At 31.6% G+C, this 70358-nt stretch overlaps 9 protein-coding genes across 14 annotated transcripts in view; 6 read left to right on the top strand and 3 right to left on the bottom strand.

Moving 5' to 3' along the window:
• Positions 1-255: 255 nt before the first annotated feature.
• LOC113874757 lies at positions 256-3791 on the bottom strand. Its single transcript, XM_027512972.1, has 9 exons — positions 3727-3791; positions 3239-3377; positions 3048-3134; positions 2419-2546; positions 1336-1432; positions 1151-1228; positions 841-1066; positions 491-714; positions 256-372 (listed from the first exon to the last, which is right to left on the bottom strand). The coding sequence occupies exons 1-9, from the start codon at positions 3789-3791 to the stop codon at positions 349-351; spliced, it is 1068 nt and encodes a 355-aa protein (XP_027368773.1). The 3' UTR covers positions 256-348.
• A 1267-nt stretch (positions 3792-5058) lies between these two features.
• On the bottom strand, positions 5059-10055 carry LOC113847785. Of its 2 annotated transcripts, none has more exons than XM_027477063.1 (9): positions 10007-10055; positions 9459-9616; positions 9122-9208; positions 8548-8675; positions 7500-7596; positions 7313-7390; positions 6994-7219; positions 6595-6818; positions 5059-6434 (listed from the first exon to the last, which is right to left on the bottom strand). In XM_027477063.1, exons 2-9 carry the CDS (start codon positions 9558-9560, stop codon positions 6411-6413), a joined length of 966 nt encoding a protein of 321 aa, XP_027332864.1. In that variant the 5' UTR covers positions 9561-9616; positions 10007-10055; the 3' UTR covers positions 5059-6410. The 2 variants fall into 2 exon arrangements, with proteins under 2 accessions (XP_027332864.1, XP_027332866.1); XM_027477065.1 differs by lacking the exon at positions 10007-10055 and adding an exon at positions 9822-9980.
• Positions 10056-11419: 1364 nt separating this feature from the next.
• LOC113874939 (tRNA (adenine(37)-N6)-methyltransferase) lies at positions 11420-15227 on the top strand. 2 transcript variants are annotated; one of them, XM_027513250.1, is made up of 9 exons: positions 11420-11564; positions 11644-11765; positions 11835-11941; positions 12024-12219; positions 12332-12424; positions 12996-13055; positions 13193-13267; positions 13642-13722; positions 14856-15227. In XM_027513250.1, the coding sequence occupies exons 1-9, from the start codon at positions 11483-11485 to the stop codon at positions 15225-15227; spliced, it is 1188 nt and encodes a 395-aa protein (XP_027369051.1). In that variant the 5' UTR covers positions 11420-11482. The 2 variants fall into 2 exon arrangements, with proteins under 2 accessions (XP_027369051.1, XP_027369052.1); XM_027513251.1 differs by lacking the exon at positions 14856-15227 and having other exon boundaries at positions 13642-13734.
• Positions 15228-21807: 6580 nt separating this feature from the next.
• On the top strand, positions 21808-28672 carry LOC113874938 (diacylglycerol kinase 7). Of its 3 annotated transcripts, none has more exons than XR_003506117.1 (13): positions 21808-21944; positions 22038-22429; positions 22859-22981; positions 23410-23547; positions 23636-23721; positions 23975-24062; positions 24421-24496; positions 25056-25138; positions 25401-25471; positions 26788-26865; positions 27129-27216; positions 27386-27522; positions 28244-28672. XR_003506117.1 is itself a non-coding variant. In XM_027513248.1 (13 exons), exons 2-13 carry the CDS (start codon positions 22094-22096, stop codon positions 28400-28402), a joined length of 1443 nt encoding a protein of 480 aa, XP_027369049.1. In that variant the 5' UTR covers positions 21808-21944; positions 22038-22093; the 3' UTR covers positions 28403-28672. The 3 variants fall into 3 exon arrangements, 2 of the variants coding, with proteins under 2 accessions (XP_027369049.1, XP_027369050.1); XM_027513248.1 differs by having other exon boundaries at positions 27406-27522; XM_027513249.1 differs by having other exon boundaries at positions 21886-21944; positions 22043-22429; positions 27406-27522.
• Positions 28673-32160: 3488 nt separating this feature from the next.
• LOC113848490 (glutamate receptor 2.8-like) lies at positions 32161-34581 on the bottom strand. The gene is made up of 4 exons (XM_027478031.1): positions 34246-34581; positions 33787-34111; positions 33158-33567; positions 32161-32529 (listed from the first exon to the last, which is right to left on the bottom strand). The coding sequence occupies exons 1-4, from the start codon at positions 34579-34581 to the stop codon at positions 32161-32163; spliced, it is 1440 nt and encodes a 479-aa protein (XP_027333832.1).
• A 3730-nt stretch (positions 34582-38311) lies between these two features.
• On the top strand, positions 38312-40840 carry LOC113847391 (small nuclear ribonucleoprotein E-like). Of its 2 annotated transcripts, none has more exons than XM_027476476.1 (6): positions 38312-38497; positions 38577-38603; positions 38711-38773; positions 40242-40323; positions 40400-40445; positions 40581-40770. In XM_027476476.1, exons 1-6 carry the CDS (start codon positions 38456-38458, stop codon positions 40588-40590), a joined length of 270 nt encoding a protein of 89 aa, XP_027332277.1. In that variant the 5' UTR covers positions 38312-38455; the 3' UTR covers positions 40591-40770. The 2 variants fall into 2 exon arrangements, with proteins under 2 accessions (XP_027332277.1, XP_027332278.1); XM_027476477.1 differs by having other exon boundaries at positions 38318-38497; positions 40245-40323; positions 40581-40840.
• Positions 40841-55599: 14759 nt separating this feature from the next.
• On the top strand, positions 55600-56725 carry LOC113847412 (protein GLUTAMINE DUMPER 3). Its single transcript, XM_027476510.1, has one exon. The coding sequence runs from the start codon at positions 55671-55673 to the stop codon at positions 56172-56174; it is 504 nt and encodes a 167-aa protein (XP_027332311.1). The 5' UTR covers positions 55600-55670; the 3' UTR covers positions 56175-56725.
• A 5738-nt stretch (positions 56726-62463) lies between these two features.
• Positions 62464-64628, top strand: LOC113848326 (PTI1-like tyrosine-protein kinase At3g15890). Its single transcript, XM_027477788.1, has 4 exons — positions 62464-62510; positions 62807-62957; positions 63088-63350; positions 63995-64628. The coding sequence occupies exons 1-4, from the start codon at positions 62464-62466 to the stop codon at positions 64626-64628; spliced, it is 1095 nt and encodes a 364-aa protein (XP_027333589.1).
• Positions 64629-67520: 2892 nt separating this feature from the next.
• LOC113874756 (probable receptor-like serine/threonine-protein kinase At5g57670) overlaps positions 67521-70358 on the top strand; it is a 3437-nt gene continuing 599 nt past the window's right edge. Inside the window, exons 1-8 of the mRNA XM_027512971.1 lie at positions 67521-67653; positions 67827-67945; positions 68384-68502; positions 68603-68733; positions 68931-69239; positions 69356-69610; positions 69712-69869; positions 69981-70196. Of these exons, the coding sequence (XP_027368772.1) occupies positions 67521-67653; positions 67827-67945; positions 68384-68502; positions 68603-68733; positions 68931-69239; positions 69356-69610; positions 69712-69869; positions 69981-70196 (1440 nt within the window). The remainder of the gene's footprint in view (positions 67654-67826; positions 67946-68383; positions 68503-68602; positions 68734-68930; positions 69240-69355; positions 69611-69711; positions 69870-69980; positions 70197-70358) is intronic.

The raw sequence follows: 70358 nt of genomic DNA, 5'->3' as shown, positions 1-70358 counted from the left end.
CTAAACTATTGAAAAAAAATGGTACTGAGTTATCACTGTGGGAAAAAAAATCCATCAACTTTTTTTAACAGATTAATTAAAAACAACAAATCAATTTGTGCCATAGTCATTGCGTTATGTATCTGTCACTGCTGCTAGAAAATGTCATACGGAAAAGTGTTAGCAGCACACTTTTGAACATATTTTCAACACACTTCTTGGTTTTACTTTCTAAAACTATACCAACTACAGAGTATGTTAAAAAATATGTTCAAAAGAGTATGTTGCTAGGGTTTTCCATGTCATATATAATAAAGACATGAAGGACTTGTTTTAGCTGCTTGCCAATCTGAAACCAGTTGGTCTGCATCACCTTGGCCTAACAACAACGTGCTGTAAAGATAAAAATAAGGAAATTAAGGAGGTTAGTCATATGGAGAAACGCATGCCATGACAATAAATGTCATCCAAGGAAGAGGGTACAGCTGCCATGCAAATTTTAAGTTTGTACCTTAATTTGTGTCCTATTATATGTATAGGTGACATGTACTAGCCCATCACTAGCTTGTATAACAGCAGGATAAGAGAATTCCATTCCCATGGTATCCTCCAATGTAAGTGCTTCATGCCAGGAATCACCGTCATCCTCGGAGAGGGAAAGTTTAAGCACACCCCTTGAAATTGTATTATAAGCAAGCAATAAACGGCCATCTTTCAGCTTAACCCCATCAATGCCTAATACAACAAAACAGATTTGTCAAATAATCCACAATCAACTTTGTTCTTGCAAGTCCAATTAAATACAAGCATGATAACTGCAAGGAAATAATGTAAACAACATAAACAGTTTGGACAATTAACCTGAGTTTGGGTTGGGAAGTGGTGTTGGCTTTGCATATGCCCAAGTTTTGCCACCATCAAAGGATTCTGACATATAAACTCTACTGAGGCCAGTAAAGGATCGAAGCAAAAACCGTAGTGTCCCCTTTGCTGTTTGGTATGGTACTGGCTGAATCACACCAAGAGACTTATTCTCAACGTAAATTGGGCCATACTTTCTCCATGTCTTGCCAGAATCTGTTGTAACCTGTTATCATGCCACAAGCTACAGCAGTTATCCATCTGATCAAGTCAATTGTTTGACTAAGATAAGATTAGTTCTATTACAAACCTCTGCCCATGCTCCCCAAGAGTTCCAGCTTTCAACAGAAGATCCACAAAGCAAGTCACCATTATCCAGCAAGAGAGGCTGAAAAAACAGTAACTGAATTAGGTAATAAGAAGATAATTTTTTCTTTACTATGAATTCCAAACTTCAAGCTCAGACCAAATACAATTCACTGGTTTTTGTTTCACCTTATTCTTTATAGGTCCTAGTACACCAGGAAGAAGTTGTTCTCTTTCTGTCCAGGTAACTCCTTTATCATATGAGCGTTTCATGAATCCACTCCATCTGAAAGTAAATAAGCTAATTATTCACTTATTTTTCAAATTAAATAGTCTCATACATTTTAGTATGATGACTGCCATGACTGATTACGATTAAAATCTTAATTCAATATAAAGATATTTCTGGTTTCTCAAGTACAATCATTATAATTAAATAATTGAAAAATAAGCATTTTCAAAAGAAATTTGTGCTATATCTGTTACTGGAAAGATTAACCCCAATTGAAAGCTACCTAGATTTTACTAAATAATAATACTGAGTACCTAAACATGGATCTCAGTTAATGGATTCTCACAATTGGGACTGTCGATGTTCCATATAGTATGGTGCTATCTCTAGCTGAACCCAACTTCATGTTACTCCAGGGATTCCACTTTAGGTATTGCAATGCGAATTTCTATTCACTTTCATTGTTCGAATGGTATAACTTTGAGATTCATAACCATAAAATATACAAAAGAACTCATGCAAACTACAAAAAAAGTTGATGTGATTGGGAATCGCGGTCCTGTCAGTCCATGTGTTATCTCTAAGTATGAATCTAGAAGCACAATACTTCATGTAGGATGCTGCAGAATAATGAAATAGATGAAGAATGGTCTTATAATTGCAAACAATAATGGATCAACCCCTCTATGAAGGAAGAGTATTTTAAGGAAGTTGAGGATCACCAACCATCTCCCAATGTGCAGGTCATAGGTGCAATAGGAAGCAACAATATTTTGAGAAAAAAGAACAACATCATTTACGGTGTATAAAGCAATTATTCCCTCAGGCTATCTTTTTTTCCAAAGAAGGGGTGATGTAATGATAATTGTTTATTTCCTTCAAAATGTCATGCTACTCAGCAATACTAGGTTCAATTTGATTCCCAGCTGCTTCAATTAAAAGAATCTTACTACCATATGAAAGGGAATGGCAGAAACCACAGGTTGCACAGCATATACAAACTACACACAAAAGAAGATTGTAAGTTTTTGAAGCTTTACTTTTGAACATCTAGGCCTATTCTGTAGAACAGCAGTAACTCATTTGATGGAAGTTTGAACAGTGCAGGATTCCACATAGGAACATTTGGTTCTTCATCAGCTATTACAGGTGAGTGCCATCTGCCATTCTGCCAACCAAATTTGCATTCACAAAGTAAAAATAGCAGTCAAAACTTTAGAGCTAAGTGACATCCCCATTCCCCTCCTTCCAAAGATAGGAACAGGAAACAATTGTAACACAAGAAGGATTACAAATTTGAAATCAAATTATTCACAATTCACGTGTCAGCCACTTTGGAAATTTATGTACTTTCAATGCTACATTTCCTTATGTATTTTGTAAATCAAGAACCAAAAAAAAAATTATTCAGTTCTACGTGGAGACGCATTTCCATTGAAGACAAACAAGCACAACCTCCTACTCCTAGCTCTAGGCAGATGAAGAAAGAAAACTAAGCCAGAAAAGTTCTGACAGTAGAATTTTAAAAGGACGAGATTTAGGTATCAAATTAGACATCAAAACCTCTCTGACTACATAAGTATGCCCAATCTCCTATGAAGAGAAAGATAGAAAGCGCGCACACACAACATATGTATGTATGTAATTTAACTAAATGTATCTTATCTACCTTATACGTCTGCAACCATATTTTTACATCAGGTGCCCCCTCTGATGTGCCCCCATAATAAGCAACCAAAAAATGACCATTCCCAACCTGGTGAAATCAAAATAGATATAATCTGATGCAACATTTGAAGACAAAAACCCAATGTTTATTTAAAACAATGAACAAACCAAAAATACTTTGTAATTTACGACCTCAACAATTGTAGAAGCATGACAACTGTTGAAGGGAGCTGATTTTGCAGGAAAAGTGAATTCCTCCACAACAGGCCCTGTTATGCAGCCGCTGTTTTTATTACCTAAACTATCTGCATCTGAATTTGTAGAGTTTAGCCTGCAGAAGTTTACAACTTGATTTAGCTAATTACTAGAAGATTGAAGAACAGTGAGACTGGAAAGGAGTTTAATTGCTTCTCATTTTAGTGACAGAAACCTATAATGTGATGCACCAAGGTTTGTGAATATGACCAGAAAGCATCAACAGAAAAAAAAATCATATATAGAACTATAAAGACACTATATAAACCATTGGGTAAAGAATATAGGAAGTGTGTAACATAGATTTAACCCAAAGATTAGTCTCAGTAACGTTGAAGTAAACATGAATCAAGGTTAATGTTATTTTAACATAGATACAGACGCGCCCTAAATACATAAATCAAAGAGGTAAGGCGTGTACATACCCAGAAAACGAGTAAGTTCTAAGAATGATAGTTGAGACTAAGAACGCCAAATGGACTAAGGACATGGTTCCACACTTCCTCCCACTGACAGCTGCAACAATAACATGGGAGGGAAATAACTCATGTTTAATTCAGTCCAAGTTGACCCAATATCTGCCCTCAAAATTTTCAAACGTCATCATCTGCCGTTCATTTTAATTTGATGTGCTTCATGGACAGCCATATATATATATATATATATATGCGCACCCAAGAAGCATGGATTAAACAATGCTATATATTCTATAATAATTTTTTTGTTTTTGTCTGTAATTTTCTCAGCCTGCATCTATTTGTGACAACTAGGCTCTACCTTTACATTATCTATTCTTTTTACTTTGACCTGAATCTACACGTCCAAACTAATTAAGGAGGTACTCATTCTTTTCATGCATATTAAAGAGTAAAGAAACATACTATGTTTAATATTACCATCGATGCGAAACCGACAAGATTCCAATGCGTTTTTTCAAAATAGCTTTCTTTGAATAAATGTCTAGTGACATTAGAAAAAATCTAATACAAACAGACTTTAACTGATTATTATTATTATTTTCTTCATTTTTAGTGTATATTTGCATTTGTTTATCTCCAATTTCTTTGTAATTGTTTTCAAAAAATCAACATAAAATTTTCTAAAGATACACGTTGGAAGAGATTGTCGTATTGACTAATGAATAATTACCATATTTGGATGTGTTTTAATAATAGTTTTAGATTTGTAAATTAAAAATAGAACTAAATAGTCAGTAGTTATCGGAATATGTGAGAAGAACCGAAGTTCTAAATCACTATTTGTCTTTTGACATGTGAAAGAAATTGAGATATATATCACACAATCCGCAAATTAGAATTAAAATTAGAGTATCATACAAACTTACACCGGAGGAGGATTGGTGTTGGGGGCCTTAAAGTTCATATAAAAGTTCAAACAGATATCAGTACAAAACCCAAAAAAAAAAAAAGGTTCCGACGTAGATGAAAATATTTTAGGAGCTAAGAGGAAAATTTTTTGTTTGGTCTGAAACTATGGAGGTCTCAACCGTTGAACGGTATAGTCTCAAACCAGGCAAAAATTTGTTGTCAGGAGAAGATTCCGTCAAAACTTGTTTGATGGATCATGTTTTAGGGGCAGTATGGTTTAAAAATATCTATTATTAAGTTAGCCTTCTCGTTATTATTTTGATTCTAAACCTCTTACAAAGTTATAAACTACTTGCGAAATTTTCTCAGCATTTTTTTTCTTGCCTTTAATTGTTTTAGATTTTCTGTTTTTTCCTATATTTTCTTACTAGCAAGTATAAATGCATATTTGAATTAGTTAATTTTTTAAATCTGAGAACTCAATCAAACATGAATATAAACTATCAAGTATTGATTCAAGTAAAATAAGTTGAAAGTATTATTTTAGCAAATATAATTAAACATCACTTGTAAGAAGGGGTCAATCAAACATCTATGTTAACATGTAATTGGGCATGCTCTAATAAAAAAGGAAGAAGCTTGGACTGTTCAATAATAGAATTTTGAATTAAATAGAAATTCATGCATAAGAAAATATTTTTTCAGTGTGTAATCATATCCCAAAAGATTAACCTCTCATTTAATAGGAAAATGAATATTCTTAGAAACAAAGAGAGAAAAAAAATTGTACTTCAACTTCCGGGAAAAAAATTGAGAGGCAATATATTTAATTTTTCTCTCTACATATTTCTTATGTCTCAACAAGACGCATATGTTATTTTCTCTTCCATTTTATTGAGGTTCTCTTGTATTTGTTTTATTATTTAACTTCTCATTTTTATACTATGAATCTTTGAAACTGTTTTTTTTTTTTTTTAAGTTAACCGTAAGTCGTCAAAAAGGTGTTGTGTAGTTATATTTTCTTTTCACTCAAGCGTCCAAGGCCAGATCACCCATTTGTATAGTTTTGGATTCACATCAAATTCTCTCAAACAATTTATTTTAACGTTATAAATCATAACTTCCATATTAAAACATGATTTAATGTAATTCTTGTTACTCTTCCAACATGTACTTAGTTCAAGTAACACTGCTAAGTAAAACTAAATGTTAGGATTTGAGTTTTCAAAAAATGGACTTCAAGAAATGACTCAACTTATACTGTTCAAAAAATCCTAGTGTTCTTATTTAAATAAAGAACTGTAAAATGGTTGAGAATAAAACTTTACACTTGCAAATTGCAAATACCTCCACGTCTAAAGCTATCTCTTGAAACCTCTATTGTTCAGGTAAGGCATCTATTTTTCTTCCATTTGAAATATCATAAAAAAATATAAAATAAAAGCGGAAGGTGTGAAGCATATGCGTTTAGCAAATAGATGTAGAATCTGATTGTTTGCATACTATTTTAAGGGGGAAAAAACTTCTTTAATGAAAAAAAACCTGTCTCAGTTTTTAAAATAGAAAGTTTTTAAAATGAAAATCTAAAACAAATATGAAATATCTAACTGCAACCAAATATGCAAAATTGGAAATTACAAGTTTGTAATAAACAAAGAGTACCAATGCTTTTAGTCTTGCTCATGCGCTTACAACTATTGATAATTGAAAAGACCATATGATCAGAGCATTACAGGATCAGTTGTTTCTGCTTATTTGAAATTGAAACCAATTACTCCACATCACATTGGCCGAAGAACGACATGCTGCCAAAATAAATTAAAAAAAGAAAAGAAGGATAAGGGATTAATATTATCTAGAAATGCATGAAATGAATTGCAGATTAATTCATGAAAAGAAACTATCCTCAAATAACTGAAACCTACAATTTAAAGGCATCTACCATATAAAAATTTCAGCTTGTACCTTAATTTGTGTCCTATTATATGTATAGGTGATATGGATTCGCCCATCACTAGCTTGGATAACAGCGGGATATGAGAACTCCATTCCCAATGTATCCTCCAATGTAAGAGCCTCATGCCAGGAATCGCCATCATCCTTAGAGAGTGCCACTTTAAGCACACCCCTTGATAAAGTATTATAAGCAAGCAATAACCGCCCATCACTAAGCTTAACCCCATCAAGACCTAGTAAGCAAGAACAGACATGCAGATGCACCATTAATACACAAAATAGTTAAGTAGCAAGCATTGAAAAAGGGATGCTTAGGGTGTAGTTAAAACTTGGTGCCCAGTTCAGCTAAAAACACTTGTTATACTTGTGCAGTAAAAATTTGCAAGCAATATAGCTTGTTAAATTCACCTGAATTTGGGTTAGGGAGCTGAGTAGGTTTTGCATATCCCCAAGTCTTGCCCCCATCAGATGATTCTGACATACATACTCTACCAATGCCATCAAAGGATCGTAATAAAACACGTAGTTTTCCATCTGCAGTCTGATAAGGTACTGGTTGAATCACACTCAGAGGTTCATTTTCAATATAAATTGGGCCATATTTGCTCCACGACCTGCCAATATCTGCTGTTACCTATTGCACACAAGAAGTAATAAATGTTAGCCAGCTTACATTTCTAAGCATTAGTGAAACAAACCACTCAACTAGGATGAGCTCTGTTAAAACCTCAACCCAAGCTCCCCAGGAATTCCAGCTTTCAACAGATGATCCACAAAGTAAATTACCGTTCTCTAGCAGTATGGGCTGAGAAAAAGTAATCAAATTCAGAACTGGTGAAGAATAAATTTTATACAGCTATAAATTCCAAACCTCTTGCCATAGATAAAATGCAATGAAATAGATTCTGTTGTACCTTATTCTTTATAGGTCCTAATATACCAGGAGGAAGTTGTTCTCTTCCTGTCCAAGTAACACCTTTATCAAATGAGCGTTTCACGAATCCACTCCACCTGAAATATATAGACCCATTTTGCTCATATGAAAGGGAAACAAATAATTACCTAAAGTCCTATATGGTGAACCTGGGGAGGGAGTGATCACTTGCTGAGATAAACAACTTCATTCAAGACAAAGTCCTCATTCAAACTTTTCCAATGGGGAAGCACTACAACTCACTAAGAGGTTAGAAGAGTGTGTTTTGATATATAACTTATTTAAGCACTTATTTGAAATTTATTAGAATAAGCTGGAAACAACTTATTTTGCGAATGATATACCAATATTGAAGAAGCTGAAAATAACTTATGAGTGTGTATGCTTTTTCAAATAAGCTTTGAGTCAATACGTTTTTCCAATATATTATTTCTCATGAAAACAGTTCCATACGAATTAACAATTTTAATCTCTTTACCAATTGGGAATGATTTAGCTATAAATATTAACTTTCATGCCTTTCTGTTTCTAGTATTCAATGAATATATCATACTAACTGCCTAGTTACCTGGATTTTCCTAAGCAGAAGCAATATGGTTAAAGCATGAATTGGCATTGCCATATTAGCACATTAAAATATGTGTTAATACACAGCATAGTTTTATTTGGATCCAAAGCCAGTACCATCAATGAATTCCAGTTAGGGTGATAAAATGATTCATGAGGCTTACTAAACTGATTCATGATTCAGAAATGTGTTCATGACATATCCAATATCGATATAATATTCGGAAGGAAAGGTCCAAGGAAAAAATTACAATGGAAAATCCCAAATACACGTTTAGGTCTATAATGCAATGCAATGTAGTGAAATTGAAGCGGAAAAGTTTCATACTTGAGTGCCAATGTGAACTATGGACCGAGAAATCTAGCTGTTTCAACAACTACCATATATGAAAGCATTGCAACAATGAATGACTGCACAAGAGAAAAATAGATGTAAAACTACAAATAATTATAAACTTTACTTCTGAACATCTTGGCCTATCTTGTAGAACAGAAGTAGAACATCTGATGGAAGTTTGAACAGTACAGGGTTCCACATTGGAACATTTGGTTGTTCATCAGCAATTACAGGTGGCTGCCATATTCCATTCTGTCAACCAAAATTGTGTTTAGACAGTTAATGCAGCATTCAAACTTCCGGAGCTTGGTACTCTCCTCCTACAGATGTCTAATTTTAGAGCATAGATAGTGCAGAAATAAATATTTTATGACAAACAGATTCGAAATCAAAATTTCTCTCCACTTTTTTCAGCCACATTTGTAAAACTACTTAATAGCTAGCCTACATTACAACATGCACTTGTATGAATTGATTTTAGCTGCACTGTAGAGTAAAATTATTTCAATAGTTGACCAGCCAGATAAACCTAAACTCCCCAAGTCATGCTGCTAGCCACACAAAATGTATAAGATAGCAAGAATAGAATATTCTAAAGCTCAGTTTCCTAAGTCAGACACCAAAATTAGTATCATACTATAACTGTGAGAGAATGCCTAGTTTCTTATGAATTGAAAGAGGGATACAGATATATTTACTTTGTAAGTCTGCAACCATATTTTGACATCAGCTGCCCCCTCGAATGTGCCCCCAAAATAGGCAACCAAAAAATGATCATTATCAACCTGCAGAAATCAAACAGCATAGTATTGAGTTCATTTGACCAAAAAAAAAAATCTAAATCATCTTTCTTGATGGGCAAGGTTTTTGTTTTGAATTGGTTAACTTCTATTGAAAAAAAATGAGTATTTATTTCATTGTAAATACAACAGAGTAAATGGTATCTTTTGCAATAAAATTTATCCACTTTTAGATTCTTAAATTCAGCCTAAAGATGGAGGTTAATAAAATCATTTTATTTTTAATTTTCATGACCTCAACAATGGTAGAAGCATGACAACTCTTGAAGGGAGCTGATCTTGCATTAAAAGTGAACTCTTCCACCAGTGGACCCTCAATTGAACAATTGTTCGCCATGCCTAAACTTTGAACCTCCGAGGTTGCTGTGTTTCTACAGCGCTCGGAACAATCTCCTGCAAAATTTTGCTTCTAGTTTTAAGTCATGCCTGTTTTAGTAGCGGAAAATGGAAACGTGAAAAAATTACATAAGGAATGTGGGATAGAAATGTTTCGATTTGTAATTTGTAATCATTGTTGATTGATGGGAAGTCCAAAATCACCCTCAACTCACTTTCCTACAAATAAAAATTCTGGAGTGAAGTGTAAATGAGGTTTTACAGTGTCAGAATGCATCAACTTCAAAGGTTGTGCAGTTAATGGAAGCGGAGAAAATAAAGGAAAGAAAGAGAATGAAGTGGCGAAAAGAGAAACATGAGAGAGAGAGAGAGGGAAGGAGTGTAGTTGATTTGCAATGCGAATATAATGGAAACCAAAAAGAGTGTGAATGAATCTGATAGTGATACCTTCAGACAGATGCGATCATGGAGGTTGGATCTCCGGTTGAACTTGAAGACACACAATTCTCAAATACTGAAGTTGACCATCCAATGTCCAAAAGCATTAGTTTCCAGTGTTACACACCCAACGGTTGAGCTGGATTTTCAATTCTTTATTTTTCTCCTTATCAAATGTTAACCAATGAACAAATATAAAAATACTAGGCTGCTTCCCATGCGTTCCTCGGATTACATGATACATTAAGAGAACTTTCAAAATTTTAATTTTATAACATTATTTATTGTTATTTTTTTATTTTTTATTTAACTAAAAATTATGTTATTGATGTTTTTGGTGATGACATAAGAATTTAGAGTAGAATTTTAATTATATTAATTAAAAACTATATAAATAAATATATAAACAAAATAAAAATTTATTTATATTTATACACATGTGTAGATGGTATTAATGTTCTATATGTGTATACATATCATAATAGTTTTAAATGTGTTAAATATTGTATTTTTATACACAAAAATAATTTTTTAATATTTTAAATATTACTAAACATGTGGTAGATCTTTTCTTTTTTTTCGCTAATTAAACATGTAGTAGATTATCTAGTAAGAATTGTTTTAGTTTAATTTATATGGTGCATGAGTTCAAATGCTAACTTAATAAATTATATTAATAACTACACAAAGAAATATTTTATACAAAATATAATTTTTATCAAATTAAATTTTTAATTATAATTATATATTATATATTAAAAATTGTCAAAATTAAATTATTATAACAATATAATCATATTATTATCATTTATATTTATTTGATATATATATTATGTTAATTTTAACATACATAAAAAAATTATCAAATAATTTTATAAAATATACTTAATATAAGCTTTAACAAAGCAGGTAAATTTTAAATAAGATTTCTCAATAAATAAAGTTATATAATATAATCATTTATAAAACTTATGTTGATACATTTAATTTATTTTGAATAAAAATTATGGTTAAAAATCAATTATTTTTTAATTAAAAATGTTTCTTGAATCAGTAGAAAGAAAAAATTATTGTTTTTTCTTGGTGTAATTAAGATATATTTTTGATTATATTTATAAAAAAATATTTACAATATTACGTATGATATTAATTTTTAATGATTCAAATACATAATTAAAATAATTATAGACACAATATGGGTATAAAATTTAGATATTTTAGTATTATTTTTAACTTGAATTAAATTTTTATTTTGATTAAAAATGATTCTTAATTTAATCCCAAGTTAAAAAGGTAAAAGTTTATCTTGAACAAAAGAAGATATTTGAAAAAATAAACAGAAGTTTTGTCCAAAAATATTCGTTTTAAGGCCTTGTCCAACCCGCTCTGAGTAGTCCACAAATATAACGATGTAGGAGTGATTGAGAAGTGGGTCGTTGGAACTGAAGTGTAAGATTCAGCAGAAGCTGCTCGAGTGTTTGAGTGATGCGATTGCGCGGTAGCATTTCAGAAACAAAATGGTTGACACTGAGCATAACCATGACATTCACAGCCATTTCCATCTCTGGTATATGCTAAGCCCCATTCCATCAATTTTAAACTGTTATAATCGCTCATACTTATATTTCTCTTTTTGGCAATGGTAGCGTACCTATTGAAGAGAAAGTTGAATTCTCTCAACTCCAAGATCAAAGAGCTTGAGGCTTCTCTCAAGTCTTCCTCTGACAAATGCGCCTCTGAGAGACAGGGCCGAATTAGGGCCCAACAGGTTCCATTCTTCAACAACACTTCTCCATTTACTTCATTTATGAATTTCTAATTCTTTGGCTGATTTTAGGCCTTGAGAAAAGAACTAACGCACTCGCAACCTAAATCTGAAAACCTAAACCTCACTTGTTATCCCATGACCTCCATTGGTGTTGTTCACTCATGCTTCTCTACTAGGTATATTGGATTCCTTCTCTGTTGAGAGCATATTACTCGCTGCTTTAATGGATAATGAACCTTTGCTTCACATTTAGTGCAGGAATGGAACGCCAAGGCAACCGTTGCTTGTACCGCTTGCAAGGGCTTGTTTGGTTTTTAATACAGCTCGTGTTCCACCGGCATCTTTAGAGGGTCTAGGGGAATATTCTCATTGCTGGATTTTGTATGTGTTTCATTTGAATACCGATCTTGAGAAGCTGTGGAAGCATCCTTCTAAATCAGGGTTCAAAGCCAAGGTGTGTGCCTTTAGTGTAACTGATTAGCTAATAGCTTGTCTGTGTGGCATTTTCTTGCCTCAGTTTTGGTTTTCTAGAAGACAACTTTTCTTATGAACTGGTGGATGAATAGGTGAGGGTCCCAAGACTGAAAGGTGGGAGAATGGGAGTGTTTGCCACACGATCCCCGCACCGGCCATCCCCCATTGGACTCACAGTAGCAAAGGTAAGGATCCATATTGGCCTTGTGGGATGCTTCTGACATGCTTTTGCCAATCAAAATATTTTGTATCATTCTGTTGATTCATATTACTATGGTTTAATGCACATTGTTCAATTTTGGAGACTGGTAAACCACAATGACCTTCATGTCTCCGGAATATCACAGTATCCTTTATTATCCATAGATTTTATTGTTTTCTCTTGATGCTTCTGAATTGTCACAAGCCTGTGACAAATATATTCCTAAGACAAAATTTGGGATTTCAGGTCCTTGTACTAAAGATAGATTGCAACCCTGTTAGTTTTAAATTAGTGTTGGGATATTTTCACTTCTCTATAAAAAACAATAGTTTTATATTAATAAAAGGTGCTTTGTAAATAACTCCTCTCCTCCCTTCCCAAAAAAGTGTTTTTGCATCGCAGCTATGGAGTCACATTTATTAATTTTATATTTTTTTCGTGTTGTTTCTGTGTTCTTTTCCATCCAATTCCTAGAATTTCAATTTTAGTCTTCAAATAAATAAATGATGAACCCACTTTTGTGACTTTTATTTTGATCTAACTGTGAGCTATAGGTAGAAGCTGTACAGGGAAATATGATTTTGCTCTCTGGTGTGGATCTGGTTGATGGAACTGTAAGTCTCCATTGCCAATCCTTACTTATGCTAACTTTACTGGAATTATGTGCCACTTGTGTTGTTATTTATTTTATTATGAATTTTATGTGTTTCTGTGAATATGTAATCATGATGCTTCTGAATCTCAACAACAGCCAGTGCTTGATGTCAAGCCGTATCTAACGTATTGTGACAGCATCCGAGAAGCTACAGTGCCAAATTGGTTAATGGTAATGCTTCAGCTAGTATATATATATATATATATATATATATATATATATATTTTAATCTTTCTTAACAGATTTTATCAATTTGATTTTTCAATGTAGATTACTATAAGTAACTGCAAGCAATTGTTACCTGGATATTAAATTTAATCATCCCATGTGGGAAGAATGATATATAATCAACCATCATTACTTTTTACTTGTCACTGAAACTCTACTATTCTTGCATTCTGATTCTTTGGAAACTTTCAATTATGGTCCACGTCTAGAATCAGCAATGAAAAATATCCGAGTAGTATGATATTTTCTTACATCTCTTCTTAGAAGTTTAATAAATTATTATCTCATCCTAAGAAAAAAAAAATGTTTTTCTTCAGGAGGATAACTTACTTTCAGTAGCTTCTGTTAGCTTTTCGGAGGACTTCACTTCAGCACTTGAAAATTGCTGGATGATGGCAGTGAGTTTTTAACTACTCACTTGAAAGTTGAATGCATCATGTCAACCCTTCCCCCAAAACATAGAAACACTAAGATCAATTAGGAACATTAGCAAAGCAATCCCTTGACTGTTTTAATTTGATAACTTAGTTAATGGTAAAGATTACATTGAAAAGAAATGGTAATTAAGTGGCTCAACTGAAAAGGTTAGAAAATCAGGGAATGAAATGGCATAGCTTGAAATTATAGGGATTAAATTAAGCCTTGATTAACTGCGTATTTGAAATTTTTGTCAGTAACCATAATAGATTCACCCCTTTGGTTTTCAGTTTCACTGTGTAATTTAACCTTTCATATCTTTAAATAAAGAGGTGTATGACTCTGATCGTCATACCTCATGGAGCTTTTATTAATCTCAGTTTTTCTTAACCTTAATTATTCAGTACTGGTTTTATTTGCTTATATTTTAGTTGGTGTCATATTATATTTAAAAAGAATTGTTTTAGCTTCTTAACTAGGCTTACAAGATTTTTCTTAAAGCCTTACAAATGCTGAATGCAATTTTTGATATTTTACAGTCTGGTTTCTGCATTGCAATCTAAAAGGTCATGGGTTCAATTCCTAGAAACGGCTTCCCTTCTTGTGGGACGACTTTGTACATTTATCCTACCCAGATCCCTGTTGGTGAGAGCCTTGTGTACTGGGTCGCTTTTTTTCCTTATATTACAAAATGAATGAGAGGAAGACTTACAGAATTCCCAGTCCCACTCGTTGAGAGCCTCATGCACTAGATCGTTCTTTTAACCTCATATTACAAAATAAGTGAGCGGAAGCTAAAAGAATACCCTGGCCCTACTTAGAATAGGTGATCAAACGGAGGAAAGCCTGTTAATTAAATGTAGATTAAGACCAAAGTCATCTGAGTAAAACTACTAAAATTGATTTAGATCTAATTGGCCTCTTTGGAGAAATGGTTCTTAACAAAACCCAATTATGTCACTTGACTTATTAAGCTGAAACCAGTGGGAAAAGGCGTTGGTTGTTTTATATTGCATGATGAATATGAACACATGAATTTTTGTATTCTTTTTCCAATTTTCAATCTTCTCGTAATGCAAATCATAGGGATGATGATTCTCCCATACTGCTTCAGGAAAAGAAATCACTTTATGCATCGTCAAGTGAGTTCCAAAGCTTGATAAAGCAGGTCCTTTCATGGGATATTCGGTCATTGAGTCAACGGAATCGGCCTCATGACACTCTCCTGAAAAAAGACAACGGTGAACTATTGGGTAATACTTCTGATGTAGATGAGCGGCAAGATGAAACAACTTTACTCCATGAAAGAGAGCAGAACGCTTTAAATTCCAACGAAGTAATTTATCACCTGATTTTGGAGGGACTTAATGTCTCTTACAGAATTGATCACGATGGCAATGTCATTGTTGAAAACATATCAACTTCTGCTGTCTTGGATAATAAGCCTACCTGTAATTTCTTGACATGGAAAGACAATCTGCGATGATTTCTATTATCTTACGCGATTACTTTTTAAGACATTAATTTTAATTTCCTTTTCTACAAAATGCTTTTGATCTTTTAGAATTAACCCTGTTAAGGATGAAATGTACGCTTTGTGTTTGGTTTATTTTATTTTTGAATTTTTAATTAATGTTTCATTATAATTACGAAAATGTCGTCTTATCATTGTTATTTGTTTTCAAAATTTTGTGAAGGAATACGCAACGCTCCCCTCAAGTAATTGCGACTTGCTAGTTTAGCAATAGTATGCTGTTAGGTTAATTATTGGCATTTGAATGCAAATATTGGTTGGCCAAAAGAACAGAATGCAAATATTTAGAATAAGCGAATATGGGATGCTGTTTTGTTTGCTTGAGGTGTCGAAGTTGGAAAGTATAGCAAATAATAGAAATTATGTTGAATGTGTATGTTGGTTGGCTATGCCGATCCCTAAAGAAGCTTGAAGCAGTTGCATTTGAAACGATGTATGACGCAAGATATTCTAAAAATCGAGTAAAAAGATAGTGTTGTACATTAAATGAATATTTTAAACAATTTCTAGCATATTTTAATATTATATCTTCTTCTTTTTTGGCGATAATATATTTCCCTGATCATAGGAGTAGAATACAATTAAATAAAGATACAAGATTTTTGTTTTTGGTTAACAGTAACGATACAAGATTTAATGTTCAGTATGATTACATAAAGTTTTAGTCAAATTAATTTATTCAATTATAATAATTGTTAAAAGTAATAATGATATTGTACGTTGATGTTAATATTAAGTGACATATAATATGAAAATACAAACATTTTTAATATGAAAAATACTAATTGATATTTTACGAATGTTAATTAGAAAATTTAAAATAATTTCTATTTAAAAATATAATAAATTACTTTTCACACAATTTTAATATATTTGTAATAAATTTTATTTATTAATTTTTTAATCAACGTTAGTTAGTAAGATTCTTTTAATATAGCCAGGAATTTTAATGCCTTATCTAGAAGATGTCCAAAGAGACAACCCCGCCGCTGCGATTTCCCATGAATGGGAGACAAGACAAAGAACAGCGCATGCGCCACGAGCACAAACCTTTTCCCACTGACGAAAAGGGCTTCGAATGTTCAATTTTCAGACATTGACAAGTCGTGTATTTGGTATGAGTGGTATCAGAAGAGTCTCAAGTCTTCAAAAAAATTCTCAAGTGTAGAGCTGAAATTTACGTACGTTTGATCTTATCATTGCATTGTCAATATATGTTATACTTTAAAATTTAAAAAAATTAAGAACGTTTCTATACATCGGCTGATGATTATCTTATCATGTGTTCATTTTTAATTATGTTAAATATTAAAAATTCTTTCAACTTCAACTCTTAAAGTTAAAATTAAATATTTAAATATAATAATTTAACATTTATATATTAATTATATTAAAAATAATAGAATATAAAAATCTTAGCTTAATTATGTTTTTGTTCTCTATAAATATAGTCATTTTCGTGATTAGTTCCTACAAATATTTTTGTTATGAAGTGTTTCTTCTAAAATAAGAAATTAGAAAATAGTTTTTGTCGTTAATCTTCGTGGTACTACGTAGTCATTTTGAAGTTCAGTTACATTTTACGTAGCATGTCACATCATTTATTATTTTTTATTTAAATTAAAATTTACAAATAAATTCCTGAATCTATTTTATATAATTGCATAAAAACTCTTGTAACTTTCTTTCTTCTCCACAGTCCCTCTCCCTTCCTTTCTTCCCCTCTCCCGCCCTCGCAACCTCCTTCAAGCACTCATTCTTCCCTTTCCCTTCCTCCTCCCTCAGTCTCACAACCTACTTCAAGCATCCCTTCTTCCCTTTCCCTTCCCACTCCCTCATAATCCCCTTCAAGCATCCATTTCTTTATTTTTTCTTAAGCTACTTGAGTGGCTAAAACCTGAGCCTCGAGAAGACAAGCTTTTAGAACGAGTCCATTTAAGTGGCTTTCAATCAATTGAACCCATAAAAGCTTTCTCTTTCACATCTCAGGCTTGTTACCAACTCATTCACACCACCCATCTTATCATGTTGGTCTTTCAAGTGGTGCTGGTCCCAAGCATGAAAAGTTGGAAAGCATATGAGTTTTGCTTGAAATCATGAAAAGTTGGAACTTTTGTGTATTTTTTTGGATTTCTCATATTTCCACTCTACAATCATCATTTTCAAGAAAATTTAATTATACCACAAAATCCTCACCTACCTAGACTCTCTCCCTTCCGTCCAAGACTCTAATTTCACCAACCTTTTCTCTAGGCCCAATCCCTGCGATATCTTCCTCCATCTTGACCCTAACCACACCGCCCACGACACCTTTCTCGGTGCCAAGCTCTCATGGACCAATGACATTGCCGCCACCACGTTCCTCCTCAAAATCAAGAAGAAAGACAAGTGAAGGATTTTTCACCAATACTTCCAGCACATTCTCTCTGTCACTGACGAGATTGAATAACATAAAAAAAAATAAAATCAAACTACACATCAATTCCAACACCGGCGAGATGAAGGGGTTAGATAGAGTGTGTAGTGAAGAAGGATAGGGTGATGGAGTGGGTAGTGGGGAGGTGTGGGGGTTATAGTGGGACAAGGTGGGTTAGAGAGGGAGAAGGGGTGGTGTGGATGAGAATGAAAGTGTGGGCATTGGGGGAATAGTGGAGGTTAGAGTTGGGGTTGGGGTTAGGAAGGTAAAGTGTGGGGAAGAGGAAAAAGAAGGAGTGTAGGTGTGGGTGGAAGTGTGCAGGTGAAGGGGAGGAGTGGCTATCTAAGGAGGGAGAAGGAGAAGGAGAAGGAGTGGCCATGGGAAAAAGAGTCGGGATAGAGGTGGTGGAGAGGTACTGGTATGTAGAAGAAAAAAGATTTTTATGCAATCATATAAAATAGGTTCAGGAATTTATTTGTAAATTTTAATTTAAAATAAAAAATAATAAATGATATGATATGCCACATAGACTATGATGAACTTCAAAATAGCTACATGAAATGCTGAGTTAGTTTTCTGTTAGTCAGCTTAGCACTTAACAGAAAAAAATTAACGGCATGGACCATTTCTTAATTTTTTATTTTAGAATAACTACTTCCAAACAAAAATATTTGTAAGGACTAATTACAAAAATAACTATATTTATAAGGATAAAAAACATAATTAAATCAAAATCTTATTATTTGTATCAACCTCAAAAAATAATTGAAATTAACATTATTCATATTTAAAACATAGGTGGATTGAAATGATTTTAATAAAATTAAATTTGAATAATATGATTAAAATATATACTATAATTAATAATAGCTGCATATATTTATTAAAATTTGTAATTCCAAGTCATCACAAACGGAATCAACTGTCAAAACCGTGTGGATCATGTTTATTAATCGCTCAGGAATTCAGAATATTGTTTTTCCGTAATTGTCCTTGCGTTTTCAACGAAACCACCGCAAGCCCTTTTTGTGGCATGGGTATGTTATGTTATATTATTATTATTATTATATATGACCACCACCATGTCCCATGCACATTCATGTCCCATGCACATTCACTCATTTTATACTCAATCCACGGTGGATTCACAATTTCCAATCATTCAATTTCACAATTTCATTTTTTTTTTTTAAGTTTTAACTTTCAACAACCCAATCTCATCTTTTCTCCCCTTTGTCTAATAATTAAGAACAGAACACGTTAAAAGCCGTCAGACCATCACATCAACCTACCCAAAAATTTGAAAATTATAAAAAAAAATGTATAAATAAATTATTGTCTCTCTGTTATTTATTTTGTATGGAGAATCTTTCATTATATATCAGGGAAAATGACCAATTTGGTTGTATCATAATAAATTTTGGATACTCTTCTAATACTCTTCTCCCCTTTGTTTTGTATTTTTGGATTTACATAATTTAAAAAAACGGCATTCTTATTTTTAATAAAATTTTCATTTTATTTGAATTTTATTGATCTGGTCTTCTTGGTAATTATTACTTGTTCATTTTAAGATAATGGTATAACTGATAAACATAACTTGTTTTGTCATTTTTTTAAAGTGATAAATAAACAAAAACAAACAAAATTCCCATATTAATGTTTTATTGATATGTAATAATGCAAAAGAAGTGAGTAATTAATTAAAAAAATTATATGTTTTTCCTCATTTAAATGTTTTGTTCATCGGTGAAAAGAAAATAAATAGTACTGTAAATTCTGCAGAATAAAAAAAAGCATCTGTTGCCATAAAAATGGTATAATGGGTGAAGGGAAATATGTCAGTGGGTGGAGCGAGCATAAATAAAATAGGTTTACGTGAGACTACACGTTAAGCAAATTTCAAACATATTTATTATCATCATCGAACATTAATGGATGTTTAGAAATATATAAGCAGAAGAAATAAATTTGTCCAATTTTAAATAAAATTTCATTCGATTTGATTATAAAATTATTTATGATTTAATTTACATCAATTTTTTAAAAAAAATTAAACTAAAACAATATTTTGTTAGTTGAGTTAGATTGATAATTTTGTTTGTTTTATCTCAGTTATTAACGATACTATACAAATCTTTTGTTTAAAAAATATATATAGAGACTAAAATTTTTAGTATATATATATAAGAATAAAATTAATACAAATCACTAATTTTATTATTTTAATATTATAAGTATTTATAAATCATAGTATAAATTTATAATATATAAATATTTAATATTTTAGGGTTAAGTATGAACATTTATATGGAATTTGTATAAAAAAAGATATTCATTAAATTAAAGTTATAACAGTATAATAAATATTTTTTGATAAAAATTAACATTTTTAAAATTTTGACAATTTAATAATTTATTATTTTTAAGTAGTATGTTGCTATACTGCCAGCACTCTTCATTAACTCAATGTTATTAGAACTCATTTAATGTGGTAGTTTTTAGTTGTCTACTGTGTGTGCTCCTCGTTCTTAAGGCCTGGTTGTCTACTGCTACATCCTCTAGTTAGGTTGTCAGAATGACCCTTTAATTAGTTTCTGGTTTTGTTGGGAAGTTAGATACGTAATAATTAAATTTGAATCATGCTATTCTAAAATACAAAAAAATGTGTAATGTAAAAATAAAAACTAAATTATTCTTTATTTAAATTTAAATATTTTATAAAACTAATTAACATTTACAAGAGTCAATTTTCTAAAATTTTATAACACACGTTATTGTTGATGATTTTTTAACGTGCAAGTCAAACTTATATTTAATAAAACATTTAAATGGGAAGAAATAAAAACATTTCTCTCGTGATTTATTTCTTAATTAATTTAAGTTTTACCTCATGTCTCAGCAATAACATTTGATGCTCTTATTAGCAGTTTACTTTTATCAAAAGAAATAATTCATTTATTTTATTCCTTTCTACAGGTTGTTTTCTTTTACATTATTACTTCCTTGTTTCAAAATGCCGTTCATTCCTTTGAGATTTTTTTTTTTGGTTTCAAAATATTAATTAATAAAATTATTTTCATTAAATATTATATATATAAGTTTTAAACAATATGCTTTATAACCAGTGATTAACGGATGTCTTCTGAAAATTTCTCAATCCTTCTCTCCATAAGTTAATTGCTCTCTAATATACCCCTGTTTATATGCAAATTTACGTGAATTACATATGCAGATCAAATTTATGGGCTCTAGTGTTACACTATCTATATAAATACATTGAAGGATATTTATTAAACAATTAAATTGATTCAACACTTACCACAGGTATTAAGTCAAACAATCGTACGTAGCAGTAAAATTCTTTAATGGTACGTTTGTTTTTATTTATTTTTCACTTTTGCAATAATTATTTCACAACTCATATTTACGATGGACCGACGTCAAATAAGTAGATAAAAAATGAATGAAGCATTTAAATATAAATGTAAGTTAAAGTTAAACTATTGTTTGCATTTAAGTGTTTAGTTTTATATGTCTCACACTGGACATATTAATAGAAAAGGAATACTCCAACTCGTAGTTTTAAATTCAGAACTCATTTATTTAACGATATTTTAGCTTTTCAAATAATGACATGCTATTTATTGAATAAGAATTTTACTTTTTGGCGGTGAATAAATCGGCAAGTACCAGCAAAACATTCTTATTCATTTGTCCAATTCAACGCGTAATTGTTGATTACAAATGACTAAATTGATATTTTAAAATAGTTTAATCCTAAAATAAAAAAAGTTTATTATCTGGACCAATAAAATAGTTTGCTCACACAAAAAAGTACTAAAATAGTTTAAACATTGTTTAATTTTTCTAATGTCTAGAAGAAATATGAATTCAACGCTGGAATTGATATTTTACAGGTTTTTTTATTTTTTTATATTTTGAGCAGCTTCGATGTTTCTTAATTTCCAAAAAATAAAAAAGAAGAAAACAGGTTGGGGGTGAAAAGAAAACAATAATGACGAGGCACGTGGACTGGACAATGGTTTGGGTGGGGCGTGTGAGTTGGAAAAGAAAAGCACCTCTTTCGTAAATAACGGTCACAGGAGAGGGCATTTTCCGAATGCGAGAGAAAACGTTTCAATGACGGCATAATACATAACAACACAACCTTTTTGAAAGTGAAATCACCGCTACAAACTCCATTTTCTCATTGGACTTTCGTCTTTGCCTGCGTGCGGACTGCAGTCACAGTAAGACCCAAACCCTTCATACCCACAATTACAACACATTATAATAATAAATGAATAAATATATTCTTCCCTTCATTTGAATTTTTTGTCCAGCGAAGCCAACGGTGTTACGAAAAGAATCGAGTCGCGGAGAGAAAGAGAGAGAGAAGATGGATTCGCCGGCGATGACCGGCGACACGAACAAGATAGCGGTGAGGTCGTCGATTGTGGAGTCACTACGCGGCTGCGGTTTCTCTGGGATTCGAATTGATAAGGAGGAGTTGAAGAAGCAGCTCACCATGCCGCAGTATCTTCGTTTCGCAATGCGGGATTCCATTCGCCTTCAGGACCCTGCCGCCGGCGAGTCCCGCTACTTGCGCCGCACTGACGACGAGGATGCTACCGCTCCGCCTTGTCCCATGGTCGTCTTCATCAATCCCCGCAGCGGCGGTCGCCACGGTCCTGTTCTCAAGGAGAGGCTTCAGCAACTCATGAGTGAAGAGCAGGTTCTCATTTTCTCCTCTTCCTCTTCCTCTTCCTCTTCCTCTTCCTCGTTCTTCAAATTGCTCGCACTGGTTTACGGTTTCTGTTGCTTGCTCGTTTTGTCTGAATCGAATGTCGCTAAACAGAGGAAATCGTGAAATTAATTGGATCTAGTGAGAGAGATGGTGAAACTACTGAAACTGAGGGGTTAATTATCCGGGAGTGGAAGTATTGAAGTATTCTACTGGTGATAGCCACTGCTATTGCTTTGAGAATTACCGTCCTCTGTCATATAATTTTTCTTTTTCCTTTCGATCTTACGCGTATTGAGATTCAAGTTACATTAATGAGTTGTTGGATGTGGTTTCGTTGCTTAAATTTTTACTCGCATTATTTTCTTTAAATTTGTTTCGTTTTTCCTTGTATAATTCTTGTTTGGTTGTACACTGTAGGTTTTTGACCTTTCAGATGTGAAGCCTCATGAATTTGTACGGCATGGATTGGCTTGCCTGGAGTTGTTATCAAGTCTTGGTGATTCTTGTGCCAAAGACACTCGTGAAAGAATCAGGGTTATGGTATGTTGATAGGACAACTGGAACGTGTACTATGTTATATTTAACGTGGTAAAGTGCAGTGTGTTATTGCATAAGCTGTTGAGAATTTCTGGATTCTCTGTTCCTCATCATCTATGACTGCTAAACTTGGGTTCCATGTTTGGTTTCTTCCCGTTGTGCGCTTAATTTAGAAAATTGGAAATTTAAGGATTAGTTATTTTATTCTATTTTTTCCCTTCTAAATAAAGGTGAAATGCATCGATGAAGAATGATTGACAAGTGAATGAATATGTTGTTATTTTTTTTTATTTTAAAAAAGATTGTGTTAATTAAAATTCTAGTCGGACGTAATGGGGATAATGGTATGCGCTGAATTCAAGTATTCGATTTCATTTTATATTGCTATATTAGCAGTCACGTTGGATGAATGAAACTGGTTGATTGGACAGGTTGCTGGGGGTGATGGTACAGTTGGCTGGGTATTAGGATGTCTTACGGAACTTCGCATCCAGGGTCGAGAGCCAGTTCCTCCTGTAGGGATCATACCACTGGGCACAGGCAATGACCTATCTAGGAGTTTTCGTTGGGTAAGCATTCATATGCTTGGAAATTATGGGCTAATTGAATGTTTGACTTGGAACTACTATGCTGATCTGTCTTTCTGATATTTTTCAGGGTGGATCATTTCCGTTTGCATGGAAGGCAGCTATTAAGAAAAGTTTATATAGGGCTACTACTGGACCAGTTCACCGTTTGGATAGGTATTGCACATTTGTATGCTTTGCTTATAATTTATATTTTTTTCCTCCACTAAGTTTATTTGGATTGTAGATATGAACTCACAGAACTAAATTAGTTCAGCTTTCAACTTTTGCCATTATTAGTGTCATGGAAAGCATGGATGAACTTCTAAGAAAATGTAGAATTTAAGTTTTATATGGAGATATACTTTATTCATTTCTCTCTGCGGTGTGATACATATAAGATTTGGTATAATTTATTTTTTCAATGCAGTTGGCGAGTTTCACTTTCAATGCCAGAAGGCACACCTGTGAACCTACCACATTGTTTGAAGCATACAGAAGAGTTTACTCTTGATCAGGTTGTGAATTTGGTTTCTTATTAACTTGTTTTATCATTGTATATGAATTAGTTAGGCTTCTTTTGTATTAGCAATGTTTTGTTCATCATAGAGGATTTGGTTTCCAAGTACATATCCTTCACATGTATGTAGACGTAGCAAAGGATTAAGTTAGTAAACATCTTTGGTGATGTTTGATGTTTTTCTTGAAATCACAGCTACTTACCAAAATAATGAATATCAAATATATTTTTCAAGTGCATTTGTTGAAATAGTGATGCTTGATTATTCTATAAATTTTAATGATAATATACTTTTATAATGACTATCCCTTATTTGGGTTGTAATGTACAAAGTTTCTTCTGTCTTCTTTCTGTAGGGTGTTGAAATTGAGGGAGAGCTTCCTGAAAAAGTTGCAAGTTATGAAGGCGTATTCTATAATTACTTCAGCATAGGTACTTTGATTTGTACATTCATAGTGTGTCATATTGGTGCCTAAAATGACTATTTGTGAGGTTGGTATTATCTTGTTGGTTTTAGTACCTTTGCCTTGTTGGTTGAGATTAATCATTAAGATTTGAGAATGAAGTTACAATTTTAAAGCCAAATTGCTCCCAACATGGTATTCAATTTTAATATTCATGTATCCTAACCTGTATTTTAATAATGGACTTCCTGACTTATCTTGCATGTATTTTTTATGCTTGAAGTTTGACTTTTGGGCCAACAACTATTTTGTGCAACAATGGCTTGTGAGCTTAAGCAAGCTGGTGACCGTTTGTCTCACTGAAATGAATTGAGAATTCCTTTATACCTGAGATTTTATTTTTTTTCATGTTTTCTTGACCTGTTTGAGTGTGCATGTACGTATAATAAAGGAACTTGAAATGTTATGGCTTTCTTGGTTCAGGGAATCAGGGTGTTGTTTTAGGATGGAAACGTTTCAGATGGGCTCAACTGAATCTCTAATCTGTATTTTGTAGCGCTCTTAGAATATCCTGTTATGTTTTGCAGGAATGGATGCCCAAGTAGCTTATGGCTTCCATCATCTACGGAATGACAAACCATACCTTGCAAATGGTCCAATTGCAAATAAGGTATCAAATCTATGGAGCTGTTGAATGTGTTATATAAATTAAGTTACCTTCTTGCTTGTTTCAATTTACTTATTTGATGTTACCTTTTTTAGCTGGGAATCTGTATTTTCCCCCCTTTTTTTCTTTAAGCCGCGCACCATATTTTTCATTAACATTTTAGCTAGGTGTTAACAGTCTAATTGCTACCATGTCTATCCTAAAAATGATATAATGGATTTACTCAAGAATGGACTGTGATCAATCCTTTTCTTTTTGGCCGTAGATTATATACTCTGGATACAGTTGCACACAAGGCTGGTTTTTCACACCTTGCACAAGTGATCCAGGTCTAAGGTAAGATATATGCCAACTAAAACAGCTTTATTCTTGTGATAAATCAGAAAAAGCAAAATGTTGTGATAATTTTTGCTTCGTTTTTAACCTCATGTGACACAGATATTGCTCTTAGTTAGAAAAGGGTTATTTCACTAATGGAACAAGAATTGTCTTCTTTTCTTACTGTAAAAGAATTAACAATACAAGTTGACAGAAGGTCTGACACAGAGTTTTAGATCATCTCTTGCAAATTTTGCATCTATATCTAATAATTTTGATAGGGCCCCTTTTATTTGATATCTATCAATGGAGATAGATACAATACTTAAATATGATCTTATCATGTGAAATTGGTACACGAGAGAATCTATTCCTCAACTGTTAAACTTGAAATGCTTTGACCTTTGAGTAAGTTGAACATTTTCACTAGTTAGCCTGGAACAACAAAGGAATGATTGCTTTCATTTCCCTAAGTAATGTCATGATTCACCTTTGACTAGTAAATATAGTTTTTCCTGCCCAAAATATGTATGCAATTAATCACTTCAACTGCAACAAGTGGCATGACTGCTGAAACAAAATGGAGAAATTTATGCTCGACTTTGTAGCTTATGCTTGTAATAAACGCATGATTTTGAGTTTAGTTGAGTTGAGTCATTCCAGTCTTTCCAATATGGTCAATTTGACATAGATATTCTTTTTCTAGCACAAACCTTTTGTCTGAGTTTGTGACAAAAGTAGAAATTATGGTGATCTGCAGCTTATTTCAACATGGCTGGATGTTGATACAAGTTATCATATGAGAGATGAACTTGGATTATAATATCATTTCATTTATGTTGAAACTCTGGCTGAAGTGATACTTTTTAACATTTAGCAGGCAGTGTCTAAGGTAGTTTTGCAGAAATTTAATGGTGAAAATTATATGGTTAAATCCAGAATGATGATGTATATAGGCACTAGGGAAGATTAAATTTACCTTCTGTGCAGTGATTCATTTTCTTTTTGGAAGAGGACTTGAGAGGGACATAGTTACCGGGCTATAACTTGTTAAAAAGCAGTTGGTGTATATGTGCCACTTAATCTGAAATTTGGATTTGGTTTTCTCAACGGAAACATTCCAAGTCTCTTTCTATCTCCCCCCTACCCTCTTTTTCTTCATCCTTTGTATTTATATGGGTCCTCTGAAGTATGTTTTCTATTTGCATTTCTTTTATGTGCATTTTTGCCTGATAAAAAAATTGTCATATGGATAAGTTCTGTTAAAAATCCTTATTTATATGGCTCATAGTATTCCTTATTACTATACTCTTAAAAATCCTTTCTGGCATTAGGGGGCTTAGAAACATTTTGCGGATGCATATCAAAAGGGTCAATTGCTCAGAGTGGGAGCCGGTCACAATTCCAACAAGGTAAATTTCTATCTCATGTGGTAAATAAATTAATGTTTTCTAAACAGGCATTCTTACCTTTTACCATATTGTAGTTGCTGGCAAGTAATTGTGCATCTCTTCCTTATTTAATAGTTTTTAACTCCTTGGATAAGTTCTTGGAAATTCTGAATGCTTTAAATTTACCTAGTAAGTTGTGAATGTAGTAATAGATTAGTAGTATCTTTGGTGAAGTTTTTGGTTTGTTCCATGTTGCATGATAAGGTTATGTTATTTCCTTTCAGTGTAAGGGCAATTGTTGCTTTGAATCTTCATAGCTATGGAAGTGGAAGAAACCCATGGGGTAAACTGAAACCAAAATACTTGGAAAAGGTACTATATTCATGTTGCCTAAAATAATACCTTATTTGATGATATGAAAGCATTCAGTCTCTTGTTCTTTTGTTTTTAAAATCTAGTACTAGATGTGTAATAATACTGAATATAAACTAACTTGATGAAATTGTTAGTGTTATTCAACTTTAACTGTTTGACTGAATAGGCTTTTACATGTACTTCCAGAGAGGCTTTGTTGAAGCTGATGTTGCCGATGGGCTGTTGGAGATATTTGGTTTAAAGCAAGGATGGCATGCGTCGTTTGTCATGGTTGAACTGATCTCTGCAAAGCACATAGCTCAGGTACCACTTTATGTTTTTGGGTGAATTTTTTACTTCTCAAATGCAAAATTTTGAACTTAAGATTCCTTATTGCTCGTGTATGAGAGAGGTGGATACATTCTAAATAGTTAAAAGTGTGTATTTTCTGGTTGTTCTTGGCTTGTTGGATTTGAAAATTCTCATTGTAGATGGTTTATGTGTTGATATCTTCACTTTGTTGTAGGTGACTAATAGAATATAGCAAGATCTAGAAATAAACCCTGCACATAAGTATAGCAGTAGTATGATTTGAGCACCTTGGGCTAGGAACTTCTTAGTATATCTTGACCCCCTAAACAAATGTGTTTTCTAGCAAAAGGTGGTTTAAAGCCACTGCTATTACACAGAAGAAAACTTAGCCACTTTATTTGCAATACTGTTGAAATTCCTAAACTATAAACGGCTTGCAGTTATTGTTACTGGACTCCAAATTTACAACCTCACAGTTGAGTTTACTTTCATATTAAATTGGACAGCGTGAAAACCTTTTCTCTCGTCTGTCGATATGGAGGTTGCATTCTCTTCTCTTTTATATGGCACTTGTTGACATATCTGGTCATAGTTCACCTGTGAATGTGAATACTCTCCCGTGTTTGTTTATTTTGCCATCATTTGGCACTTTGAAATTTCTTTCTCAATGACTAGTCTGTCTTACTTGTCTCTCTCTCTCTCTTCACTGTTGAATTATATTTATATCTTTCAGGCATCAGCTATTCGATTGGAAGTCAGAGGTGGAGCCTGGAAAAATTCCTATATGCAAATGGATGGTGAACCCTGGAAACAGCCATTGAGCAAAGATTTCTCCACGTTCGTGGAAATAAAGAGGGAGCCCTTCCAGTCTCTTGTGATTAGTGGCAAGTGATTCCTAGGTGGTTGGCTGTTCCATAGCTGGGATTCATGAAAGGGTTGTGTATAATATGCAATCTTAGGTTCTGGCTTTCCATTATATGGAGAGTTTGATGTTGTAAAAAATAAAATTTCTTCTTTTGTTGTTTTATTGCAAAAGTCTAGTTTGTGATTAGTGGAAAGCAATTCTTTGATGGTTTCCATAGCTCGTAGTCATGGAAGGCATGTGTATTATACACAATCTTGGGCATTGGCGTTTCATTATATATATATAAGGAAAAATTATTGTGGAAAAGTCTTCTCTTCTCTTTTTTGTTAAGAAATTCCTGTTTTAATCATCTTTGGAGCGGTCAATATTGCCCGCAATTGCGGAGTTGTCTGAAAAATAGGTAGTTGGAGAGAATTTACATGGTAGGGTTATGACAACCTTTTCATTTGGTCCCTGACTGTGCTCACTGTTCATCATCAAATGTGATATCGTCCGTAAAGGAAGATGAATACGAACAGGGCTGATATGTCATCTTTGTGCATAAGTTTAATGCTAAATATGAACATATGAATAAGAAGAGAGGGAAATAAACTCAGGCTTAAATGATTTGATAATGAGAGCCGTATGAGACTTACCGCTTGTTAGGATAATATAAAAGCAGACCTCAAGTTTAAAACGTCTCTAGCTAGAATTAAAGAAAGAAAAAAAAGGAGAACAGTTACTGATTTCTGTCTTATCGTGTATTTACGAGAAATTGCTAAATACTAACTACAAGAATCTGCTCTGATTTAGTTAGATCCAAGAAGTCGATGACTCAACGGAATATACCTTGCGTATTTTGATAGCCAAAACAAACGAAGTGTGGTCTCTGTCTCGTGGGTATACTCAATTAAAAAGGCTTATGTTATATCTTGTACTAAGCGGTGATATGAGAACAAGTTTGTGAGTATAGATAGGGGTTGGAAGAGGAGGGTGAGGGGTGGTCAATATCTTGGAAGAACTGATCGTATGTCAAATGAAGTTTCGTGTATTAGATGACTTCAAATGTTTGTGTACTACATTGAAAAGGGAGGATAGTTATACTAATCTTTCCTGTTCTTAACAGTAAATACATCTAAATAATCTTTCATTTAGAATTCACACCTAATTCCTTTGTTTCTTATATCATATGTATGATTAATATATAAAAATAATGAATACCAATGTGTAAGAAAAATATATAAAATAACAGAAGTTTGCAATATATAGATTAAGCACGGTTTAAGCATAGTTACTACCAATACCAAGATAGTTCAATGTAATTGTCCTATTAAAAATTAATATTTGTTTCTTTGGACAGAGCATCCCTTGTATATCTTACTACGGACTTAAATTTTTCAAGAGGGAGATTCATTCGCTTTAAGGGACAACAGTGCAATACATGTAGTTAAATCACAACACCACTTTTTTTTTATACTATTTATACATGTAAAATACAAGTAATTCATTGCTGAAAACGTAGATCAACTTGTAAGGAATTTTTAAAATAATAATAATTTTATTAAATACTCAAAAGGTGAGCTTTGTTATCCATAGTAGTTAATGATTACTTTTGATTAGATAATTTTTAAATAAATATTTATATAAAAAAAAGAAAATATAAATTAAGAGGTTATTTGATTTCATGAATTTTTTATTTTTTTAATTTATAAAATTATAAGAAAAAATTTATTTTTAGTATTTTCTGTATAAATTTTATAAAAATATGGAGTAGAATGGAAATAGCAGTAAATTTGTAATTTAAAAAAATATTTTTAAAATCAAATAATCCCTGAAGTTTTTTTTATAAATTAAAAGTGTTTTTCTATAAAAATTTTATTTAGTTTGTTTAAAAATTAATATACATAAGTTAATTTTAATTGATAAAAAATAATTTTTATATTTTTATAAATATTCTTTTAGAAGATTATTGATACTGAACTTACATATTTTGATTGAAATAACAAATAGAAATAGAGTGAAAATGATTTTATTTCTCTCATTTGATAAGTCAGAAAGGAGGGAAGGGAGAATGGTATGCTTAAGGGGTGTGAGATAAAATTTTCTCCCCAATAGAGGGAGAACATGGAAGACTATTGCATAAATGTTGGTTCTCCTTGTGCATGGCTGCACCACCATTTCCACTAGAACTTAGTCAACCATAGGCTATGCCTTGTCTCCAAATTAGACCATCTACTCGTCCAATTGGAATTCTCTGATGTCACATTGACTGCTGACGTCTCTGAATTAGTGATAAATTCGTTAAAATTTGAATTTATTTTAATATTATAAATTGAATAAAACTAATAATACACTTTTTAACATATTTTTATTATTAATTAAATCTGTTAAAAATTACATAAATTTCACTTTTTTTTATTCGTAAACTAATTTTTCCCACACATAATTTTTAAATTTTTAATAAAATTTGACAAAAAAAAAAGGTAGTGTGTTCCTTATTTGCTTTCTTTTTCTTGGGTAGCTTTGCTTAATTTACTTTATAATAAGCCAAATAAAGAAATTCATCCATTTCGTTCATGGAAATACTGCATGGGGACCTCAGTGGTCCTGGTATTTGGACATGTAGGTGTTCATAGTAACCCATTCCCTTGTTTGGATACTTAAATTAATTTTCTCAATCACTTCTATAATAATTGATTTATAAAATTTTCTTTTCTCTGAAAGTAAAAATGTTTTTATGTCTCATTTCTTGATTTCTCACTTAAGAAATTTTTTTTCCCTTTCTTATTTTTATCGAAATATATATATTATTGTTTTTCTCACTTTAAATTATTTTTCTCCTTTCAAACGAAACACAAATTTATACCTTAATCTACCATTAAAAACCTAAAGAATTAAAAAAAATATAACTATAAAATTGTCACAATATTTTTTTTTATTTTAAATTTTTATAACAAATATAATTTTGTATTATTATTATTATTATTTTTTTATATAAGTATTTAAAAATAAAAATAAAAATAAAACGAATTCAACCTTACAATTTTTTAATTAAAAATGAAAAAAATATTTTTTAAAATCAAGAAAAACCTTAATATTTTTCATGTGTCGAGCCTTATTGGGAGAGTAAGGGGGGATCTTTGAGCTTGGTACGAAGAAAAGAGTAGCATTTCATAATTAAGGAAAAGTGGTCTGAGAATATTTTTAAAATGTAAAATGAAGTGGTTTTTAGAAAGACTGCCACTTGAGTGTAGGCTCGTAGTTTTTTATAATATTTTGATAAGAATGAGAACAGTGCCAATTTCTTTCTAATTTTTTTTTATAAATTTAATACATTAATACCATTAAATATTATAATTTTTAATACAAAAATTATATATAAATTTGTTAGCAATTGCAATTTTGCATGGATTAAAAAAATATTTTCTTTTTAACTACCGAATGGGAAAAAATTATAAGGAATGCTATGAAAAAATTGGGTGGGTGCAATATAATGGCTTCTTTGCATAAGATACTATACAGAGCAAGCTAGACTAGTACAAGGTAGAATATTATAAACAGTTATGTTTAACTGTGTAAGATCAAATTATAGTCCCAACTTATCCCAAAAAGCAACATAATTGTGCACAACCTGCACATTAATCACCAACTAAGTTCGGACGTAAACCCTCCTAAAGCTTGTTACTATTTGTGCCATATAATACACACATACAAGCACTCTAATGCAACAAGTTGTTTGCTATGCTATATTATACACATGCACATGATTTAGTTTCCTTTTGCAAGGAGTCATGAAGAAGGTTTTGTTAAACGGCTTCTATTCCCTCTTGTGAATGGTGACTTGGATGAACACGTGTTTCCGTAGAAGGTGGAGTACCAGGGAACAATATCTTCTGACTGTATGCTTTAGCCATTAAAATGGGCCTTTGCCATATCACAGTTTCAGAGACAAGTAACGTCAATAAAGTAGCAATGCTTGTGATTACGAAGAGCCCCGCAAAGCTATGAATAGTGAGACTTGGAGTTGAGGAAGACATTTGCGTAGACTCGTCTTGTCCTCCAATATCATTCGTCCCAAAATATTTTTGCTCAATCTTATTCATTAAATCACTTTCAGTCACATTCAAGATGGCTCTTGAAAAGTGAGCCGTGAGATTCGAGTTCAAAGGGAATGCCTGAAAATACAGATACATAATTAATTATAATAATATAGATAGATGCAGTCACTATACATGTATACAATATATATTCGATTAAATCAATATTAACTTACTTAAATTACTTAACGTCTAAAACAAGCTACACAGTCAAATTTTGCAATTAGAATAATTATGATTAAACACACAACTTACAAATTCTATATTTTATTAGTATACTTCAGAAACAAAACAGCTAACACAACACGGATTAAACTAAAAGTAGTATATTTTAGTTTTAAAAAAATTAGAACATCCAATAAAAATATTTTGATTCACTTTTAGTGTAAATTTTTTTATATTATAAATCAATTAAAATATACAATACATATAACTAATAATTTTTTTTAGCTAAAACAAATTTTAATTATGATTGAACAACATTATAAAAATACTATTAATATTTTGTAAACCAAAAAATATCTTAGACTGACCAAATCTAATTTATAAACATTTTAATATTATCATCACTCATTCATTTTTCTTTTATGTTACATTACATTTATCATTTTTCTTTTCTTATATCACTCTGGACACACCACATATTCTCCTAGTCTTACCGAGGAAGAAATTTATTATAATACCTAGCTAGAGAGGATGCACTTACAAAACCAAAGCCATCAGTTCTATAGGTGGGGCCAGTCATGATGTAATCGGATCCGAATTTTCGAAGGTAGACTTTAAGGCAGGGCACTTCATCGAATATAGCAGCAACACCTCCACCTTGGCTTCCAATTTTTAAAGCATGATGATAGTCAGAAATGTTGCTATATGCCCTCAGCTTGGATGGGTTAAACTTCAATTGCTGTACCAATAGATCATAAACGAAAGACCCGGTTTGATATCCAACATAATAACCCCCTTTTATTAGATCATTCACGTTGAGAAAACTGGGTCGTAGCTGATCCAATGTCAATATAGATGTCAAGTTTGCGGTGTAACTTTGCATGAGGACGAACGCCAATAGAAGCCAAACCATCAACACAAATCTCGAGCAGTTCTTGGCGACTACTTGTCCTGAAAATTCATATATTAAAAGCAATAAACATGAATACATGTATTTTATTTAAAAATGTCAAAATACATTGTTTTTATAATTTTTAATGTATCTGAACGTGATTTTTGATAAATTTTATTTATTTATTTATTAATTTTGTAAGCAGCTTCCTAAAGAACCCTACATAAGTTATAGTGGTTAAAAATATTAAAACATTAATTAATGTTATATAGTATTACTTTCTGGAAGGATAGCTTGTGAAATTGGAAACCATAAGATGGTTACAGCACTGAGCGTTCTTCGATTTGGCGAACCCTCTTGATCAGGCAGGGCATTTACATTTCTTTCCATGATGAGTATGACAACCCCTATGAACGTAGAGATCAAGATTATGCTCAACCAAAGATCCCAGCTGAATGGTCTAACAAAAATCCACATGGTTTGGTGCCTCCCATGTTGAACTGAGACTAGCATTGTAACCCCAGATTCGGTATATGGTAGTGTGAAATCTACGTATTTTGAACGGTTTGCCACGATTGTTACATCCCCTACCACAACATCGTACTGTTCCATCGTATTAATTTTAGCAACGAAAAAGTAGGGTCAAATTTCTGACTTTATTTTAAATAACTAAATAAAAGGCATGTAAATAGATGATTGAAATCTATGTACTTGTGTATATAAGACAAGTTACTAACCTTTGTTGGGATTTGTTGGACAAGTGAATCGTATGTTCCAGCACTCTCACTTGATTCAATAGCATATGGTTCAACATCAAGAGAAACCTTGAAAGGTAAGAGGTTTACAACGGCATTGAAAACATCCATGCAAAATCCAGATACGTTGTACTTTTTTTCATGAGAGTCCCAAACTACGTTCACAAATTCGGGGAAACCATCTGTCTTGGGTACCCCTACTCTCAGCTTTATCACACCCATCGATGTTGCATTTGACCCACTCCCCGTTTGTACCTGTAGCAGCACAAGCAAAAAGAACATAAACCAAGAGAGAAGGCACGAGAAGCACTTAGCCATCTTATAATAACTATTAGTAATCTCAATTATGGCAATAATGGATTGTTGTCGATCCCTCCTCTCTATATATAGAGTGTGGGCGTTGAAGACTACTGTTTTTTGTTTAGTTAATTAAATTTATTCAATTATATATATATATATATATATATATATATATATATATATATATATATATATGGAACATATAAAATAGAAAACCTCTTTATATATGTGTGTGTAATTTAAAAAAAAAAATACTAATCATCAATGTATTATTTGATTAAAAAAAAGAGAAAGAGACTAATTTTAATGAAATGAAGAGAAAGACAGGTGGGAGAAAGAGAAAGAATTTCAGTAAAAAAAAAATATACTTCATTTGTTTGACTAGAGAAAAAAAATAATATTGTATATTTGAAGTGGTCAATAAAGTTATTGAATTAAGAATCATTTTGTTTAATTGATCTAATTTTTTTTCTCTTTTTCAAATTCTTTAGTTTTAGATGAAGCTAAAATTGAGTTAAATAAAATTTTAATTATCTCTCCTTCCCTCCCATTCATTCTAAAAAAATAAATTAAATATGAAAATGCGGTAATAAATGAATTTGTATATTTAGACTGCTTTATCACGAGAATATTAATTCATATATATATATATATATATATATATATATATATAATTTGTAATGCTAAAAAATATATGCATGTTTTTCTTTAATTAATTATATAATAGAATATTTTACTTTTTTGGGTATTAATACTTAAATTATTATTAAAAAATTTAATGCAGTAATGTAAGATCCCATTGTATTAACGTGTATGTAATTAATCTACTTAATAAAAAGTTTTGTACTTGAATCTCATAATTGTGTGTAATTTTTTTTAAAATGTATTGTAATCTCTAACCTTGTAAAAATATTATTATTCAAGTATTATCAATATAAAAATGTAAATATATCACCAATAAAGTATAAATTAAATAAAATTATTATTTTTTCAATTATTCTTCGGTACACCTATCATGAAAGTGAATCTTAAGGAATTTTGCATAGAGAAAATAAAAAGAGATGAAAATAAATGAATTATACTACATAATTTAAAATAGCATACCTCTCTTTACATATTATACAGTTTTGTTAAACATATTAACAAACTAAATAAAATAAAATTAAATAAAGAATAAAAGGTGTTATACAAGAAAATAAAATTTAAAATTTTAAAAATTGCACGAGACATAATAGTATAAAAATAAAAATGTTATATTATGTTTAAATTGATTAATTTTCCATTCAATAACGAAAAAACATGTGTAGATTTATATCCCTGACAAGTTAAGCAAGTTTTTCAGCTGAATATATTTTTCATCTTTGTTTCCCATATCTCACTTTTGTGATCTGAATACATGGTCAAATTCATGAAAATTCATTATGTAAACTAACATTGTTCAATTTTTTTTCTTTTAAACTATTATCCCAAAAATAACGCTTAATTAATATGAGATAGTTTATGCCACTTAGCTTGTATAATTTAAGGTGCATTCAAATATGTACTTTAATTAAATATTTATTTAATTATTAATTTCTTATGTAAAATTAAAATAATTTATTTTAATAGGATAATTATATCAAAATAAGTTAATAATTTTTTATAAGAGTTATAAAGTATAAGTTATCTATAAAATTCTTTAAAAGACATCTTATTCATAAGTAAATATATTCAATAATTTAAGATGTATAAGTCACCAATTTAATTGATTTCGATGAATCACTTGTTTATTTTTTATAAAGATAGGATGAAATATCATAAATTTTGAAGTTAATTACATTATACTTTTATAATTTTATTCTTTTAATCTACAGTTGAATTGATCTTTCATTTTTTCATACGGAACATATCTTTCATAAGAAATATTCAGCACAAAATATATAGAAAAGTCAAAACATTTGGTTTAGTACATAAACATGGCAACATATATATAGACCGACAGTAATAAGGTATTTTCGCGGAAAGATAGATTTCTTATATTCTTATGGTGATCGAAGTTACATATGTTATGTGATTTTTTGTCAATGCAGACTTTAACATTCGGGACTTTGACCTACCAACCAAATGAGAACATCTTCCTTTCATCTCACTCTTTAGCTCTCGCATTGATTTATTCTATTACTAATTAATTAAGCATGTTGACTAATATAATTAAGTTTCTCAGAGCTAGTTAATTAGCAACGTTTACTTCAAGATTTTTTTAATTTGGGTGGATACTCCCACAAAAGGATACAAAATAGAGAAATTAAATCTATCGTAGAATGTCATATATTATTATAAAATGTAAATTATCAGTCATCCACGTGTCCACATCATAAAAGGAGTTTTGAATTGAAATGCCTGTTAGGTTGTGACACTTCCAAAATAAACTAAAATACATTGCTTGACAATGATTAACTGAGGAAAACAATGGTGTTTTGCATTTTAATACTTGGGAGAACGGCACAAGGTAGGTTCACCAAAGTTACATAATGATAATCATATTGCATGCACCCATCACCTGTCACTTCAAAATGTCAAGTCCATTGCTAGGAGAGTGTGCATCTGTGTCGATCTATATTATATATAGTTTTGCTCCTTCATTTTCTATATTAATCTTTGTTGATTAAAATATTAAAGTGGATTAGATTTTTTGTTCGTTTCGTTAATATTCTTTGAATTGAGACGAAGGAATTTGAATCTCCTAAAAATATGGTCTAGAATTCAATTCAAAGTTTATACACATGAACAAAAAAAATCTTATGGCCTAGAAAACTTTATTTTATCATGGAACCAATCCTATTGTTTTTTTTTTTTTAACCCTAAGCTCCTGCATGTCATTTGACTCATTTTATTGATCACTTTGTATATATCACCAGGATTGATGTGTGGCTTATACGTATCCCATGAATTAATGGTTACGGACATACTTAATTGACTTGTTATTTATCAATTGTTGAATTATGATTGTTAAAAAAAATTGTGCAGAAAAATTGAATGATTAAGGTAATATCATGCGATATGGTAAGACTTTCTTTTAAATAATATATATATATATATATATATATATATATATATAAATTTATCCATCAACTTGAATGACTTATTTATTAAAATTGTAAAAATATAAATAAAAAAATCAATAAATTTCTCATATATTACACAAATTATAACAGTAATAAAAATAAACAATTTAATTTATTAAAAAGAAAATTATTTAAACTAAGAAACATATTTTTATTGATATAATACATAATTTTTTTAATTAAACTACTAATTTTCAAATATCAAATGATTATTCTAAAATTCAAATAAAAATAAAAAAGTAAAATAAAACAATAAATATATTTTCTTTTAATAAAGAAAATCTGATTATTAAATAGTAATAATTTAAATTAAAAAATTTAAAATTGAGGAAGGGATTATAAAAACAAATGATTTAAATTGAGACACATCATATTTATTGTTGTGCCAAGATTTCAATTTTACAATGAGCTATTTTAGAGAAAAAATTATACGATTTTTTTATGTCAAAAAAATTTAAACGATTAAAAATATTCTTTTATTGGCATAATTTTTTATATGTAATACTAACTAAAATATATAATCTGTCATGTAATTAAAATAGACTGCATAAAAAATTATGATCGAGTTATATTGATGCATCAGCTTCATCAAAAGGAAAAACAAAATAAAATTAAATATAAATGCATACGCTCCAAATTTTGAAACATAATAGGGGTTTCCCATTATTTTGTTCCCTGTTTAAAACCCTCGGTGAGGGAATTGCACATTTCTATTGCTCACTCTTTAGGGTTTAGCTCTCGCGTTTACACAAACTACCACCCTCTCCGTGCAATCGTTCGTAGCAGCCATGGCGAGCACCAAAGTTCAGAGGGTTATGACACAGCCCATTGTACGTTTCTCATACACTCTTTCCCTTTCGATTTTGTTTTGCTTTAAACCTAACTTCATTCCTTTTCTGGTTTCGTCAGAACTTGATTTTCAGGTTTCTTCAAAGCGTAAGTCCTACCCACTCTCATTTGGTTCATAATCCCCTCTTGCCTTTCCCTAAATTATTTCTTCTATATCTAACTTGCTTTTCTTACTCTAATTGTAACTTGCGCAGAAAGCACGCATTCAGATTTGGCTCTTCGAGCAAAAGGATTTGAGGATTGAAGGCCGAATCATTGTGAGTGTCGTTTTTAATGCTTGTTTGTTACCTGGGTGCTCGTCAAAATTCTCTTTTAAAATGTTTTTCGAGGAGATGGAAAGTCTTCACCGAGGGGGAAGACGTTGTAATATTGTTTAGAATTGTTCTGTGATTATCGCTATACTGGATTGTGAGGGAATTTAGTTATAAATGGCCGTGTTCTATTGTTCCGTTTGCAGTTCTTGTCTGTGCTAGAGTTATTTTATTATTATCTTAATTGGTTGAGTTGTTGTGCTTATAAAAACTACTCATGAGGCACACGCAATAATATTGCTTATTGGTGTAGATAATTCTTAGGGCACTTATTTGTTTTGCTTGCAGTGATAATAATGTTATTTATGGTTGATTTTAGCTAGTTGGTGAATTGATGAGGGTGAGGCCGTCTGAAATTCATTTTATGGCTCTACAAGGACTTGAAAAAGTTGACCTGAGATTCCAATGAATTGTTTACAAAATACTGAGCCTCTTTCTCATAACACTACTTAAATAATGGGATTTTGATGTCCTGAATTGTCTTTAACTATCTTCTCTGGTGCGAAGAATTAAGTAGTCAGGTTTTTGGCAAAGTTAACCATAGCATTGTACAGTGCAACAAGGCTCTATGCAACAAAACCCTGTTGTGTGGGAGTCTCATATTATTCCCATGTGGCACATGCTGTACGACATGCCCTTAGATGTGTTTCTTGTAGCATGGGCAACATTCAAAATGGTACTAGTAGCTCAGAGAATCTCTCTTAAAACATTGTGATATAGTCTTGTTATTTTTCGTATTCCTAGAGCACCGAAAATCAAAGACTTTAAGCCTTGTTTAGGGCACACCATGAACTTGAGACCTCTGACCCTCTGGCCACACATTTTCCTTTCTTTCTTTCCTTTCCCCCTTTCTTTCATATCAGAATACTGGCCATTGCTGGCAGCAGATGTATTTCCAACAGGCTTGAAACCTCCTACCCTGTTTTAAGTCTTTTTGATAAGTTTGTTCCCCCTATTTGTTGCCCCACCTGTATGGATATGGATACACATGCCACTTGGCAGTATGACTGGCTGAAGAGCATGCACATTTAGTCATTTCATGTGTTAGGTTGATATAGATATACTTTTTCTGTGCCAATCATGGGACGAGAGGAAATGGTTATTGGTTTGCATTGTCTAGAGAATCTTGAAAAGAATTGAAAAATTGAGGATGAAAAATCCCCTGCTATTTTTCCAGTGTACCCTTAAAATTCCCCAAATATTATTTATTCCCATGTTGTCCAAATTGTGTAGATTTTCCTCATGCATTGTGTGATATGATCTCATATTTGTTGTCTTCGGGATATTTTGTGAACTTTTTGGTTCTTTTGGGGGGAGAAAGATGGTGGTAGTTCTTGTAGAGGCATACCGTTGTTAAAAATATTAATCATCTGGGCAGTTATTTAAGGATTATATGATTTTGTTGTTTTTAAAACAGGGTTTTGATGAATACATGAATTTGGTTCTTGATGATGCTGAAGAAGTTAACGTAAAAAAGAAGAGCAGAAAGACATTAGGTATGCTACCGTTTCTCAAATTTTGTTCAATTTGTCTTTGCCACTTGTTCATTTTCTGAAGGATTTTTTTTATTAGGGAGGATCCTTCTTAAGGGAGACAACATAACTTTAATGATGAACACGTAAGTGAAATTATGTTGTACTTTCATCTTTCTCATGATTAACATTTAAGTGAAATCAAAATAATACTTTTATCTTTTTTGTGATTTTCTTGCTTTTTAAAAAATTAAGTGAAATATTTCTCTTTCAAATTTCAGGGGGAAATGATGAGCACTCTGGGACAGTTGTATACTATAATTGCTATCCACCGAGACGATCTTTCCCTTTTAGTTTAAATACTATTTCCCTTGTAAACATTTTGAATATGTTGCATGAGAAATATTATCATGTATGAAAGTTTGTATTTTTCATGCACTGGTTAGACTCTTAGTTGAGCTGCTTAACATGTGTGTTATAACTTTTCTCTCATTTATTGGCTTTCTCTCCTTTTATCATGCACAATTAATATATTTTAGGTTTTAGCAACAGAGTTTATGGTGGAACCAGTTGGTAGATGTTTCTTCTTGTCACTATCTTTTAGTTCTCTTGCACTCTTTTTTCCTCTTAGGCTATATTGTTTCAAGGGAATTGGAATGGAGGAGAATGTAGTGGAATCTTATTAGTTGTCATTGTTTGAATTCCTAAAAGGATGGAATTGGGCTCTATTTCATCTCATTCCATCCGATACCCAAGTTTTCTTCTGTAATTTGGGAGGTATAGGAGGATGGAACCAACTCTCTCTCTCTCCCCCTCTCTCTTAATAATTATTAATTGTACTCTTGTCTTTAAATCCTAAACAAAGTGCAAAGTGGTAAATGTTATCCCCACAGTTCATAGTTGCTGGCTCCTTGCTTTGTGGCTTTCACAATATTCACTTGTTCAGGCTTTTGATTTCTGTCTCCTGATTTTCAGCTTCTTCCTTGGCAAGGTAGCCTTCATTTCTCATTTACTAATTTTTCCAATCCTACTTGATGTATCCACTTCATTTGTGGATTTGTTCTTGATTTGTCTCTCCATCCAATCACGCCTGCCTCTCTCATGTTTGACATTGCTTGTATTTCTGTGTGATTGCCGTTACTCCTTTGTGTTTATGAGCTTTGGCATATTCCCTGTAGTCACTGTATCTGACACTAAATTGTTCAGGAGAATAAGAAAAAGTTACATTGTGATGCAACAATTTTATAAGTATAATCATTACTTTAATTTGACAGGCATGATTTACATAAGCAAAAATTGGAGTAAAATTATTTCCATAAATTTCTGTGACAATTCCTTTCAGTTTTGCATTCTGTTCACACTTGGAAATGAATTTCTTGATGTATTCATGGCGTTAATGTATTTGGGTTGTAGCTTTTTTGTCTACCCGATTCATCTTTTGGTGATAGTGTGATTTTTGGGTTGTTTTGGTGGTTGTGGCATTTTGTGCTTCTCACTTGAATTTAAAATGTTTTATGACATTGGTTTCAAGTAATTGGTTCTTTTGAGGGGAAAAAATCATTTTGATTTTTTGTTTTTCTGGTGGGGTCGTCCTGGCATCAGGGAGTGAGCTTTATTTTTTGTGGGTATGTTGTTCCTTGGAAATTGTTTGGTGTTTAAGGTTTATAATGGGTTGGTGACAGTGGACCTGTTACAGTTCACTTGTTATTTATCTTCAAAGTGAAGCCTTTTTGTAATTTCTGTTTAGTTTGATAAGCTTTTCACACTTTTTACAACTTAGTAAATTTATCGGCCTTCAGGGTTTCAACATCAATAAGATTCCTTCGTCCTATTCTGCTACTTGATCGCTTTTCTTTTTTGGATTGTACGTCTGGGAGAGTACCTTTTAGTTTTTTCAAGGTGAAGTTGCATGCCAAAATCATAGTTTCCTTGTATGTTCCAAAGGACATAAACATGGTTATGCAAGTGAGAGGCGGTATCTTATGTAGAACAAAGCCAAACTAGAATGATATTTATTTTAGAATATAAAAAATACACAATTTCTCGTCACCAATTGTTCAGAATTATTTACGTGTTTCTTGTAATATTCATTACCAATTGTTCACAATTATTCACATTTTTCTTGTAATATTCATTTTTAAAATACCTTTACTTTCAAGGTTAATCTTTCTCCTCATTTTAAAAAACCAGCCCTAGTTGTTTATAGAAAGTTGCCCCCAAAATCTTTCTTTTGTTTGTGGAACAAAGAACTCTTCAATTTATAACACATTGAGCCCGGAACTTGGAGAAAGAAAAATCGACAACGGTTTTAACCCATTCAAAATGGGTGGGGTACTGGTATATAGCTCAACAAACGAAGAGTTTTAAAGATGGTGTTGCTAAGATTTCAAAGATCTATGGGTGTCCTCGTGCGTGAGGATCACACGTGAAGTTTTGTACTTGCTAATTCCTCTCATCAGCGTTTTTTCATATCCTTCTCGCACTTTTATCTCACATGTGGACGTGATAATTTAATGGTGATTATACATGAAGGAGGTGAGATGGGTTTTTTTGGCATTGCGTACAGATAGAGGGGTGATATTAGTGAGAATGTACTTCAATATTTAAGGGTGATTTTGAAAATCAAAATTACAAAAAATAAAATAAAATGCTGGTGTAAAAAGTAAACTCATTAGAATCTTTTATATAGTTCGTTGTGCTGGCTAGTTCATTGACTTTACTATGAAAAATGTGAAGTTGGAGTAATTAAGGATATGTTGTATGTTTTTTAGTTAATTAAAAAATATTTAAATGATTATTATTAATGGAGTGTTTTTCTTTTAAACACGAATATAAGAACTACTAGAAAAAGCTAAATAAAACTTATATTGTATAATCGTTTTTTTTTTTTAACAAAACTTGTTAAAATTGGTCCTAAGCTCCGATGTAACCATGTGATAGCGGTTCCATAAAAACTAAAATTTTATTCTCAATTGGCTAACTTTGCTAACAGTGTGTATGATGGTCAACTCCACAGAACTTCAAATTAAGCAATCTCTCGTGCAGAGATCTTTTTTCTTTTTCTATTTTGTCAATCATTCAGACAGTTGTCTAGTACTATGTATGTGTCAAGAAGTTTTTTCCCACTTGACCCCTGACTTGGGTGGTTGGTTGTTAAGATTTTTGTTATTATCATTATTATAATAAACATGAAAAGGAAAGCTTCTCTTGGCACGTCACAGCTTAGAGCATATTTTATTTGATGTGATCATATTTTTTAGTATTTATATTTATGAATTGCAACGTTGTAAGAATATGACTGTTTAAGCCTTGTATCATGGATCAAAAAAAAAAAAGCCTTGTATTTAATAGTTTTTTCGCGGATTGGGTGTGCATTTGGTTGGAGTGTAAACAAGTCAGCTTACTTGGGTTTTGGAGGGAAAACAATATAAATCAATCAAAATTAATGGGTGAGTTTGATATGAATTTGAGAAATAAAAAACTCGAACCAAATTAAGTCGATGAAAATGAGTCGAATTAGTTTAGACCATCAAGTTAACAATTTATATATACTTTTAAAATCGTGATTAGAAAAATTATAAATTTTATAATAGTTTTTTTTTTTAATTATTTGGTTTACAATAAAAATTTGCAAGTTATTTAAAAGGTCTTTAAAACCTAATAGACAAGTTCTTTTAGGTAAATATAAATAGTACAATAAAATAATAGTATCATTAGATAAGCACGTATAATAACTGCTGTATTAACTTCGTAATATATTGTTGAAATTATATACTTATTTTATTAAGGTTTAATTTTACTGATTTATGTTTAAGTTTAGATTTATTAGCAAATTAAAATGTAATTTTTTAAATCTATTTATAACTTATTTTTATAAAACAAGTTTTTAAATAAATTTTTTAATTAAATTAAACTTTTAAAAAATGAAGTCTTAAAAAGCCACCTACATCAAATAAAAAGGCTAAATCTAACCCTTGAATTCAATTGCTCTGAATAAGCTTAAATGTTCTCTCTCCGACTCCAACATTAATATACACAACTGTCTTAGGATAAGAAAGGTAACCCCAGAGGGTATTCCGTATTGCAAAGACAAAAAAAAGTGAAACAGAGAGGAATAAAGCGGTATTTATCGTCATCCTTAGGGCGCAACCAGGATAGGATGGGTTGGAGCTATGGAGCTTTCATATGATTGAGACACATCAGAATTGTATGCGTCTAAAAGAGCTCGGAAAGGTCGCTTATATGGGCAGGAAAAAATATCGAGGGACAAATCCGTAGGGCATTCCAATTTAACTTGTGTTAGAGGTAACAATGAAGGGTCCCATAATTAAGGCCCTCTCAATGAACCATTGTCGTCAGCTAGCAATTTATAGCAATTTTTATGTCTCCTCATCACCAAACATGTGTGCTGTTCATCGTTTGTTATTTTCTACCCACTACTCATACTGATCATCCAGTCATCATCCACATATATCATATCCTGTGGAATCACTCCATTTCTTTAATTCAGCTTTGTTTTATTTTCTTTCTGTTGTTTACTATGTAGTACCTTATATTCCTTATCTTGGGAAATGTTACATATAGGACACGGTAAGATCAGAGAAGGTGGTGCCTAGTGTCCACCAAAACCACACCTGAGTGGCTAGGAGAGATTTTTCTTTATGTGCCATATATGTAATCACGCATTCCCATTTGTCATTTCATAATATTTCCTAGTACAAATCCTCCTGAAGTGACAAGGCTGTGTGGGATTTTTACTCGCCTATTATTATTTTTAGTGAGATTATGCCATTTTTCTTGGTAAGGCACAAAGAATATATTACTTTGTTCAGTCTAGTGGAGGGCATGGTACCAGTTCTCTTCACTGCTTACTACTAGTGGTGAAATGATTGCAGGGAAAATTTTTATTCATGCGTGAAGTGAAGTTGTTGAGATAGCTACATTGCAGAGGTTGAAAACGGAACCCCGGAATTGACCGTAAGTGCTGCCATGCACTTTCCTGGGTTCTGATGCTCTTTCTTTTAGCCTAATATGAAGTGATCATCACCATATTCATCATGGCTGCATGCCCATGGAGGGAGATGATAAAGGGAGGGATTAGAATTGAGAAGGGGTTGTGATGAATTGTTGATGCTGATTTACCCAGCAGTATATGCTTATTACCATAAATTAATCTTCATGTGACCATTAATCATTCAAGTGTTTTTGCATATAAAATAGATTAAAAATGAAAGGATTATTACATAATAAAAAATTTCACAATAGTAAGTCAGCAACTTAATATAGTATTTAAGGGTATATAAACAAAACAACTATAAATTAAAATTGTTAATATCTTTTTAAACAATAAATCACTCAATTTTATAGGTCGGTCTCTCTTTATTTACTAACGGTGATTTTAATAAAATAATTTTTTTAAAGCTTAATAAGCTTGAAACTTTTAAACACGATATTTAAAAAATAAAAGATTTAGGTAAGAAATCAAAGATGGAAAGAAAAGAGTGACCACTTACCATGACCACCATCAAAACTTATAGTTTGCCCTTCCTATTCTTAATATGTCTCATCATGTTGGCCAGAAAAACGACATCATGTCCTACCACGGTTATTCACAATCTCGTGTGGTAGAAGCAAAAAAACTTGGTTGTTTCTGTTTATTATTCTCACGCTTTATTCAGGAGATTTTTAGTCTGCAGCAATAATATCAGCATCGTCTCCACACTTGTCTAGTGCCCTATTTTTTGTGAAACAAGCCAACCACACTCCTCTACTAGATTTGGATTAGCCAACACACCCAATTGGAGTCTGAAAATAGTGCAACATGAAATGGTGCAAAGTGGAACATGAAGTAAAATGAATCATCATGCATAACATTATTAGATTTGTGTGCCATTGGAAGTTAGTAAAAAAAATGGAGGACAACCTCGTGTGTCAATGCCGACACCCCCATTACCTCTCGTCAAATTTAGAATCATTGACGGGGCCAGGATGCCACCAACACAACATTAGTGCTCTTCACACTCAGCTTATAACTAAGTAGGTGATTCTTTTCATTGGCCCAAATGCTCTTTAGCACTAATTTAACTTAATCGACTAATAATCAGCGTTTTGAATTGATCGCGATTTTTGGATCGCAATATATTCGCAAACAAAAGCATCATGTAAATCTTGTTTAGCTAATGTGTAGAACTGACCTGTTTCATACTATTAAATATTGATCAATGAGTGTCTTTGTTTGGCCTCTCTATGAGGTACGTAGGGCCAGCCAATGTCCATCGTTTTTACTTATGATTGCCCTTATATACATCATGATATTTAATATTTCCTAAAGATGACATAAATGAAGTTATATAGGACCATAACTACAATTATAATATAATCCTGGAAATCATAAAAGTCTTAATGTTAAGTTATTGTTACAGTTACAAACCGCAGTTTAAAACACTGAAACTACTGTAGGATGTTTAGGTGTTTAATTAATAAATACTTGCATCACATCAAAATTTACATGGCCAAACAGTGAGATTCTTATATTGTATAAATATTATACTACGTTACTGAAAGAAAAAGTTGTTCACAACACATAAGATAAATGACAAATAAGATATTATTAAAATAATTACAAAATTACATAAAACACTACTCTTAAACGAATTTATTATTTCAATTAATTATTTTATCATAAACATGCTGTGTTTTGGTTCTATTCCAACGATATTCCCCAATTGGGTTTGATTCCGCGAAGTCATGAAATTAAGTTTAGGATCAACGAGGAGTCGTCACTGGGTGCAGGGGAAGCTTTCAAGCAGGAACCTCATATTTTTATAATAAAGCGGCTACAATCGTTTCTGCTATGTTAGGGATTAGAAGCAATTAAAGAATAGTTGCACACCGCTTAGCGCCATTAAATAAATACTCGTTAGCTTACCAAATTAATAAATGACGTGACATTTTATATCGATTAAGCAAATTTAGATTAGAGATGAAAAAAAGATGTTGGGACCAAAGGTTCACTGTGTTACATAGTTCCTGTCACTTTTGTCATCCTATTCAAATATTCTTAAGAAAAATATATTTTTTACATCTTTTAGGATTTCATATGCGTTGAGAGAGAAAAAGAATGATAAATGATGTGATAAAAATAAGTATAAAAATGTTATAAAAATACAATAATTGTTTTTTTAATAGATAATACATCACTTGTAATTACTTTTATTTTTGGAAAAAGCACCCGTTTTTTGGTAAAATTGGGAATTAAGTTCATGCGATAATGACTAAGAATATACTTTAACAAATTTATTTATGAGAAAGAAAGATGTAAAATAATTATAATAAAATTCATCATTATTTGTGTTAATTTTATGAATTTACAAATAAGACATTATCCGAAATAGCTTTAAGTGTACGGTTTGCAGCGCGCACTTCCTGTGTTACGTTGGCAATTAATCAATGATTGAATTGTCCATCTACTTTTACTGTAATAGTCAATAAAGTTTCTAACAAAACATGACAGCAGAACATCTCTTCCATTAGAGATGTCATTTGTACTTTTCAAGGTAGAGCTGCTGAAATGATAATGTGGCAAATGGAGGAAGTTAGTTTTTCTTTTTAGTGTAGTTACCCTTTTTTTTTTTTTATCTCTTTTTTCTTTTTGTAGAACCCTAATCTCTTGCGTTAATAAATTGGTCTGTAATTGAAAAAAATCAAATAACGTGTGGGGTTTGTTCAAATGGATGATAGAGCGGTCTACACGGAATAAGGACCGCAACACTCGGCGTAGCTTCATTTGTATGCTATATATCTAAGAGTTATGGATCAAACGTGATTGTGGATCCGGCATCAAGAAATTAACCGTGTTTATATTGCTAGCAGCTGAAAGAGTGCAAGAGTTGAAGACAAATTACTTTTTCATACTTATATATGACATATATTAACACATGACTCGAGTATTTAAGCTTTTAAATAGTAATTATAAATGTAAGATTAAAAGAAAAATTGGTAATACATGATTGAATTAGAAAATAAAAATCATTTAAAAAATTAAATAAATATGGAAATATCTTGAATTGAACTGGAAAGACATCGATGTTTTTGACTCCTTTGCTTCACAGTTTTGTGGCACTCCCTGTCTAATTTTCTAGTCATTATCTGCTTTCCCTTTTCATTTAGTCAGTTTTGCTATCATTTTTCCTTTCTTTAGTAATTGGCATATAGTGATGGTGTCGTATACTCATATCTGTTTATACAATAGAAAACTCTAATTTATTTTTGAGAAATTTGGCAGCAGTCATATTAGTTGTAGCGAATGTAAAATGTAACTTTGTCTACTAAGAAACAAAAAAGTTGGTTTCTTTTTCTTTTAAAAAAATGAGTCATGCACCTATAGTGTAATATAATCAACAGTTAAGTTGTTAAAAAATTAAGTTAAAGATTTTATATTCTCAAAAACAAAGTTATTCTTACGGATTTTATTTTAAGGGTGAATTTGAAGTTTACTCGTTTTCTCATTTTCACAATGAGTCACCATCTTATGCAATATGCGGTATTATTCAATACATTTTAATCTAATCATTAAGGGATTCATGGGGTAGAGAGAGACAGGATGAGAGGGTAGTGACTTGGTGGAACATGGCAGTGACACCATTCAATTTTAATGTCAGCATTTGTTAGTGGGAATCAGTATCAACAAGTTCCTTATTTCTTCGTCGAGCTCTTGCTCCTATTCGTGGCTTCTTTATTATTTGTGCTGTTCTTCAAAACAAGCCAAAACCGAAAATCACAAATTCGCCTAATCAACTTTTACCTCGTTCACTAATTCTAACCAGACAAATAACTATTTGCTTTACCATTATTGTTTCTTATCCTTTTTTAAAAGCGGTCTTGTTGAGTGAATTTCTTTCCTCTTTTGAGGTCTTTGGTGGTTTTGCAGCTTTCATTTTCTCTTTGTCGTCTTGTCTCATAGTTCAATTCGATCTGCAAATTTAATTTTGTCATTTTGTGTATTGTGAGCATATACATTTTATGCCACTTTATGCATCTAACATATTTTATGTGATAACCATATCGTATGTGTTTAACTCAAACCATCTTCATTGAGATTATCTACAAAACATGGGAAGGAGAAAACAAAAGTGAGTCTCTTTTCTTCCGAGAAGGGAACAAGTATTTTTAACTTCATTCCATTTTATTCGCGTTTTATGTTGTGATAATAGATTCCAACATTTTCCCACTCATTTTAGTAGGTATCTCCAGCTTTATTAGTTAGGCTTGCAACACTTATGGCCTCGTATTAGGCTGAATTAGTTTATATAATGTCGCATAAGTATGGTCCATATGTCTAAGCACTTCCACTCGAGTGCCTTATCCATGGTTTATTTTATAAAAAATAAAAAACTCGAAATTATAGCCTAATCCGTTTGCTTAAACTATGGATTTGGACACCTCAATGCTAGATTCATTAGTCTTTTTTTTGTTAAAATCAAAGGAAGGATGGGTATAACCCCACTTCACATACAATAATCCAGTAATTTTGCAACGGCTGCAAATAACGGGATTCGTTTTCAAAGTTTTTCATTTGGTGCAATCCCACCATTAAGAAAGTAATTAATTAGCCAGGATCAGACATACATTTAATAATGTTATCAATTTCTACGTGCTGTTTGTTTTTATTATTATTTTTGAGAGGAAAAAAGTATGCGTAAATGACAAAACCTCTCATAAAGTATACGATGCTTGTGTTACAGTGATACCAAAAAGATTGAAAACTGACAGGTCTGCTACGTGTTCATCTCTGATTTGTTATAATAGTGGAGCCGGAAATGACTTATCTTTGATGGCGAAGATAACTAATCAGGAAAAACGACGTCGTTCTTACGACCTCATCCTTACCAGAGAAAAGGAAGCTGTAAAGCATATGTATTGTGTATCCTTTTCATTTCCATCGTCGAGCCCCTTTCAAGCTTTTGAGTAAGCTTTGACTTCTTTATCTTTTCGTCTCTAGTCTTCATGACCTTGCTATTATTGTGCACAAGTCCATTCCAATTGACAATTTTCGGCTTCATCGTTTCAGATTTGAACCTTTGCACGTCTTAAACTCCACTTATCTTTTTAAAGACAAATACTACTAATACACTTTTTTTTAAAATTTATTTTTAATATATTATTTATGATTGATTTTTTAAAATATAAAATATTTATCTTACAAATTAATTAATAATTTTAAAATTTATTTAATACTTTAAAAATAAATTAATAATACATACATATATATATATATATATATATATATATATAAAAGAGTATGTTCCTAATACCACTGTTTATTTTTTAAAATTTAAAACCATCTAATTGAATATAGTTGAACTTTTTATGTTTGAAGTTTGCGTCAAAAGTTTTGGATAAAGTACTGAAACTACTAGCCACCAACTTTGCCCTCCCCTCCCATCATTTCCACTTACGTAAAGGTTGGGTTGATACTGTTCAATCAATGTTACTAGAAGCATAATAATTAATTGAGCCAATTGAATTGTAGGTTAGTGTGGACATTTTTTGAAATGCAAATTAGATCATTTAATTGTGCCTAACTAACAAACTATATCTATTTGTACAATCCTTCTATTTATATAATTAAAAATAATAAGCAAGTATTTTCTTCACATATTGAAAGTTTAAACGGGTGAATTGTTACAATTAAATCAGAACAACTATTTATCAAAAGCAATACTTTGCAAGCTTAAGTATAGTCTTTAAATCGATGAGAGAGCGATGTTTAAGTGTATAAATAAACTAGAAAAAAATATTAAAATATATTTATCACATAAAATAGCATTAAGCTAAAAGAACTATACTAATATATTGCGATGGTTTAATGGTTTATGTGGTAACTCTTGTGGAACAGCATGGATTATCTGATCAGAAAATTCAAGTTGTTTCCCCTTGATAGTTTAATGGTAAATAAGGGGACATAATATGTAAGGAACAACAAATATGGTTGAAATCATGTCTGTTATATACAATTATTACACACACCCATCCTCATTCGCTAATTTTTATCCCGTTCCCTCGCTTGGACGAAAGAAAATAATCCAAGCCAATAATTTATGAGATAATTTTTAATTTTATCTAGATAGAATTTTAATTTTAATGCGTAGTTTAGGTTGTGGACACTGGATTTAGTGAGAATTAATAAAAGAAATAATTATGATACAAGATGACTGCTAATAGATTTTAGATACATGTAAGAAATAGTGAAAGATAAATATGATCGCAAAAATACTGTAAAAAGAAAGGACAAACAAATCTACGAAAGTGACATACGTGTAGCTCACTTAATCATGATTTTATTAATGTAATAAGTGGGATTTGGTTTGGATTTATTCGTGAAATGTATTCTCAGAGCATTTGTTTCTTTGACATGTCGTTGTCCTATTGGTGGTGACTTGCTAGAATAATCTTAGTGGGAAGTGGGTAAGTGAAGATTAAACATAAAATAATGTTTCTTATTTTAAGATGTGTTTAGAGCAAGTGTCACATTTGGGAAAGGAATATCGTAGTATCCCTGTTGTCCTTGGCGTGTACGTTGGGTGGTGGAAGTTGACGACCAAGGAGTCTACGAATGGGGCCCAAAGTTGGAGCATGAATTAGGGCCCATATATACCTTAATTACACCCCCACCTCCTCCTTTTAATTTGTTAATTGTTTACTGCCTTTCCTTCTCGGACAAACGATAAGGTTTGAAATTTGTAGTCTCCAACTTTACTATCCTTGTTATTATTATTATTTAATTTTTGTTTATATACATATGCGTTTGGTACTTGGTTGGGACTTAATGAAAGTTACAATCATGTGACAAAGATAGATCATGATCATTAAGCTACCGAGTACCAGTTTGAAAATAAGCTTAAAGGCGTACAAATGAATGGGAAACCTAATGGCAAATTGTGTGGCAGGCAAATCATATATAGTGGAGGAGCAGGGTGGAGGGCACTTCAATATTAATGTTCCATAGTCTTTTGCATTATTTGGAATGCGTCTAGCTATTTAAACTTATTGTATTATTGCATAATCCTGCTTCTATGTATATGTAAAATGAAAGGGAAATCGTGTCTCTCTGATGTCAAGTTTGGATTACGGTTGTGAAATTATTGATTAGTTCTAGTTGGTTCCTTATATGTAAGCGCAATTACGCGAGTCAAATATATATATATATATATATATATATATATATATATATATATATATATATATATATATCATTTGGTAGGTTGCTATTTGTTAACTGAAGCCGAATGAGCGTTCATACGTAGACAAAGCCCAATCCCCCCAAAAGCAGAAGGTTCATTAATTCAGACAGAATGGGAATAGGAAGAGAGAGTAAATTAACGTCAGCCACTTAGCCACAACAACCTCCCTGATTGTGATATAATTCTTCCATAATTTTCTCGTTTTAATAGATTCTTTTCTTGTATTCTAATTTAATTATCGTTTTATATAGTTAATAACTAAATATTTTTTAATATCTTATTCTTAAAAATTAATTGATCTATTATTTTGAATAAATATATTAATGTACAAGTAATATCTAAAAGATACATTGATATCAAGTATCAAATTTAAATATTTATATATCTTAATAATTTTTTATATAATATTATTAATTCAACTTTTAAATAATCTTGTATATTTTTATAACTACGTATATTAAATTTTAAGCAAATTAGATATTTATAAATATATTATCTAAAATTCAATATTCATTTATATTTAAAAAATATATTACACATTAAAAAAATTAATATAATAGAATACTTATTATTTATTAATAAAATTCTACAAAATTAATTATTTTATAAAAATTTAATTTAATTTCATATTTTATAAAAAAATATTAAGAGATATAAATGTATTTAACTCTAGTTTCAACAAATTTGACTCATATATATTAAACGAGCTGTTGCATGTACCCTATTTTGGTTTGAAAGTAGTCAATAATATTTTTGTATAAAATTGTAAGTATTATTAGACATTACTTTCATAATTCATAGAATCTTATTTTTAATTTAAAGTACAAGTATTTTTTCATAAAATAATTCAGTAATCTTAGACAAATTCAAAACAATTGGTTAATTTACAAAATACTTTAGTAGTTGATTTATGCATTTATTAGTATAGTCAATGGAATTCTAGTGTATTATAAGTGAAAATATTTTATTAAATTTTTTTATGTGTTAAGTATATTATTTAATAAGATGATAATTTTTTTTTTTAAAATTTTTTATTATAATAAATAAGTTTGTTAATATTTATCAATAAATACGTGAATCAACTGAAAAAAATTATTTGAATTTTACATGTAGTCTGTAGTTTAAGTTCCAACAAATGACATGTGTGTTAAATATTTATTTATATTTTAAAAAATTGATTTTAACTTTTTTTCCTTTTTCAAACTTTAATTTACTCACCTTAATTTTTTTTCACAATAGTTCAAATGTAAACTATCTATCTTTAAATTAATTTTGTTTAAATTCTTTTAAATTTTTCCTGTCTTTCATCGTTAAATCTGAATTCTTCATTTATTTTTATTTGTTTATAAAAAAATTAAAAAAAATTCAGACACTGCATAAGATAGTTGGTACTTACATTAAATATGAAGCCTAATCACTTTAACTTGCAAGAGTAAATTATTTGTTTTCAAGTTTGATTTTATCACATTTTTTAAGTAACTCGTATATATAATGCACTAATAAATTGTTTTAAAAAATATACATATAAAAGAATAATTAAATAATAAAAATTTAAATATTTTTAATATAGTAAAATTTTATTTATAATATAAAATTGTTAAATATTTTTCTCTCATATTATTCATCGTTATTTTATTTATTTATATTTTAAGTCAGCAGCTTTTGGGAAAAACAATGAATGATGTAAATTATATTCTTTCGACCCACTTCATTTATTATTTATTAATGCTGTCCAATTAAAAATAAAAAATAAAAAAATGAGAGATTCCGTGAGAAAGGAGTATACCGTGGACACTCCCGTCACGCCATGCATGCGCCGCCGTTTCAGGATGGATACAATGAATCTTCTTAATCTAACGGCTGAAACGGATTTTCCTCTCGCTTTACTCAGTACAGTACACTACATAACTATTTCTCTCACGCTCATCAGGTGCTCCCCCACATCCACCTTACCATAATGGGCCCAATCTTGAATTACGTGATGTCACATGGTCCCATACTGCATTATATTATTTTAACAATATTACATGAACACGTTAACAAATACTTTAGTATTTATTAAAAATTAAAAATTATACAAAAAATATATTTATTATTAAAAAGTAACTTTTATTTTTTTTTGCAAATATTATATATCTCATTTGTAGAAGCAACAGGGAGTTGTACGGGTACCCCAGGCAACATCCCATTAAAATGTTTTAGTATAAAAACATGGCAGCCCAAGCATTTTGGTAGGAGAATCCCTTTTTTATATATACTATTATTCCATGTTAAATTCTTAATTGTCTAGGAGCAAATCACAAGTTGGAATCTTTGTATCCCGATAGAATTTACAATTACGATATGCGACTTAAACGAAAGTAAGATCCAAAGCCACTGGGCATTTTTGCTTTATATTTATTTTGAGATCATAAGCAAACTTTATTGATTACAATAACCCCAACTCATGAATCATGCATGCATATGTACGTTATTTAGAATTAGAGAAGAGGATTTAACGAACATTGTAATAATATAATTAATCAAAAAAGAAGAAGAAATTTGTTACTGTAAGTTTGGATCTTATCTATAAATGATATGACACACAGTAAAGGCCACCACAAGAGTGACAAACCCAGGGATTAAAAAACCACTTGTATATGCTCTCTTTTTTTTTAAATTAGTTAATTACATCATTAATTATCCTGATAAAGGGGTGTGAAACAATAAATATCCTCAAAAGAAAAACCCATGAAGGGGTATTTTATTTGAGTGTTTGTTTCTTGGCAAACATGCAAGAGGATCATATTCTCTTGCTCTCTGATATGATATTGACATGACGAGTGCGCATTCCTTGCGATAATAATCCTATCCTCTATTGAGAAACCCATAAACAAAATAAAATAAAAATTTGAGAAAGTCACAAAAACGTAGATGATACCCCACATGCCCCACACTGCTCATGAAAAATGACGACATCAATCACCTCTCTCTCTCCCATAATCCAAAACAATCAAAAACCCCTCTATAAATACCTTTCCACCCCATTACCCACTCCTCAACCCAATCTTTCACTAACTTTTCCCTCTCACAATAATTCCCTTTCTTCTTTTTTCTTTCCTCTGTTCTCTCTGTTTCATATAAACAAAAATGGCTGCATACAGAGAACCCATGAACGTGAACGAGAGAGCCCCTGTTTCCGCGCAACAACCACACTCGCCATGGCATTCTCCTGTTCCTTACTTGTTCGGTGGCTTAGCGGCGATGCTGGGTCTCATAGCTTTCGCTCTGTTGATCCTTGCATGTTCCTATTGGAAGCTCTCGGGGTACCTTGATGGGAACGGGGAATCAGAGCGAGACCTGGAAGCTGGGGAGGGAAAAAACGAGCAAGACCAGAAACCGCAGACAGCGTATGAGGAGAAGATCTTGGTGATTATGGCGGGGCAAGAGAAACCAACATTCTTAGCCACTCCGAGCATGTCTTCGAGCACCAGCACTAGCAGGTCGTCTTCTTTCGGCGACAACAGCAGCACCTGTACCTGTGAACAGAGCCAAAAATCGCAGGAAACGGCACAGACCGTGAAACAGGGAAGCGGCGGGACCACGGAAACACCACACACAGACACAGACACCTCGTCAGATCAAAACAGTTGAACTGCATCGCCACATGTTTGTTCGGGAATTTGTTTTGTAGCTGGGTTGGTAAATGGTAATTACATGAAAAAAATAGCAAAGCTCGTGAAGCTGGTTTTTGGAACTTTGTTTTAGGTGTCTCTATTTGCAACTGAGCTTGCATGTTCAACAATTGGTGGGAATTGATTTAGAAATTAGAATTAGATTCTTCTTACTCTCTCTCTCTCTTTTTTCTTTTCATGTGTATATTATTTCGGGAATGTAAATTCGTTGAGGTGGAATGGAAAGCCTTGTTGTTTCACAATTTTAGTTTTGGTTTGGTTTAGTTTGGTTTTTAGATAAGAATTGTAAGAGGGAATTTTAACACACAGGAGGGCTAGTTTTGGCAGAAAAAGAGAAGGAAAAAGAAGATGAGGTACCATATGTCCGTGGTGTCTTAGTCGTATTATGAAGAAGGTAACGTGTAAAGCCGTATATGCAAGCAAGAATAGAAGACTTGGTGTATGTGTGATGTGTTTGATGCGGCGAGAAGAAGCCGTGAAATGAAGTAGCCGCACTGTTCCTCGTGGCACTCTTTTAATTTGCTTCTGTTTAAAGCCTACCATTTTTTTATTTCTATATTCTCTATTCTTCGGTTTTTTGTCTGGCGTCTACCAAGTTCTAGGTTTTCTGTTGAAAACAGCTTCTGGAAATTCTGAAACTGCTGATTTAAGGGCTGGCATTTTCTTAATGTTTCTAGAATAATAAAGTTTCGTTGTTTCAACTTTCATGCCAAACAAACATTTTATCAGAGCCAAGCCAAGGTTTAAAATAAAGTAGATTTACCCTATCCTACATCTGTTTCTGTTTTCTTGTGTCCAGAATTCATATTAGGGATGTTATTAATAGGAAAGTTAGTAAGACAAATTTTTTATTAGGCTAAAATTTATTAAAAATTTAAAAAGTATAATAAAATTATTAATTTAAGTGTGAGAAAGAATAATAATTTTATAATTTTTAATAAATTTTAACTAATAATAAAATAAGCGAAATGTTTATTTCTCTCTCTTGCATTCATTATTATTAACAAGTAATTTTTAATGTCTTAGAAGCGTAAATGTGGCATTAAATATTTTGGCCCTGAAATACATTTTCCATTTTGTAGACTGCTTTAGTTGTCGTAAAGTCTAAAATAACATTTTTTTTATTTGGGGGGGTCCTCTTATTGATTGATATTCTTTTCAGGCATTGAAGAAGTGGGGTAACTCAAGACGGTATTGCGGGTTTAATGCATGTCGAGAGTGTGCCTCCAAAATCATGATAACATCAAGCAAAATTGTTTCGTATTGGTACTTGTGAAGTATATAGCAGTGCATATATTGCATATGTTACAAAGGGTGTCTGTAACTGAAATGCGTAGTACTTCTATATTCCCCCCCGAAAAAAAGTTAATGGTAAAGTGTGGGGAGAAATATATAATAGAAACATAATCCTTTAATTCTTGTAATTGGTCGATCAAAGCAAAACCAAAATATAAACGAATATCTGTACAATATTGCATGCGGAATAGGCAATCTTGAGCTGTTGTTCCTATTCTTTCCCTTCTTAAGAAAAATCTAATAATCGCCAAGTGTATTTCCCTTGTTTCGTTAAAGCAACCCCATATTCAAAAGATTTTCTTTTGTGTGTTAATTACGTGAGTAATAGCTATAACAATAGTCTTTGCTAATCCATGAATGAAAGATAAAAAGATGATGACACCGCTTTCCTTGATATTTGACTTGAGGTTCTATACTCTTTTGCATAGAAAATGCGTCCTCCAATTGCTTAGTGTAGCGCACCATATACCTTTTCGGGTAGACCTTGATGTACTCGTTCACCAAGAATTCTGTTCATCTATAATCTTCATGCTTCAAGTCATGCGTAGGTTTTGTCTAAAAATACATAAATTTAATATTGTAAGCGACTAAAACCATTGAATTACAATGGACCGTTCGGTTTATACTGGCCACAAGATGTTCAAGAAGTTACGAAATTGAAATTAAAACCTATACGAATATGCACCATATGATAATTGAAAACATGTTCCGTGTGAAAATAAATTAGGTTCCACAAAAAGAAAACACGAACAAAGAGGGAGGGGGAGAAAAGACATGCTTGTTAGTTGACAAATAAATGCAGTCGCCATTTTTTGGTAACCCTATTGCACCCCAAAATTGGATTTGGGGAAAGGAAAATGCTAATTTAACGTGATGGTGTCTCTAAAATAAAATCAACTTGGTCTTTAATCGTGGAAATCAAAAGTAAACTACGACGTTAGATTTCATTTCCCCCTTTATCCTCATTAAGTAGAATCAGGAAATGATCAAATTCCTTTATATACTACATCTTTGGTTTTCTCTCCTCTTTGGGAACGATGGTTGATTTTGTTGCATATTCTGTTGCCTCTGTTTTCCATAGGTGGCAGCCTCCCCCTACCCCGACCATATTCAAATACATAATCTTGTTAATATTATGGTTAATTATTTTAAAAATGGGTTTGATAAAATAATTCATAGGAATATGAGTTTTTGGGATTAATTTTGCATGTATAGGTTTTAAAAATTACTTATAAAATTGAAGTATAAAAAATTGCTCTTATTATTGACTCCAGAATTTCATATTTTGGTAAATTAACACTTTTTTTACATTAAAAAAATCAGTACACTTTTTAATGATAAATATCTTTTTTTTTAAAAAATAAAATCTTACAACTTTTTAATCCTTAAATTATGCCTTAAAAGTTAATACTAACATATTTCATATATATATATATATATATACACATACATACATATATAATTTTACAAATTTTTTTTTAAAAATTAGAGTTGTTTTAAAACAAAATTGAGGAAAAAGTTGAAATTCTGATGCCTACCAATGATCAAAGGAAGTAAGAAGTTATCCTTTTTCTATATGTATGAAGTTGCAATTTGAAGAATTAGGAAGAAAGAAGCAAAACTACATAACAGAAACCAACAACTAATATGAAAATGACAATGGCAATTTAGTGGGATAAATATGGTCCTATGCGGCTAGCTGTCTAGCTTGTATCGGGTTCAAATCGCTAAACCCATTGTCGTTGTTAAGGCTTTATTGACATTGATGCAACGGAATTGTCTGCATTATTAAAGAAGGCTATATGGTTTCAATCGAAAGAAAACAAAATTTATAAATGAAAAAAAAAATGAAAGAAAACGAAAATTCAGGAATATCATGCATAGAGGATAAAATTAGTAAGACATCAATATTGATATCATCATGCGGGCAACCCTTCCCTTGATCCCCTCCTTATCTATATCATTGATGTCATCATGTAACTACTTCATTAATTACTTGTAATTCTGCATCCATATCCATACATGTAATTGAGCATGATCATTTAATCAATGTTGGTTACTTTATGATTGATATATGTATGAGGGCGACATCAATTTCCTCCCACAATTCAATGACTCCTTCAAATGTGTTCACAAGTTGAGCAAAATGTGAGAAGTAACAACTATATTTTTGCATACGCCTGAACAGCGCAAAGCAAAATGTCACACAGCAACCTCCATTTGGGTCAGCATCCAACTATATATAATCATGCTGTAATCACCTCCTCCACTGGATCGTCTATTCAATTTAGTCTTTGATTCATGTATATCCACCTTACCTTAAAGAGATCATACAAACGAACCCCTTTTTCAATCTTTCACGATGTTAAATAATTGAAGCGATATTGCTAGCTTCTACAGTTATTACATCAATGTTCAAGTAGATTATAATGAAATCGTTTGGTCACGATGTCTTGAGATTCCTGTGGGTGACGGTTGTTTATAAAGAGAAACCTGTGGATTCAACGAGGATGAGGTACCAATAATTGTGAGTTGCCCATTAGCTACTTCGCGTCAAATCAAAACATTCCTTCATATAATGATGACAATAGTGTAGCCAAGGCACTGAACTTCGATTACGTTTTTTTCTCACTACCATGAAAATGGTCGAAAACCACAACTTTTGGACGCCTCAGTATATGCGTGTATATGGCTAGATAATGACCATGTCGATGTAATAATAATAGTATAAGACATGTCAAAGATTTTTAAAATACAAGACAACCCAGTTAAATATAAATATTATATAGTATATTTATGATGAGTGAAGTTTTATTTATTTTTTTATGGAAGTTGAAGCTTTTTTTTTTTCATTTGAAAATTTAATTGACCGTACCATGTTGGAAAAAGTCTTGTCGGTTGTTTCTTTCAAAAACTTCTTTTAGATAAGGTCTAAGTATAGATTCATATCATTTAACCTTTGTTAATATTTTTCATAAGAATATAATACGATATTTTGATGTTAATTTAAAATTTATATTAATTTATTTGAAATATAACGAGCAAAATAATTTAAATGTAAAATTCAATTATTTTAAAATTGACTATAATTGAACTAATAAATTTAATTCAATATAAACATATTATTTATTATTTAATGAACTTCATGTGAGTTTTATTAAACACCATGGACCCAGCTTATATTTGAAAGAATCCATATGAATTCACTAATAATAAAGTGTATTAAATAATAATTTAAAATTATTTCTTGAACTTTTTAAAAATAATATCACGGTGTAAGGTTTTTCAGCCCATTTTGATTTGAAACGATTTCTCATGAATTTTTTGTCAATCAGTGAACAAGATGGCCTAAGGAGGGAAACCCCACAGAGGTCACAGGCCCAAAGCCCAAAATGTTTTTCATTAAGCTATAATGTTTGGCAAACAAAACCCAACCCAACGACCCTCAAGTCCATTAATTTCTAGCCATGGCATGGGCCAGCTCATATATTTTAGCTTTTTGCATTATGATTTTTGCTAATTACATCATGGCCTTGTTTTTTTAGGGTGGTGTGAAAAAAATGGCAAGCATGCCCAACTGTACAACACCAATTTATGTCCACCATAACATCTTGGGCCTTGGGATCAAATATAGAGAGGTTTATTTAATAGGCCAAAAGACTTTGACAAAAAATTAAACTTTTATGTGAAAATTTAGTCGGTGAATATTTGTTTTAAGTCTTTTAGTACGTCATTTTGGAATTTGGAATGAGACGACTTTAACATTTTTTCTATAATTAGAAATTCAACGACAGAGATATGAAAGAAAAACTTCGCAAATATATAGACGATTAAATATTCAATAAAATGTAAAAACATACAAATGCAACCACATCTAAATTGAATGTCATATAGCAATTTGGATAGATGAGACATGACATCAAGTTGACCAACATTTTAATTTTGTGGTGCTTAAGAACCTGCAATACGTCCAATTGGCATGTTAATAACACTGAGTCTGATATATATATATATATATATATATATATTGCCTAGGAAAAACTCAAGGTCAAAGACAAAAAACACACGACTTTATATGACCTTGAGCTTCAAAATTACTTCTAATTAATGAAAAAATAGTAAGGTTTAAAAGCTTGTTAATGAATTAAGTGCAGCAATATAGTAAAATATATTTAATTAAGTAGTAAGTAAAATATAAACAAATAATACGCACTATATATAGTTATTTGTGGCCTCCATTTCTTAACCTACAACAATATCCCAAAGTGGTAGTTAAAGGATTCGACTACGATCTACAGCAAAATTTACCAGTAATGTTAAAAATTTTAATCTCAAATTCACCACTTCAAAAGAATTTTATTTAACTATTATCCCTTTTTTAGGATTAATTTTCTGAGAGTTAATCTCACACCTTTATCCGTACAAAAATGTGAAGATTTATAATAAATCACCAAAAGGATATCGCCTTGAAATAAAAAATTAAAAAATGTAGTCGTTAATCTTATAATTATATATAGCATGTAGTGTTCCAAACTAAACTCAAACAGACCATAAATCTTTTAGTTGACTTCACTTGTATATTTGTAAAAAAAATGTATAGATCATCAAGCTGACTGCTGAAGAAGGAATCTTAAGGGCATATTATTTTGTTACAATTACAATTATATCTATAGATCAACAATTTTAAAGAGTACAAGTATATTATTTTATGTTACAATTACAACTGTTAGTATTGTATCTGTTCCAATTCAAACCCCGTAATTTATTATAGTTGTTCAAGCAATCTTGATATGAGAAGTTGAATTAGCCGGCCAAGGTCGTTCGGCCGGCATTTACAAGTGGGATTTTTTAGGACAAAAACGACTTTGGCACTCTTTAAAAGAAAATATTTCATTTGAGGACAAGCTCCTTAAGTTTTTCATCACTTCATATCCCTTCACAGAGTTCCAATTATGGGATCCTCCTTCAGTTGCTGCGGCTCAGAGAAGGTCGAAGAAGTGTATGTAAAATTACTTTTCTTCATTTTACTCTTATGAAAATCATTTTAAAATAAATTAAAATTTGTAACATTGTATGTAATCAGAATTTATATATAGTAAATTTTTAATTAAAATATATAATTAAATACCTTAATACAGTTAAATGTTATAGTTTTTAATAAAAATATTTTTTTATCATGTCAAATTTTTCATGAATTGGAAAAACTGAATTACTAATTTTAGCTTTCAACAAAGTTGTTATAATGATCATTAATCTACATATTATGTTATTGAAATTGAACTTGCAATTTTGTAGGCCAACATCATTTGGTGCAGTTAACAATTCGTGGAAAATATTCACATACAAGGAGTTGCATGCAGCTACCAACGGATTTAGTGAAGATAATAAGCTTGGTGAAGGTGGGTTTGGAAGCGTCTATTGGGGAAGAACCAGTGATGGTCTTCAGGTAAATATTGAATCATAGGCCTCATTTTTATTTATCCACTATATGTTCGTTATTGGGATGTCAATCATGGAGTTCAAAACTCAGTGTCAGTCTCTTCACCATTGACTCTTATGGCTAATGGAAATTGCAGATAGCAGTGAAGAAACTGAAATCAATGAACTCGAAGGCAGAGATGGAATTTGCAGTAGAAGTTGAAGTTCTTGGAAGGGTTAGGCACAAAAATTTACTGGGTCTTAGGGGCTACTTTGTTGGGGATGATCAACGGCTTATAGTCTACGATTACATGCCAAATCTTAGCCTGCTTTCTCATCTCCACGGCCAGTTTGCTGTTGAAGTGCAACTCAATTGGCAAAGGAGAATGAAGATTGCAATTGGCTCTGCAGAAGGCCTTCTGTAAGCTTCCTCCTCACTTCATAACAATTTTCCCGTTTATAAAACATTCGATAAAATACAAGTATTCATAATTTTGCAAGAAGTTATATATGTTGTTTACTCCTGTAAAACGGGGAGTGGAATGGATAGAGAGATCACGTGAGAAGAAGAGAGAAAAAATAAAGTATCTGATGTATGATGAAATAGAAAAAGAAAGAAAGAAAAAAAAATATATAATGTTTTGTTTGGATATAATGGAAAATAAGTAGGAAAAAAATAATTAAGAAAGAAATTGATGAAAAATAAGATAGAAAAATATTTATTCTTGTGAATGGGTGCATCATGTATGGGATTGCTCTGCTCACTGGCCTTAATCGGTACTATCACTTTTGAAGTGTTATTGGAAAGGATATGACTTCTTTTTACTCCAGTGACAGCAAAAGTAACCTTTTTAAGAGTCCTAAAACTAGCAGCATAGCCAAAGATAGCTTATAAAGCATAGTGTGCGTTTAAAAACTTTCTAAAATTACATTTTAATATGAAACGTTAAAATGGATTTATGTTAGAAGAGATTTGATGTCAACATTGAATTAAAATTTATTCTATCTATACCTGTTTGAAAATTTGAAAGTGGACTTATTCTACTCTATCCTGTTTGTTGCTAGGTACTTGCACCATGAGGTCACACCTCACATCATCCATAGGGACATCAAGGCAAGTAATGTACTTCTGAACTCAGAATTTGAACCTCTAGTAGCTGATTTTGGGTTTGCAAAGTTAATACCAGAAGGAGTTAGCCACATGACTACCCGTGTAAAGGGTACCTTGGGATACTTAGCACCTGAATATGCCATGTGGGGAAAGGTCTCTGAAAGTTGTGATGTCTATAGCTTTGGAATTCTTCTATTAGAGCTTGTAACTGGTAGAAAGCCCATAGAAAAGCTTCCAGGTGGGGTTAAGAGAACAATAACTGAGTGGGCTGAACCTTTGATAACCAAAGGAAAGTTCAGGGATTTGGTTGATCCAAAACTAAGAGGGAACTTTGATGAAAATCAAGTCAAACAAGCAATCAATGTGGCTGCTCTTTGTGTACAAAGTGAGCCTGAGAAGCGACCAAACATGAAGCAAGTGGTTAACCTTCTTAAAGGATATGAATCTGATGGCAAAGTGACGACAATGAGGATAGATAGTATCAAGTATAATGAAGAACTATTGGCACTTGACCAACCTAGCGAAGATGATGATGAGGGAACCTCTAGCTACGGTGTTTTCAGTGCCATTGAGGTTCAAAAGCTATGAATGATCCTTACAAGGCCTTTGATAACAAGAAAATGGACTAAATATATATGTAATGAACTTGTTTGTTTTGTGAAGCCTTTTTTATATTGGTTATTGAATCAACTTCTAAGTATAACTTTTATGCAATGACTAATCATTTCATCTTATTCTTTTATTTCCGAGTTTGATTTTCACTCATTGTTAATGTAAAATTTTTATATTATTATTTAATTAGAAATTTTTATAGATATAATTTTTAATTAAATAGCAATATATAATTGAATAATAGTATAAAGATCTTTATACATTATCAATATATTTGACTATATTCTTTATTTATAGAAATTTCAAATTTTATCCTTCACTCGTTGCGAACGATAAGTAGGATAAAAATATACTAATTGTGTGTTTAATTCAATCTAATTTAAAAAATAATCAATAATTTTATATCAGCTTTTTAAGAATTTATTAAAAAATTATTGCTTAAAAAAAATCTATGCCAAATATGTACTAAGCCTATATTCATGCTGTTATATATAACAAGCTGTGCTAAGATATTAATTGGATAAACAAAATATCTTAAAGATAAACGCATAATTCAGAATATTTTTAGAAAAAGAAATTCTTTAAATGAAATAGAATAAATCATTTAAGTAGTATCAACGTTGCTGCAATTTTGAAACCTAGGTCAGGAAAAAAATATCATTTATGAAATATAATTTACAAATAATGAAAATAAATTACCAATAAATAATTAAGGAAATCATTTTCAATTCATAACGATAAATATTGCAACTAAGAAAAACAAAATAAATAACTAAATACTTATCAAATATAATTGTACTTAAAAATTGAAAACACTATAATTTAAAATTTTTAAAATTCAATTTTTTAATCTATGCAACTTTTTATGTAATAAGAAATTAATAAAATAATTTTTTTACATAAAAAAAAAATCAGCATAAAATAGTATTAATGCATTAAATTACATAAAATTTTATAATTGTTAATGAAAAAATATTATAGAAGTCCTTATCATATGAAATGTTGCACGATTAGTAAAAAACCATTCAAAATTTACAACAAGTATTTTGGTTCAATTAGAGTTACATTTTTATTCCCTTCCTTATGTATAAAAGAAAACATTGTCTTTCTTGTGTGGGATAAATTGGAAAAATATGGCATGCACATAAACAGGAACAAAATGATCGCAAATGTGTCCAGTTTAGTTCAAATTGTACGGATGCTTGTTCTTTATTTACACAATGAAGTTTTTTCTTTGCACTATTTTCTACTTATAAATTCACCCAAATTCTAACTAACTTCCTGTTACCCATGGTTTTTTAAATGAAGATGTGTCAACGAACTTGAACCATAAACCTTTTTGCTTGAAATTAAGGCATTCTTCATGTCTTACCATTTCTTTTATGTTTTTTTTTTAACCACAAAGTGCGAAAGTAAGGTGAAATTGTTGGAAATTTCGGCTGTGTGGGGTTTGAATTAAGATGGATTATCCATGTCTTGGCAGTTCCTTAATCCAAATCCCTCGTCTTCTCAATTCCCCCATTAGGTGTGTCAAACCGTTGTCATGTCTCATGCAACATATTTGGATTCTAGCGAAATTGCAAAACTTCTGTCATTTTAGCTTACACTTCATAAAGTTTTGTCATATCAACATAAGTTGCAAATTTCTTTTCGCGTTTGGGATCCACATGTACATTATGACTACTTTGCAGTGCCAATTCAAAAATTTGAGCAACAAATAACGCAATTCTATATGGGTGTGAACATATTTATTGATTCATAAATATTGTGACTTCTCCGATGTAATAAAGTCCATTTTGCATTTTTGTTTTTGTAGCAACCCCAATTATCTCGAGCCAGCAATGGCAGCACGTGTTCCAGTTTTGTATACCTCTGAATTGCAAAATCGGCATAATTATTCAACGAATCTTCAAGTGAAAGTCGCACATGCTTATTCTGAAGAGGCGATTCTTATTCAGAAACAGCAATAATTGGATTTAGAATGGCCCTATCTTTCTTGGAAGGGAGAAAATTATAAAAAGAATCAATCCATTCTTCCGTAACACATTAGAAGGTTATCTGTTTTGAAAATTTTTAATTCTATATTTTTCTTAGTTAATAAGGGAATTCTTATAGGTTTACTTCACATATGAAAAAGGAAAATCTTATTTTATGAGCCACATTACATCTGTGACACATGTTCAACTCACCCTGCTATTGACACAATTCGTTGTATTTTATTCTACATAACAAGGTACTTTACGACCCCATTACACGAACTATGATGTTGTGCATGACAAAATTAATGAAAGCTGTGCCAACCTTACAAAATTTGATAACGAAATAGGGGAAGCAGTTAAACAAAATCTTGGCCACTTCATCCAACAGAAAAGAGAAGACAGTTAGTGTCCTCTCAAAGTTTCATTGATGATAAAGTGATGATTTTTGAGAGTGGCAAATAGCCCCATAGGCTTTCCTACCAAATGGAAGTGAAAAAGAAAAAGAAAAACAAAACAAAAGAAGAAAAGGTACTTTGTTTACTAAATTTGAAGGGGAGCTTCACTTTTGGCTTACATAGCAAGATAAATCAAATACGTGCCCACCACCTTTGCTTATACCCCAAAGCACCCAACTACAACACTTAATTGTCACCAGAGAGAGAAATAGAGACTAATCAGTTTTCCTATTGCCTCTCTTAAAGGCTTTTTATGCTTCTCAAACAAGTATAATAGAAATTGGACATGGGGTTGGCCGTTGGCCTCACACCCCTAACTGAATTTAATCATGCTCTTCCTTACACACACTACTTATTCTTAAGCTCAGAATGGATTTATCCGTGAGTGAAAAGAACTAGCAGAGCAAATTATTCCATTTCTCTAGCATTTGAAAATGGTACTTCCTTCCCCTTCTAGAATACTAATTGGCCTCTCCTTAGACCCAGATGACAGCAAGGAACTTCTCTCATGGGCAATAACAGTTCTAGCCAATCCAAATGACACCATTGTGGCCGTGCATGTTCTTGGTTAGTCACTATTCAAAAGTTCGAAATTTCATCTCATTAAGCTTCTTATTAGTCATAACCTACATTATCACTTTTTCAATGATTTTAACATCAATGATCAATATAGATCAAACCATCTTTACATAATATGAATATTTAGTTTTCTAATAACTTGCAAACTTGTTAAATTACAGTTGCTGAGGATAAGAAGAAGCGTGTCTCAGTCAGAAGAAGGCAATCGCAACTTAGGCAGGCAAAGGCATACGTTATATCTGTGCTTGGAGAATTTGCACAGACCTGTTGGTCTAAGCAGGTAATTTTCATCACCAGGATCAATTATAAGAATATAAATGTAATCTATAAAGTTGCGTTTGGACTGGCATTTCAAAAATCCTACAATTCATATATTTAGATAGTAGAAAAAAGTAATTTTAAAATATTATAAAATTTTAATTAAGATAATTTTTATGTCAAATAGAAAAAATTTTAAATAATTTATTTTTATGGAGAATTTAAAAATCTCTTTATTATGCTTAACCTTTTGTATTTTTTATTTATAACTCTTCATAATTGACTCTCATTTTAAACATTCCTCATTATTTATTTTATTTTGTAAAAAATTTAAACTTTCTCATCCAAAAACAAAATGGCAATTTAATTTTTGTAGTGTTCAGAAAGACTAGACTAGACTTCAACATGCTTGTTACCAGAGTTTAGAATCAAATAATGCTCATGAAAACATCGTTATCAGGTTAATTTGGAGGCGAGGGTGGCACTCAATTCCACAGTTGGTGGAGGTTTAGTGGAGGAAGTTAAGTCTATCTCTGCTGACTTTCTTCTCCTTCGTGGCTCAAGAAACCGAGCAAAGAAGTATGAACTGAAATATGTAACATTTACCAATTTTCTTCATAGAGATCAGGCATGACATGACAAGACAAACCCACTTAATTTTTTTAATTTTCTTTCTCAGAAGTGGAAGTTCTAAAGGAATTTCCAAATATTGCTTTGAGCATGCACCTGAAAGCTGTACCATGGTCTCAGTTGGGAGGCGTTCAAAGGTTGATCATCAAAGTGCCAATTCAAACTCAACACATTGTGAAGGTAATTAATTCAGTTCTCAGAAATAATGTAACAAAACACAAATTACAATGGATAACAACATCAACAAACCCGTTAAATGAGATAGATACCTTGTATCTTTTCACTAGCAGATAATAAACAACCAAGTTCAAGATGGTTAAAGAAGGAAAATCAAGGTGACAAGGCCACTTCCCCTGCTCTGGAAGACTTTATTTCAGGAAACAAGACACAGAACCATTCACCAAGAACTGTTCTAGATGGACTTGAGGGACAATCCAACAGCACAGAAGATGACACCTTTAGCACTAGGATCTCTAGCACCACATATACCCCGTCATTGGATTCTAAGTCTAAGCACAGATCCAAAAGAAGAAAACCACAGTTCCCACTCAGTTTCATAGTCTCATTCCTTGCTTCACCATTTAGAAGGAAAAACTTTAGCATGTCCAAAAATGATAAGCGCCAGCCTTTGTTGAAGTGCTTTAGCTATGAACAGATAACCAATGCCACCAACGACTTCCACCAAGGTATATAAAATATAAAACCGTGGAAATTCTAATGTCATTTTTTAATTTGTGGACTCTTGAAGCTATCTTTTGAACATTGTAATAAGAGTCATTCATTCTTTTTTTTAAAACAACAGATAATTTGGTTGGACGAGGTGGGTACTCCGAAGTATACAAAGGTGATCTGTCTGATGGACGAACCATAGCTGTGAAGAGGTTGGCGAAGGACAACAAGGATCCTAACAAGGAAAAAGAGTTCCTTATGGAGTTGGGTGTTATTGGACATGTTTGCCATCCTAATACTGCAACTTTAGTGGGCTGTTGCATTGAAAATGGGCTATATCTGATTTTCAATTACTCTCAAAATGGAAATTTGGCAACTGCATTGCATGGTGAGGAAGCCTTGTGTTGCAATTCCTTATTTTATTTTATCTTTCATGAAGTAATGTTTTTTATGTAATTTGTTATTTACATGCATTGGAAATATTAACAGGTAAAGCAGGGAATTCCCTTGACTGGCCAATCAGATACAAAATTGCTATTGGTGTTGCAAGGGGTCTCCATTATCTTCATAAATGTTGCAAACACCGAATAATTCATCGTGACATAAAAGCCTCTAATGTTCTTCTGGGTCCCGATTATGAACCACAGGTACAAAATAAAATACTTATCAAATTCAAACATTTGCAGCAGGAAAAACGACACAGTTTTCACGTGATTCAATTCCTTCAACTTACCCTTTGACTTTTTTACCTCTATTAGATTACCGACTTTGGGCTTGCAAAGTGGCTTCCTAACAAGTGGACTCACCATGCTGTGATCCCCGTAGAGGGCACATTTGGATACTTAGCGCCAGAGTACTTTATGCATGGAATTGTGGATGAGAAAACAGATGTTTTTGCTTTTGGGGTTCTACTTTTGGAGATTGTAACGGGACGCAGACCTGTTGATTCATCAAAGCAAAACCTTCTCCTATGGGTAACCATACATCTCATTCCATTAAAGCGAGTGTCACAGTTCACAAATAATGCTGATTAACAATATACTAAATACTCAAATTCGTTCCTAAAAGTTTAGCAGTGCACATATCAGTTCTTAAAACTCTAGTCCCTAAAATTCATAAATCCATGTTATATTAGT

This window comes from Abrus precatorius, unplaced genomic scaffold, assembly GCF_003935025.1.
Source record: "Abrus precatorius isolate BTA unplaced genomic scaffold, Abrus_2018 Scaffold8, whole genome shotgun sequence".
NCBI lineage: Eukaryota > Viridiplantae > Streptophyta > Magnoliopsida > Fabales > Fabaceae > Abrus > Abrus precatorius.
This window is presented reverse-complemented; position numbering and strand designations above follow the sequence as displayed.

Coding starts and splice junctions, on each gene's coding strand:
- LOC113874757 (XM_027512972.1), bottom strand. CDS start 3,791: ATGTCCTTAGTCCATTTGGCGTTCTTAGTCTCAACTATCATTCTTAGA. Junction 2,547..3,047: donor TATGGTTGCAGACGTATAAG/GTAGATAAGATA, acceptor TTTGGTTGGCAG/AATGGCAGATGGCACTCACC. Junction 1,067..1,150: donor CTTGGGGAGCATGGGCAGAG/GTTTGTAATAGA, acceptor GCATGATAACAG/GTTACAACAGATTCTGGCAA.
- LOC113847785 (XM_027477063.1), bottom strand. CDS start 9,560: ATGGCGAACAATTGTTCAATTGAGGGTCCACTGGTGGAAGAGTTCACT. Junction 9,209..9,458: donor ATGCTTCTACCATTGTTGAG/GTCATGAAAATT, acceptor TGATTTCTGCAG/GTTGATAATGATCATTTTTT. Junction 7,220..7,312: donor CCTGGGGAGCTTGGGTTGAG/GTTTTAACAGAG, acceptor TGTGTGCAATAG/GTAACAGCAGATATTGGCAG.
- LOC113874939 (XM_027513250.1), top strand. CDS start 11,483: ATGCGATTGCGCGGTAGCATTTCAGAAACAAAATGGTTGACACTGAGC. Junction 11,766..11,834: donor GCCGAATTAGGGCCCAACAG/GTTCCATTCTTC, acceptor GGCTGATTTTAG/GCCTTGAGAAAAGAACTAAC. Junction 11,942..12,023: donor CACTCATGCTTCTCTACTAG/GTATATTGGATT, acceptor CATTTAGTGCAG/GAATGGAACGCCAAGGCAAC.
- LOC113874938 (XM_027513248.1), top strand. CDS start 22,094: ATGGATTCGCCGGCGATGACCGGCGACACGAACAAGATAGCGGTGAGG. Junction 25,139..25,400: donor ATGGTCCAATTGCAAATAAG/GTATCAAATCTA, acceptor TTTTGGCCGTAG/ATTATATACTCTGGATACAG. Junction 27,217..27,405: donor AACCAAAATACTTGGAAAAG/GTACTATATTCA, acceptor ATGTACTTCCAG/AGAGGCTTTGTTGAAGCTGA.
- LOC113848490 (XM_027478031.1), bottom strand. CDS start 34,581: ATGGCTAAGTGCTTCTCGTGCCTTCTCTCTTGGTTTATGTTCTTTTTG. Junction 34,112..34,245: donor TCCAACAAATCCCAACAAAG/GTTAGTAACTTG, acceptor ACGATGGAACAG/TACGATGTTGTGGTAGGGGA. Junction 33,568..33,786: donor ACAAGCTATCCTTCCAGAAA/GTAATACTATAT, acceptor ATGAATTTTCAG/GACAAGTAGTCGCCAAGAAC.
- LOC113847391 (XM_027476476.1), top strand. CDS start 38,456: ATGGCGAGCACCAAAGTTCAGAGGGTTATGACACAGCCCATT. Junction 38,498..38,576: donor GGGTTATGACACAGCCCATT/GTACGTTTCTCA, acceptor TGGTTTCGTCAG/AACTTGATTTTCAGGTTTCT. Junction 38,774..40,241: donor GGATTGAAGGCCGAATCATT/GTGAGTGTCGTT, acceptor TTGTTTTTAAAA/CAGGGTTTTGATGAATACAT.
- LOC113847412 (XM_027476510.1), top strand. CDS start 55,671: ATGGCTGCATACAGAGAACCCATGAACGTGAACGAGAGAGCCCCTGTT.
- LOC113848326 (XM_027477788.1), top strand. CDS start 62,464: ATGGGATCCTCCTTCAGTTGCTGCGGCTCAGAGAAGGTCGAAGAAGT. Junction 62,511..62,806: donor TCAGAGAAGGTCGAAGAAGT/GTATGTAAAATT, acceptor GCAATTTTGTAG/GCCAACATCATTTGGTGCAG. Junction 62,958..63,087: donor GAACCAGTGATGGTCTTCAG/GTAAATATTGAA, acceptor TGGAAATTGCAG/ATAGCAGTGAAGAAACTGAA.